A 72089-nucleotide genomic window follows, 5' to 3' on the forward strand; every position below is an offset into this window, starting at 1 on the left:
TTTGCTGGGTGCCTTGCAATTGAACTTTTTTTTCTTTTAGTGCAGGAGGAATTGTCATTCATGTGGTTGTACAGCAGGTCCTAAAAGAAATGACCCCCTAAAACATGTTACTGCCATTGGTACACTTTGCCTCTAGGGGAGACTGACCCCTTAATTCTGCCACTAGTACGTTTAGAGGTAGTGAACTCCTGACGAAGCTGCTTGAAAGTGAAACGTGTTGTGTGCTGCCGGCCCCATCAGAGACTCAGGAGAGAGCGTCATCCCAGTTGCCAAGTGGCCGCTACCGGATCCGGAAGCGATGTCATCGGCATCCGAGGGATTTGCACTGGTACCTACACCTGCCACAGTTTTGGATATGCCCTTTGAAATTGCTGGTTTGTGAGTAAATATAGGAGAGTTACAACCATAGGATACTCACTGATCCTTACTGTACTACTCTAGGCCAGTTATTTCTTTCTTCCTTCTCCATAGTACAAATCCCCCCGCTCCCCTATTTTGTGAATATTAGTACACTTAAGCGGTGCGTGAGATTTTTTTTTGGGGGGGGGGGGGAGCACGGGCAGTTGCATAGGTCCCACGCTCTTCCCCAAGGGATTTAAATGAAATGCCGGGGGAATCGCACAAGGCCTCTGTAACCTCTACTTACCAAGGTTCAGGCGGCTTCAGCATGCATAACCATGGCAACAGGGTGTCAAATGACACAGCGGGAGTCGTGATGTCACGGTTGCCACGGTAACGTGATGTCACATGACCCTGCGGTGTCATATGACGCCGCATGACGTAAGAGAGGGGTGCACCGACAGAGGAGAACAGGCAGGGGGGGTGCAGCAAATAAAGTTTGCGCACCCCTGGTACACTTTGCAATGAGGAGGGACTGACTCCTTAACCCTGTCACTGCCATTAGTACACTTTGCCCCCAGGAGGGACTGACCCCTTAACCCTGTCACTGCCATTAGTACGCTTTGCCTCTAGGAGGGACTGACCCCTTAACCCTGTCACTGCCATTAGTACGCTTTGCCCCTAGGAGGGACTGACCCCTTAACCATGTCACTGCCATTAGTACGCTTTTCCCCTAGGAGGGACTGACCCCTTAACCCTGTCACTGCCATTAGTACACTTTGCAACTAGGAGGGACTGACCCCTTAACCCTGTCACTGCCATTTGTACACTTTGTCCCAGGAGGGACTGACCCCTTAACCCTGTCACTGCCATTAGTACACTTTGAGGGACTGACCCTTTAAAGTCCCTTTAACTCCTCTGCCAACCAAAACATGGCCGCATCTGACATTCATGTCCTTGACACCGTCACCATAGCAACAGCAGCAGTGTCACGGCGGATGTAAAGACTTTCTAGTAAAACGGGATGGGGAGTGCCAGTTTCCGCCACAACCAAGATGGCGGCCACCCCACACCGCCCGGAGGCGTGGTCGTCAACCACAGGGTCACATGGCTTTAGCGCTGGCTTCCGATTGGCTCCCTTCCCCTCCCAGCTTGTCGCCGGGGCCTGTGACAGCTGGATGGAGCCTGGGACAGACGGGGACACCGGAGCCCGGGCCGGGGAGAGCAGCGAGGTGAGTGGGGGAGGCAGGAAGGCGCTCCAGTTGTTAATGGGATTCTTATGAATGAATATTGTGCGGTGAGATTACTGGGGAAAGACTACAGATCCCAGAATCCACTGCGGGGCTTGGAGAGCAGTGCTGAAAGTGGCTTACATACCTTTGCTGTGAGGGCACATTAAAGATGGCTTGCCTCTATTACACAGACCCTGCAGTGCATTCCTCTGCATGTTGTCATATGGCTCCGCGTTGGCCCTGGCACGGGGCCCTCCGGGCGTTGGGGGCTCTGCGGGGCGTTGGCCCTCAGTGCGGGACATTGGGGGCTCTGCGGGGTGTTGGCCCTCAGCGAGGGACATTGGGGGCTCTGCAGGGTGTTGGCCCTCAGCGCGGGACATTGGGGGCTCTGCGGGGTGTTGGCCCTCAGCGCGGGACATTGGGGGCTCTGCGGGGTATTGGCCCTCAGCGCGGGACATTGAGGGCTCTGCGGGGTGTTGGCCCTCAGCGCGGGACATTGGGGGCTCTGTTGGGCGTTGCCCTTGGCCCTCAGCGCGGGACATTGGGGGCCCTGCGGGGCGTTGGCTCTGTGTGGCATGCTGTTTTGTGGCCCTCCCTGGCAGTGGAAAGGTTAACAAATGTGTGTGGCCTCCTGGTCCGTGTATTCTTTTTAACATCTGCTCTCCTCCCCGGGCAGGTGGCGAGGATGGAGTCCGGGGGTCCCAGCGTGGAGAAGAGGGGACCTTATCTCATGAGCAAGGGGCCCACCATCCAGGCTAAGCTGCGTAAGTGTGACGGGCATGTGAAGGAAACTGTCACAGATATAAAGGGTTAATATGTGCAGCTTAGAGGGGAGAAGGGAGAGGGGGATATGAGAGACACTGTCACAGATATAAAGGGTTAATATGTGCAGCTTAGAGGAGAGAAGGGAGAGGGGGATATGAGAGCCGCTGTCACATATATAAAGGGTTAATATGTGCAGCTTAGAGGGGAGAAGGGAGAGGGCGATATGAGAGCCGCTGTCACATATATAAAGGGTTAATATGTGCAGCTTAGAGGGGAGAAGGGAGAGGGCGATATGAGAGCCGCTGTCACATATAAAGGGTTAATATGTGCAGCTTAGGGGAGAAGGGAGAGGGGGGTATGAGAGACTGTCACATATATAAAGGGTTAATATGTGCAGGTTAGAGGGGAGAAGGGGAGGGGGATATGAGAGACACTGTCACATATATAAAGGGTTAATATGTGCAGCTTAGAGGGGAGAAGGGAGAGGGGGGTATGAGAGACACTGTCACATATATAAAGGGTTAATATGTGCAGCTTAGAGGGGAGAAGGGAGAGGGGGATATGAGAGACACTGTTCCATATATAAAGGGTTAATATGTGCAGCTTTGAGGGGAAACTTCTGTCAGTAAAGGGGTTTCCTCAGCCCCTGCTTCCATCCTTTGCTTGTCCCAGGGACAGCAGTGTGTATTATTAAGAGAGTAGAACGTGGGGGAGAACAAGGCGGCATTGCAGGACTGTTAGAAATGGTGTCAGCGGTGGGATTAACCCTTCAATAACCCCTTCAGGCCAGGTTTAAGCAGCACTGCGTGCGATAGTGCGGAGTGATACAGTGCTTCAGCGCATGCCGAGGTACAGCCTTTGAAGTAGATTAACGTGATCGCGATCCCTGTGTCGGGATTCGTCAAATCACTTTGTCAGCCACATTAAATTGTACACCGAGACACGGCGCCCACGGAATTCTGCGCACAGCGCCGCACGGAGAAGCCCGTTTTATGGTGTTAGCGGTCCCGGATGAGAGAATAGTTGCTGGTTATAGACAAAATGGCTGTCTGGCATCCAGTTGAAAGCGCCCGGCTTCATCGGGAGAGGTGGGGGGTCCAACGGTGACCCCCGTGGGTGCGGACTGGGTGTCAGTGGGACGCAGAGCGAGACTTCCTCTCTGAGGGCCGCTGCCGTCTCTGTGATCCCTGCGAGAAACAGGTTCCTGGGACGGGATTATCTGGCTGAGCAGGTTCCGGAGGGAGGGGGGCGGCAGCCCTGCAGGAGGGATGGGGTTAATTCCTCCCGCCCCCTCTAAACAGCCAGGGAAAGTAGAAATCCCATCCCCGGGAGGGGTAACTTTTTCGGCATGTGGCTGGGCTCGTCCTGCATCCGGCGGGTTAGTAAGGCAGGTCACCTCGCTCGGGGTAACCTAACTCCTGAACACGATCCTGGGGTTCTCCTTTCAGAGAGGCACCGGGATCTGGCCCGGGAAAAGCTGAGGAAGAAAGGCATGCTGGGAGCGTCCGGCAAACTGAAATCGGCACCAAAAAGGTAAGCACCCCCCATATTGCATCGGAGGGGTGAAAGGTCAGAATACTGGGCACTGGTGAACCCCGTCTCTCCTTACTCGCAGGTCCGTGAAGTTCAACAAGGGGTACGCCGCGCTGAGCCAGGCGCTCGATGAAACGCTCGTGTCCCTGGACTCGGACAGGTAAGGCTGGGGGAGGGGCGATGGGTGAGACTGGAGGGAGGGGGCTGCTAGATGAGACTGGGGTAGCTTGCTGGGTGAGACTGGGGTAGTGGGGTGTTGCTGGGGGAGGGGGTTGCTGCTGGTGGAGGGGCGGGGCAGTTTGGTGAGACAGGGGGGCTGCTGGGTGAGACTAGGGGAGGGGGGGTTTCTGGGTGAGACATAAGGGGGAGACTCCTGGGGGAGGGGGTGCTGTGTGAGACTGGGGGCTCCAGGGTGAGATTGAGGGAGGGGAGGGGGATATTCCTAATGTAATAATGTTCCCCATTTTCTCTCCTTCCTCTCGTCTCTCTCCTCTCTTTCCCCTCCTCTTGTCTCTTTCCTTTCTCCCCCTCTTCTCTCCTTCCTCTCGTCCCCCTCCTCTCTTTCCTTTCTCCCCCTCTTCTCTCCTTCCTCTCGTCCCTCTCCTCTGGTCCCCCTCCTCTCGTCTCTTTCCTTTCTCCCACTCTCCTCGCAGCGATGCTGAGCTGGAGTCCAGATGTTCCTCTGGATATTCCTCGGCAGAGGTAAGGATCCGCTCCCCTATGCATGCTACTAAAACCCCACACGCCTCCCTCTCCCGTCCTCAATCAGTTCCACGTAGCAGGTACCTTTTTTTTTAGAAAGATTTAAGCCCATGGTTACTAAGCAGTATCTTGCCATAATACCGAAAAACGGAGGAATAATCCTCCAAAGACCCCGATGCTCCAAAATATGCAGAAAACAATATACCTGCAACTGTAAGGTCTAATGATGCCACTGATCACGCCAAATACATTCTTTAAGCATTGTGAGTTACCCGCGTGAAAACGGACTCACCATCGGGACGGGGGCTAAATTGTGGTAAGGGGAAGCAGAGGTGCCGGGGAACGCACTGTTAAGGACGTCCCATGGCAATCTCACAACCTCTCCGCCACTACCCTCACTTAATCCTGGCGTCCCACACACTATAGGGTAAAAAAAATGGCTAGTACTCACTGTGTTGACATAACGCCGATGCTGGTCTGAAGCTAAGTAAAAAGGCTGTGTACCATGTGCATGTTCGGCGTGCTCCTGCCTGGAATCTAAAGTAGAAAAAAACGCTGTAATGGCGGATCACTGCCGTCCGGTGAGTCTAGACAAAACACCAAGCGCAATTAATAGAAAAATAAAGAATTTATTGTGCAAAAATTGTTGTACACATAAGAGATAACTCTGACGCGTTTTGACGTAGGTATAGGACTTTGTCAAAGAGTCACAAAGTCCTATACCCTGGACGAAACGCGTCAGTTATCTCGTTGTGTACAACCATTTTTGCACATTAAATTCTTTATTTTTCTATTAATTGCGCTTGGTGTTTTGTCTATGCCCACCGGACGGCAGTGATCTGCCATTACAGCGTTTTGCCATAATACACCTTTTGGCCATGGAAGACCCTTTCCAGTCCTTTCCAGTCAGCGGTATGTAAGGTGTTTTCCAGCACCGCAAGGTGTCTTATGGCAGAAGACTTCTTTAGTAAACTTGGCCCTTAACTTTCACAGTGCCCATGTGACATACCTGGAACGCCAGCGTTCTTTGTGACATACTAGGTGCGCCATGAGACCTGGAACGCCAGCATCCTTTGTCGTACTAGGTGTGCCATGAGACCTGGAACGCCAGTTTCCTTCATGACGTACTAGGTGTGCCATGAGATCTGGAATGCCAGCGTCCTTCATGACGTACTAGGTGTGCCATGAGACCTGGAACGCCAGCATCCTTTGTCGTACTAGATGTGCCATGGGATCCAGAACACTAGAGTCCTTTCTGACGTACTAGGTGTGCCATGAGATCTGGAACGCCAGCATCCTTCGCATCCTTCATAACGTACTATGTGTGCTATGAGATCTGGAATGCCAGCGTCCTTCATGACGTACTAGGTGTGCCATGGGCACTTGCTCGTTAGGGGTTGATCGTAAAAAAGTGGAGCCCCTTCTAATTTGCCTCCTGGCAATCCTTAAAGTGATTAACATTTAGAATACCGGGAAGGGGGGTGGGGATCATGATGCTCCAGATGCGACTGGACCCCCGAAAACAGAACTGGATGGGGCTCCAGTTTTACGATAATTCCCTAGAAAACAAGCAAGTGCCCATGATGTACCTAGTACGTCATGAAGGACTCGGCGTTCCAGGTCTCATAGTGCACCTAGTACGTCATGAAAGACTGATGGTCTATGTCTCTTGCTGCACCTAGTACGTCATGAAAGAGTGACGTTCTATGTCTCTTGCCGCATCTAGTACGTCATAATTATCATCACCGAGTGGGACGATCTCTCCGTTTACGAATATATTTTGTGAAGTTTTTAAGAATGGTAGTGGCAATTTTAATCTCTCAGGGAGGCAAATTGAGTAGAGTTGTTTTGCTTCTCCCCCCCCCCCACCACCCTGTGGTATGGTTGGGATGAAAGGTTTGGAGTGCGGTGATGATGATTTCTTCTTGTCTCCACAGCAGGTCTCCCAGGACCTCAACCGGCAACTTCTGCAAGACGGTTACCGTCTGGATGAAATTCCAGATGATGAGGATCTTGATCTCATTCCCCCCAAGCCTGTGCGCTCAGTGTCGTGCCCCTGCTGCCCAGGGGAGTTCTGGTCCTGCAGTATCCAGTGAGGGGCATGCACAGACCCTATGCCGGGGGCTAGATCCCAACCTTGACCTACTCCGATCCCGGGAGGTAGCTGATCGGTGAGCGTGCCCATGAGAACATGATGACCTAGAACACGTGGGAAAGAGACTGTCCATCAGCTTGATGTGTGTGGAGATCAGAGGTCCTGCTGGTTCCATCATTTGGGTCAGAACACGTGTGGAAGAGCCAATCAGGGATCTCGGGTGACACGTGTGCAAGAATGACGCATCAGAGAACATGCGTGGGGATGGCAAACCCGCCTGTGACGCCTCCTGTGTCTAAGAATACACCTGGAAGGATCTCAGAGAGCGGGCCCACCATCTTGAGGCATGTAGATCGCACGCGTTGGTTCACGGTCATCATACCAGCCCACCTTCACCATATCATGTACCTTCGCCCTGGTCTGTGTGATGACAGTCACTGGTGCTCAGATCACATATTGGGGTCGGTTCATCTCCGATTCTGTGGCTCCGTCCACCTTAATCTGGCAGCCGGACTGGTTATTATAGCCGGACTGGTTATTACAGCCGGATCCACAGACATCGGCCGTTTACAAACCTCATCTAATGACTTCTACACTACACACTACACCCCCACGGCCCTCCCCCCAGTCTCTCCGTGTGCTCCCAGACCTGGACTGTTCTGGTCACTCTGCAGATGCACCGCGGACGGGCAGATTACCGGACAGAGAGGATGGGGGTGGGTGCATTACAGCAAATGGGTTACCTGTTACAGACGATCCCGGGTCTGAATACACAAACACGAGGAGGTGAGACCTCCACGTGTGGGACGTCCGACAATACGACCCTGTTACTGAGCGCTACTTTTGGGAGGAACGTGTCCTCTCCGTGTATTTTTCTTTATATCTCGTATGTTTGTTTTTGTACACACACGTACGTACACACACCCACACGTACGTACACACACACACACCCACACGTACACACACACACCCACACGTACACACACACACCCACACGTACACACACACACCCACACGTACACACACACCCACACGTACACACACACCCACACGTACACACACGTTTTGTGGAACCGCAAAATGTTTAGATGTTTGGACCACTCCCTGGTTCCGGAGATACTGACCGGTTCTTTTTTAGTTGCCGGAGTTTCATCTCGTGATTGGGGACTCAAAGTCAAAGTGGCCGCCAAATTTCACGTGCCACCTTTTTGAAAATCCACAACGGTCACTGAAGACGTCCGGTGTCTCTGGGGGTCCCTGCAGTTAATAGCTCGGCTCTGCGCTGGAGGACCCCGGTTACATTCCTGTAAAGAGATCAGCGGGATTCCTGCCTTAAGTACTTATTTTTTTGCTTGGGTTAGATGTCCGGGGATAGCCAATTCCCATCAAAACAAAGTGTCAGGAGATCGCGCAGGCAGCCATTTTTAACGCTATCTAACGTGTTTTGCACGGCTCCAAAAACAGAACCTGTTCAATGATTTGGCAAATAACTGTGTGGTCGGCTCAGGAAGGGGAAGGGTGTGCAAATACTGTTGTGACATGTTCAGTAAATAAGAATCCCACTTGTGGTGCATTTGCATCTCAAGACAGTTCTGCACCGCTGCCCTTCCCCATTATCTCTCTGCATAAAGCGCTTCCACTGCAGCCAGGGATTCTGGGTAATGCCATGCAAATGTGCTCTGTGTGTCACTCTTTACTCATTATCCAGTGTGACATGGGGCCCCTATAAGCTTATACTGTAACGTGCAAATGTAATGTCCCCATTAAAAAGTGGCCCTACAAACCCTATAAGGTTGTGCAATTCCACAAAAAGAACACGTGTACATGTGTGTGTGTGTGTGTGTCACGTGTAAATTCACACGTCGCTATCTCTGCGTGTGTAATATAGATCATTGGGGAGGCTTCATCCAGCAGTGGATAGACAAGGGCTGAAGGTGCGATATATACCGTAGATACAGGCCGTCCTCGGTTATCCAAAGGAACCCGTTCTGGGAGTAGCGTTGGATAGTGAAAACGTTGTAAAGTGAGTCCCATGTTAATCAGCGGCGGTGAGCGTCGGATAACGCATTCAGGCGCCGAAAAACGCCCATAGGGTTGCATTGTAAAGCGTTGGATATGCCATTCGTTAGTGAGGGCTACCTATATAGATTGTATAGCTATTCTCCCCTTCTCCCTCTCTCATGAATTCACAGGTCTGTTACGCGTTCTCTGTGTATGTGCTATAATCAAGGAATGTCTCAGTCCTCCATACTATTATATACAAGAATGAGGAGGGCACCAGATTAGCAAAAAGCGCAACATTTTGGATGGAAATGCCTCTACAAAATATATCAATGAACAATACAGGGAGAGAATGTGTAACTTGTCCTAATGGAGGGAGTCGGGGCTGACCCCGCGCAGACGCCGTCTCCCAGGCAGGAGCCCGATGTCTGCGTGGGGTCAGCCTGTTTAAGGCGGCGATTCCATGTGATCAGTTCTCCTGCATTATTGATTATCTTTTGTAAACGCATTTAAATCCCAATGTTGTGATTTCCGCTAATGCGCTGCCGCCCTGCCTCTTACTATATGTAACAGTATTGGTGATTGTGACATTCCTTACATTCAGGGATTATAGTATTTGGGGAGTCGTTGGAAGGCGATTCTGTAAAAAGACGCTTCCCCAGAACATATAAACTTTTGGTTTAAACCATTATGTCGTTGTAATATAAGTATTTGTTTTATTTGTAGTTAACTGCACAGTAGTTTTGTATTATATTGCAGTCCTATGTTCTTAATAGGATAGTATAGGATTGTAATATACAGACTGCCACATACATATCCATAGCGTTGCTTCTGTTACACTATAGATGTGTGATATAAGGCTGCGGTCTCAGTGCGTTCGTGCGCTGTGCACACAAGCACCGCTCCCCAATCTATCCGGGCCCAGTATATGTGTCAGTGCGCATTTAGCAGCTGCGCTGTACTGCAAGTTTTCACATACAAAAAAAATTGTACGTGGAACTTGCGACTGAGACGTGGCCACGCCCCCGCCGGCGGTTCAGCCAATGAGGATGAACCAGCTGTGTGAGGTCATAGCCACACCCCCTCCCGTCGCAAACTCTCTCCCAGGACCGCGATCTGCGGTGAAGCGCTGTGCACACGCTGCCCCCCCCGCCGGGCGCGTGCTACAGAACGCACTGGGACCGCAGTCAAAGGCAGAAACGCCAGCACAGAGCGGGAGGTATACATGTTTGTAATGCTCCGAACCGCTTATCACATATATTTCACACGTGTGCATGCGCACACCCTGCTGTCTATCGCACAAATGGACCAGTACTGTCACATATAGAATGCCGCCAAAGCAGATTCTTAGTGTTATTTCAAGCTGCAGTTGTTGGGAGGATTCTGGGAAATAAATGGTGTCCTCCTGATCTAACGCGTGTCTGGTTCTGCAGCGTCTGCTCAGAGGAACGGCGGCTGCGAAAGGATTTAAAGATGCACAATCGAGAGGAGCAGAGCGAATCCACGGGAGAGACGGTGGAACTGACAATTCAGGGAGAATTATAGGCATTGTTACAAATGAGATGGGCGCCAAGTGTACTAAGGGCAGTGATGTGATATTCTCCTTTATAGTAGTCGTGATGAATATTTTCTTAGCCACGCCCCCTGAACCAGGCAGAACCCTCCAGAGAATCAGTTTAACACTAGGCCTGCCTAAGGAGTTACCAGGCCACAAACCGCTGCTTTGTATTTTTAGCACCCAACTTCAATCAAGCCCCTTTGAAGCTCCCACAGATTCATGACCAGTCAGAAACCCCAAATATTGTATTTTTAAACCTAACTGGTTGCACCATTAACCCCTGAAGCACCAGATGGTTTAAAACATATCATGACAGTGACAGGGTTAAGTGGTCAGTCCCTCCTAGGGGCAAAGTGTACTAATGGCAGTGACAGGGTTAAGGGGTCATATCTGGGTGACTTGACACCTTTTCCCCCAAATCTGCCCCTATAAGTATGATTAAATTCTTATTAATGTTATTATAGAAACACGGGGAGCTGAGACTTGGGAGGGGGCTGATTTCCTCACGCTGCTCCCTTGTGTCTGACGTCTCTGTGTGTTTAGCAAGAGTTTGCACAGGCAAAGCCACCTCCCTCCCTCTCCCCTTATCTGTATTGTCTGTCTAATAAGCACAGGGGCAATAAGGGTAATTAACACGACTGAAACACTCCCACTGTCAGAGACCCAGAAATATTTTTTTTGATTTGTCGTTAATTTCAAAAGAAACAAAAGCTGCAAAGCATATACTTTTAGCCTGGTTACATTTGTTTAAGGAAGCCAATTAGTTACTAAAGGTTATGTTATTGGGGGGGTCGGCTATGTGGAATTGCACCTTTAGATTGCTACACGGAGGTTCCTGGCTATACAGGCGTTTAATAAAACACACAGCGTAAGATCTAAAATATCTTTATGATTTCTTAACTGCCTCCCGCAGGATGACGCGTTTCATGCCTCCCGCAGGATGACGCGTTTCACGCCTCCCGCAGGATGACGCGTTTCACGCCCCCCCTCCCTAACACTACCGCAGGCATCAAACAGTAACTACGTAGCATCGAGCAACAGGAGACCTCTAGCATACTCACTCTCTAGCACACTCGCTCTCTAGCACACTCGAGTTTGGGCTCCGCTGTCTTCAGACCCCGTCCACTTTATAGGGCCCTCGTGATGTACTAGGTACGTCCTGGGTACGGGGTCGGGCTGAAGGTTCCGAGGGAGAGCCTACCCCGATCTCCCAGGTGCAAAACTACAGCTGGAGACCACCAGACGTATCCAAGGAACCCCTAACTCACAAGCAGTAAATGATTGGGACAGTCCAGAATCCACATCTAAAACTGGGGCAATAAGGCACCCAGGAGTTGGGTTATGGACCCTGCGATAACAGCATATTAAGGTGACGATAACCCAACTACTGAAGGCTCTGTGCACCGTCCATGCCCCACTGTAAATATGATTATATAAATTTGATTTAAGAGGGAAGGCAGTTCTGCCGCCATATTTAAATTGGGCGCCACCGCCCAGGTAGTGAGCTTGGGCTGAGCAGACCCACTGGGGTGGGATTCAGCGGAGGGGTCCGATGACAAGGTCTCCCACTTAATCACACCAGGGAGCAAGCCCTGAACAGCAGCAGGCGCTGGGGGGGTTCCATGCTCAAGGTCAGATCCTCGTCAGCCGAGATGAAGGTCACGGAGCCGGGATGGAGGCTGAGCTCGCCGTGGACCCCGCGACTCGTGGCCTGGCCACGGACAAGCAGCAGGATGCTGGCCGAGTCCAAGGCGGCGACGTGGTACTGAGACACGGAAGCGGGGACCTGCAGGCGTGGGTGGGGGAGGAGAAAGGAGCCTTTAGTACAGACGCAGTCCCACAAGAAGATGTACGTCCATGAAGGTCCAAGGAGGTTTATAGTTCTGCTGACCCAGAGGACGTTAAAAAATCCCATTAAACATCCTATTATAAAGAGAGAAAATAAATTCTCCCCCCCCCTCCGTAACCCCAGTAATTAGTAGATTTGTCCCTGGATCAGCGCCCTTCCTCTGTGTAATATATCCGCTATATCCCTGTATACCTTTCCTGTGTATAAAGATGTGTAACCTTTTCTTGCACATATCTCCTGTATCTGCCGTCTCCGACTCCATAGCTAGTAACTCCCACAGTGTGTCTGCCCTTACTGTAATGATCCCGTTCCCCTAATCTCAAGGGACGTCCCATGTCCTCTGTGCTGCCCTTACTGTAATGATCCCGTTCCCCTAATCTCAAGGGACGTCCTGTGACCTCTGTGCTGCCCTTACTGTAATGATCCCGTTCCCCTAATCTCACGGGACGTCCCCGTGTCCTCTGTGCTGCCCTTACTGTAATGATCCCGTTCCCCTAATCTCACGGGACGTCCCCGTGTCCTCTGTGCTGCCCTTACTGTAATGATCCCGTTCCCCTAATCTCACGGGACGTCCCAGTGTCCTCTGTGCTGCCCTTACTGTAATGATCCCATTCCCCTAATCTCACGGGACGTCCCGTGTCCTCTGTGCTGCCCTTACTGATAATGATCGTGTTCCTCTAATCTCACGGGACGTCCCGTGTCCTCTGTGCTGCCCTTACTGTAATGATCCCGTTCCCCTAATCTCACGGGACGTCCCGTGTCCTCTGTGCTGCCCTTACTGTAATGATCCCGTTCCCCTAATCTCACGGGACGTCCTGTGTCCTCTGTGCTGCCCTTACTGATAATGATCCCGTTCCCCTAATCTCACGGGACGTCCTGTGACCTCTGTGCTGCCCTTACTATAATGATCCCGTTCCCCTAATCTCACGGGACGTCCTGTGACCTCTGTGCTGCCCTTACTATAATGATCCCGTTCCCCTAATCTCACGGGACGTTCCGTGTCCTCTGTGCTGCCCTTACTGTAATGATCCCGTTCCCCTAATCTCACGGGACGTCCCGTGACCTCTGTGCTGCCCTTCGTCCTTGGAATGACCTTGCGCATATTTGTAAACAGTTCTGTTTCCAACTGGATGTCTCTTTTCTGGTGTAAACGGTCCTAATTTGGTCAGTTTTACCTGGTAAATCAGGGGTGACACGTCACAGCACACGCGTAATCCGCTCACCTCGATCTTGATGACGGAGAAGTCTGGCACGGGCGGGTTATACAGGAGGGCGCAGGGGTCGCCAGGAACGGGCATGGCTGGGAAGAGCTTGGAGCTGGCGGGCGCCGGGGTGTAAGTGAGCATCTCGCACAGGGTCTGTACGTCGATGAATTTCTGAGTGAGACCGGCACGGACTGTGTTATCTGAGCAGGCCATGCACTCCACGCAGTCTGTATACAGAGACAGGAGGATAGATATAGTGAGATAGATAGATATATCTATCTATCTCATAGACATCAGCACACAGGCCTCGGCGCACACAGGCCCCCGACCTCACACACAGGCCCCCGACCTCACACACACACAGGCCTCGCCCTCGCGCACACACAGGCCCCGCCCTCGCGCACACACAGGCCCCGCCCTCGCACACACACAGGCCCCCGCCCACACACAGGCCCCCGCCCACACACAGGCCCCCGCCCACACACAGGCCCCCGCCCACACACACACACACACAGGCCCCCGCCCTCGCACACACACAGGCCCCCGCCCTCGCACACACACAGGCCCCCGCCCACACACAGGCCGGCACACACACAGGCCCCGGCGCACACAGGCCCCGGCACACACACAGGCCCCCGCCCACACACAGGCCCCGGCGCACACAGGCCCCGGCGCACACAGGCCCCCGACCTCACACACAGGCCCCGGCACACACAGGCCCCGGCACACACAGGCCCCGGCACACACAGGCCCCCGACCTCACACACAGGCCCCGGCACACACAGGCCCCGGCACACACAGGCCCCCGACCTCACACACAGGCCCCGGCACACACAGGCCCCGGCACACACAGGCCCCGGCACACACAGGCCCCGGCACACACAGGCCCCCGACCTCACACACAGGCCCCCGACCTCACACACAGGCCCCCGACCTCACACACAGGCCCCGGCACACACAGGCCCCGGCACACACAGGCCCCGGCGCACACAGGCCCCGGCGCACACAGGCCCCCGACCTCACACACAGGCCCCGGCACACACAGGCCCCCGACCTCACACACAGGCCCCGGCACACACAGGCCCCGGCGCACACAGGCCCCGGCGCACACAGGCCCCGGCGCACACAGGCCCCCGACCTCACACACAGGCCCCGGCACACACAGGCCCCCGACCTCACACACAGGCCCCGGCACACACAGGCCCCGGCGCACAGAGGCCCCCGACCTCACACACAGGCCCCGGCACACACAGGCCCCGGCACACACAGGCCCCGGCGCACACAGGCCCCCGACCTCACACACAGGCCCCGGCGCACACAGGCCCCCGACCTCACACACAGGCCCCGGCACACACAGGCCCCGGCGCACACAGGCCCTGGCACACACAGGCCCCGGCACACACAGGCCCCGGCGCACACAGGCCCCCGACCTCACACACAGGCCCCGGCGCACACAGGCCCCGGCACACACAGGCCCCCGACCTCACACACAGGCCCCGGCACACACAGGCCCCGGCACACACAGGCCCCGGTGCACACAGGCCCCGGCACACACAGGCCCGACCTCACACACAGGCCCCGGCACACACAGGCCCCGGCACACACAGGCCCCGGCACACACAGGCCCCGGCGCACACAGGCCCCGGCGCACACAGGCCCCGGTGCACACAGGCCCCGGCACACACAGGCCCGACCTCACACACAGGCCCCGGCACACACAGGCCCCGGCACACACAGGCCCCGGCGCACACAGGCCCCGACCTCACACACAGGCCCCGGCACACACAGGCCCCGGTGCACACAGGCCCCGACCTCACACACAGGCCCCGGCACACACAGGCCCCCGACCTCACACACAGGCCCCGGCACACACAGGACCCGGCACACACAGGCCCCGGTGCACACAGGCCCCGGTGCACACAGGCCCCGGTGCACACAGGCCCCGACCTCACACACAGGCCCCCGACCTCACACACAGGCCCCCGACCTCACACACAGGCCCCGGCACACACAGGCCCCGGCACACACAGGCCCCCGACCTCACACACAGGCCCCGGCGCACACACAGGCCCCGGCGCACACACAGGCCCCGGCGCACACACAGGCCCCGGCACACACAGGCCCCGGCACACACAGGCCCCCGACCTCACACACAGGCCCCGGTGCACACAGGCCCCGGCGCACACACAGGCCCCCGACCTCACACACAGGCCCCGGTGCACACAGGCCCCGGCGCACACACAGGCCCCGGCACACACAGGCCCCGGCACACACAGGCCTCGGCGCACACAGGCCCCGGCGCACACAGGCCCCGGCACACACACAGGCCCCGGCACACACAGGCCTGACCTCACACACAGGCCCCCGACCTCACACACAGGCCCCCGACCTCACACACAGGCCCCGGCACACACAGGCCCCGGCACACACAGGCCCCGGCGCACACAGGCCCCGGCGCACACAGGCCCCCGACCTCACACACAGGCCCCGGCACACACAGGCCCCCGACCTCACACACAGGCCCCGGCACACACAGGCCCCGGCGCACACAGGCCCCGGCGCACACAGGCCCCGGCGCACACAGGCCCCCGACCTCACACACAGGCCCCGGCACACACAGGCCCCCGACCTCACACACAGGCCCCGGCACACACAGGCCCCGGCGCACAGAGGCCCCCGACCTCACACACAGGCCCCGGCACACACAGGCCCCGGCACACACAGGCCCCGGCACACACAGGCCCCGGCGCACACAGGCCCCCGACCTCACACACAGGCCCCGGCGCACACAGGCCCCCAACCTCACACACAGGCCCCGGCACACACAGGCCCCGGCGCACACAGGCCCTGGCACACACAGGCCCCGGCACACACAGGCCCCGGCGCACACAGGCCCCCGACCTCACACACAGGCCCCGGCGCACACAGGCCCCGGCACACACAGGCCCCCGACCTCACACACAGGCCCCGGCACACACAGGCCCCGGCACACACAGGCCCCGGTGCACACAGGCCCCGGCACACACAGGCCCGACCTCACACACAGGCCCCGGCACACACAGGCCCCGGTACACACAGGCCCCGGCACACACAGGCCCCGGCACACACAGGCCCCGGCGCACACAGGCCCCGGCGCACACAGGCCCCGGTGCACACAGGCCCCGGCACACACAGGCCCGACCTCACACACAGGCCCCGGCACACACAGGCCCCGGCACACACAGGCCCCGGCACACACAGGCCCCCGGCACACACAGGCCCCCGGCGCACACAGGCCCCGACCTCACACACAGGCCCCGGCACACACAGGCCCCGGTGCACACAGGCCCCGACCTCACACACAGGCCCCGGCACACACAGGCCCCCGACCTCACACACAGGCCCCGGCACACACAGGACCCGGCACACACAGGACCCGGCACACACAGGCCCCGGTGCACACAGGCCCCGGCACACACAGGCCCGACCTCACACAGGCCCCGGCACACACAGGCCCCGGCACACACAGGCCCCGGCACACACAGGCCCCGGCACACACAGGCCCCGGCGCACACAGGCCCCGGTGCACACAGGCCCCGGTGCACACAGGCCCCGGTGCACACAGGCCCCGACCTCACACACAGGCCCCCGACCTCACACACAGGCCCCGGCACACACAGGCCCCGGCACACACAGGCCCCCGACCTCACACACAGGCCCCGGCGCACACACAGGCCCCGGCGCACACACAGGCCCCGGCGCACACACAGGCCCCGGCGCACACAGGCCCCGGCACACACAGGCCCCGGCACACACAGGCCCCCGACCTCACACACAGGCCCCGGTGCACACAGGCCCCGGCGCACACACAGGCCCCGGCACACACAGGCCCCCGACCTCACACACAGGCCCCGGTGCACACAGGCCCCGGCGCACACACAGGCCCCGGCACACACAGGCCCCGGCACACACAGGCCTCGGCGCACACAGGCCCCGGCGCACACACAGGCCCCGGCACACACAGGCCTGACCTCACACACAGGCCCCCGACCTCACACACAGGCCCCGGCGCACACACAGGCCCCGGCGCACACACAGGCCCCGGCGCACACACAGGCCCCGGTGCACACAGGCCCCGGCACACACAGGCCCCGGCACACACAGGCCCCGGCACACACAGGCCCCCGACCTCACACACAGGCCCCCGACCTCACACACAGGCCCCCGACCTCACACACAGGCCCCGGTGCACACAGGCCCCGGTGCACACAGGCCCCGGTGCACACAGGCCCCGACCTCACACACAGGCCCCCGACCTCACACACAGGCCCCCGACCTCACACACAGGCCCCGGCACACACAGGCCCCGGCACACACAGGCCCCCGACCTCACACACAGGCCCCCGACCTCACACACAGGCCCCGGCGCACACACAGGCCCCGGCGCACACACAGGCCCCGGCGCACACACAGGCCCCGGCACACACAGGCCCCGGCACACACAGGCCCCCGACCTCACACACAGGCCCCGGTGCACACAGGCCCCGGCGCACACACAGGCCCCGGCACACACAGGCCCCCGACCTCACACACAGGCCCCGGTGCACACAGGCCCCGGCGCACACACAGGCCCCGGCACACACAGGCCCCGGCACACACAGGCCTCGGCGCACACAGGCCCCGACGCACACACAGGCCCCGGCACACACAGGCCTGACCTCACACACAGGCCCCCGACCTCACACACAGGCCCCCGACCTCACACACAGGCCCCGGCACACACAGGCCCCGGCACACACAGGCCCCGGCGCACACAGGCCCCGGCGCACACAGGCCCCCGACCTCACACACAGGCCCCGGCACACACAGGCCCCCGACCTCACACACAGGCCCCGGCACACACAGGCCCCGGCGCACACAGGCCCCGGCGCACACAGGCCCCGGCGCACACAGGCCCCCGACCTCACACACAGGCCCCGGCACACACAGGCCCCCGACCTCACACACAGGCCCCGGCACACACAGGCCCCGGCGCACAGAGGCCCCCGACCTCACACACAGGCCCCGGCACACACAGGCCCCGGCACACACAGGCCCCGGCACACACAGGCCCCGGCGCACACAGGCCCCCGACCTCACACACAGGCCCCCGACCTCACACACAGGCCCCGGCGCACACAGGCCCCCAACCTCACACACAGGCCCCGGCACACACAGGCCCCGGCGCACACAGGCCCTGGCACACACAGGCCCCGGCACACACAGGCCCCGGCGCACACAGGCCCCCGACCTCACACACAGGCCCCGGCGCACACAGGCCCCGGCACACACAGGCCCCCGACCTCACACACAGGCCCCGGCACACACAGGCCCCGGCACACACAGGCCCCGGTGCACACAGGCCCCGGCACACACAGGCCCGACCTCACACACAGGCCCCGGCACACACAGGCCCCGGTACACACAGGCCCCGGCACACACAGGCCCCGGCACACACAGGCCCCGGCGCACACAGGCCCCGGCGCACACAGGCCCCGGTGCACACAGGCCCCGGCACACACAGGCCCGACCTCACACACAGGCCCCGGCACACACAGGCCCCGGCACACACAGGCCCCGGCACACACAGGCCCCCGGCGCACACAGGCCCCGACCTCACACACAGGCCCCGGCACACACAGGCCCCGGTGCACACAGGCCCCGACCTCACACACAGGCCCCGGCACACACAGGCCCCCGACCTCACACACAGGCCCCGGCACACACAGGACCCGGCACACACAGGACCCGGCACACACAGGCCCCGGTGCACACAGGCCCCGGCACACACAGGCCCGACCTCACACAGGCCCCGGCACACACAGGCCCCGGCACACACAGGCCCCGGCACACACAGGCCCCGGCGCACACAGGCCCCGGTGCACACAGGCCCCGGTGCACACAGGCCCCGGTGCACACAGGCCCCGACCTCACACACAGGCCCCCGACCTCACACACAGGCCCCGGCACACACAGGCCCCGGCACACACAGGCCCCCGACCTCACACACAGGCCCCGGCGCACACACAGGCCCCGGCGCACACACAGGCCCCGGCGCACACAGGCCCCGGCACACACAGGCCCCGGCACACACAGGCCCCCGACCTCACACACAGGCCCCGGTGCACACAGGCCCCGGCGCACACACAGGCCCCGGCACACACAGGCCCCGGCACACACAGGCCTCGGCGCACACAGGCCCCGGCGCACACACAGGCCCCGGCACACACAGGCCTGACCTCACACACAGGCCCCCGACCTCACACACAGGCCCCGGCGCACACACAGGCCCCGGCGCACACACAGGCCCCGGCGCACACACAGGCCCCGGTGCACACAGGCCCCGGCACACACAGGCCCCGGCACACACAGGCCCCGGCACACACAGGCCCCCGACCTCACACACAGGCCCCCGACCTCACACACAGGCCCCGGCGCACACAGGCCCCGGTGCACACAGGCCCCGACCTCACACACAGGCCCCGGCGCACACAGGCCCCGGCACACACACAGGCCCCGGCGCACACAGGCCCCCGACCTCACACACAGGCCCCGGCGCACACAGGCCACGGCACACACACAGGCCCCGGCACACACAGGCCCCGGCACACACAGGCCCCGGCGCACACAGGCCCCGGTGCACACAGGCCCCGGCACACACAGGCCCGACCTCACACACAGGCCCCGGCACACACAGGCCCCGGCACACACAGGCCCCGGCGCACACAGGCCCCGACCTCACACACAGGCCCCGGCACACACAGGCCCCAGTGCACACAGGCCCCGACCTCACACACAGGCCCCGGCACACACAGGCCCCCGACCTCACACACAGGCCCCGGCACACACAGGACCCGGCACACACAGGACCCGGCGCACACAGGCCCCGGTGCACACAGGCCCCGGCACACACAGGCCCGACCTCACACAGGCCCCGACACACACAGGCCCCGGCACACACAGGCCCCGGCGCACACAGGCCCCGGCGCACACAGGCCCCGGTGCACACAGGCCCCGGTGCACACAGGCCCCGGTGCACACAGGCCCCGACCTCACACACAGGCCCCCGACCTCACACACAGGCCCCGGCACACACAGGCCCCGGCACACACAGGCCCCCGACCTCACACACAGGCCCCGGCGCACACACAGGCCCCGGCGCACACACAGGCCCCGGCGCACACACAGGCCCCGGCACACACAGGCCCCGGCACACACAGGCCCCCGACCTCACACACAGGCCCCGGTGCACACAGGCCCCGGCGCACACACAGGCCCCGGCACACACACAGGCCCCCGACCTCACACACAGGCCCCGGTGCACACAGGCCCCGGCGCACACAGGCCTCGGCGCACACAGGCCCCGGCGCACACACAGGCCCCGGCACACACAGGCCCGACCTCACACACAGGCCCCCGACCTCACACACAGGCCCCGGCGCACACACAGGCCCCGGCGCACACACAGGCCCCGGTGCACACAGGCCCCCGGCACACACAGGCCCCGGCACACACAGGCCCCGGCACACACAGGCCCCCGACCTCACACACAGGCCCCCGACCTCACACACAGGCCCCGGCGCACACAGGCCCCGGTGCACACAGGCCCCGACCTCACACACAGGCCCCGGCGCACACAGGCCCCGGCACACACACAGGCCCCGGCGCACACAGGCCCCCGACCTCACACACAGGCCCCGGCGCACACAGGCCACGGCACACACACAGGCCCCGGCACACACAGGCCCCGGCACACACAGGCCCCGGCACACACAGGCCCCCGACCTCACACACAGGCCCCGGCACACACACAGGCCCCGGCGCACACAGGCCCCGGCACACACACAGGCCCCGGCACACACAGGCCCCGGCACACACAGGCCCCCGACCTCACACACAGGCCCCGGCACACACAGGCCCCCGACCTCACACACAGGCCCCCGACCTCACACACAGGCCCCCGACCTCACACACAGGCCCGACCTCACACACAGGCCCCCGACCTCACACACAGGCCCCGGCGCACACACAGGCCCCGGCGCACACACAGGCCCCGGCGCACACAGGCCCCGGCACACACAGGCCCCGGCACACACAGGCCCCGGCACACACAGGCCCCCGACCTCACACACAGGCCCCCGACCTCACACACAGGCCCCGGCGCACACAGGCCCCGGTGCACACAGGCCCCGACCTCACACACAGGCCCCGGCGCACACAGGCCCCGGCGCACACAGGCCCCGGCACACACACAGGCCCCGGCACGCACACAGGCCCCGGCACACACACAGGCCCCGGCACACACACAGGCCCCGGCACAAACAGGCCCCCGACCTCACACACAGGCCCCGGCACACACACAGGCCCCGGCGCACACAGGCCCCGGCACACACACAGGCCCCGGCACACACAGGCCCCGGCACACACAGGCCCCCGACCTCACACACAGGCTCCCGACCTCACACACAGGCCTCGCCCTCGCACACACACAGGCCTCGCCCTCGCACACAGGCTCCCGACCTCACACACAGGCCCCCGACCTCACACACAGGCCCCCGACCTCACACACAGGCCCCCGACCTCACACACAGGCCTCGCCCTCGCACACACACAGGCCTCGCCCTCGCACACACACAGGCCTCGCCCTCGCACACACACAGGCCTCGCCCTCGCAAACACACAGGCCCCGCCCTCGCGCACACACAGGCCCCCGACCTCACACACACACAGGCCTCGCCCTCGCACACACAGGCCCCGCCCTCGCACGCACAGGCCCCCGCCCACACACAGGCCCCCGCCCACACACAGGCCCCCGACCTCACACACACACAGGCCTCGCCCTCGTGCACACACAGGCCCCCGCCCACACACAGGCCCCCGACCTCACACACACACAGGCCTCGCCCTCGCACACACAGGCCTCGCCCTCGCGCACACAGCCTCGCCCTCGCGCACACACAGGCCTCGACCCTCGCGCACACACAGGCCCCGCCCTCGCACACACACAGGCCCCCGCCCACACACAGGCCCCCGCCCACACACAGGCCCCCGACCTCACACACACAGGCCTCGCCCTCGCGCACACACAGGCCCCCGCCCACACACAGGCCCCCGACCTCAACACAGGCCTCGCCCTCGCACACACAGGCCTCGCCCTCGCGCACACACACAGGCCTCGCCCTCGTGCACACACAGGCCCCCGCCACCACACACAGGCCCCCGACCTCACACACACACAGGCCTCGCCCTCGCACACACAGGCCTCGCCCTCGCGCACACAGGCCTCGCCCTCGGCGCACACACAGGCCTCGACCTCGCGCACACACAGGCCCCGCCCTCGCACACACACAGGCCCCCGCCACACACAGGCCCCCGCCCACACACAGGCCCCCGCCCACACACAGGCCCCCCGCCCACACACAGGGCCCCCGCCCACACACAGGCCCCCGACCTCACACACACACAGGCCTCGCCCTCGCGCCACACAAAGGCCCCCGCCCACACACAGGCCCCCGACCTCATACACACACAGGCCTCGCCCTCGCACACACAGGCCTCGCCCTCGCACACACAGGCCTCGACCTCACGCACACACAGGCCTCGACCTCGCGCACACACAGGCCCCGCCCTCGCACACACACACAGGCCCCTGCCCACACACAGGCCCCCACCCACACACCAGGCCCCCGCCCTTGCGCACACACACAGGCCCCGCTCTCGCGCACACACAGGCCTCGCCCTCGCGCCACGACACAGGCCCCCCGCACGACACAGGCCCCCGCCCTCGCGCACACACAGGCCCCGCCCCCGCCCTCGCGCACACACAGGCCCCCGCACTCGCGCGCACAACACAGGCCTCGCCCTCGCTCACACACAGGCCCCCGCGCACACACAGGCCCCCGCCCTCGCGCGCACACACAGGCCTCGCCCTCGCTCACACACAGGCCCCCGCGCACACACAGGCCCTGCCCTCGCGCGCACACAGGCCCCCGCCCTCGCGCGCACACAGGCCCCCGCCCTCGCGCGCACACACAGGCCCCGCCCATCGCGCACACACAGGCCCCCGCCCTCGCGCGCACACAGGCCCCCCGCCCTCTGCGCGCACACAGGCCCCCGCCCTCGCGCGCACACAGGCCCCCGCGCACAGGCCCGCCTCGCGCGCACACAGGCCCCCGCCCTCGCGCGCACACAGGCCCCGCCGCCTCTCGCGCGCACACACAGGCCCCCGCCCTCGCCGCGCACACAGGCCCCCGCCCTCTCGCGCGCACACAGGCCCCCGCCCTCGCGCTCACAGGCCCCCGCCCTCGCGCGCACACAGGCCCCCGCCCTCGCGCACACACAGGCCCCCGCCCTCGCGCACACACAGGCCCTCGCACATACACTCACCTCCGTACAGATAAGCGTGGGGCTCATTAGCTCCCAGATACATGGCTTCTCCTGGCTGCAGAGTCAGCACGTTCAGGAAGTAAATCGCAAAGCAACCGACGTCCCCGGGAACTGAGAGAGTGTAATGTGAGCAGCAGCTCTCCCCTGCAAGGTGAGACGTCCTCCCCACTCTGAGCTGGGAGACACAGAACACGTGTATGCGTGTCACAGTGCGCATCAGTGCGTGTGCCTATATGTGTGAATACATGTGTATGTGTCCGTGTGTAAACACGTGTAACTGTGTGTATTCTGTACATGTGTCACTGTGTATATCAGTGCATGTGCATATATCACGGTGTGTATACATGTGTGTGTGTCCGTGTATACTGTACATGTGTATATACGTGTCACTGTGAATATTGTGCGCGTGTGTACACGTGTGTAATTGTGCACCTTGCAGTGAGATGCGCTGCACCAGCCGGTTCAGTTGCTCCGCACACGCCTCCTTGTCGCTCTGCATCATGCGTGTGAAGCAGCCCTGCAGAGCGCTCCGCACCCGCCCCTCATCCCCAGGGTCTGACGCGCTGACCTCTAACCTCCGCGCATCCTCCTGTCCAATCAGAGAGCGAAACTCGGGGACGTCTGCAGGGAGAGGGACAGACAGGCGGCACATGCATGTCACACGTGCAGAGCACACGTGGAACACATCGTTACATGGCATGTTACGGAGTGTGATTACATGTTCATGCCGGTGTGCGTGCGTATTGTGCACGCGTGTGCGTGTCCTTACCCTGCAGGTAGCCCAAGATCTCGGACACGGGTCGGAAGCCGCACATGCCCTGGAACGGGGTGAGAGCGATGGCCATTTCAGGCTTGTGGTTGGCATCGGGGTAATGCTGCGGAAACTGGGCGTGGAGCCGCTGTGCCCGGGCCTGGGGGGGGGAGTGAGAGGGGGGGGAGTGAGAGGGGGGGGGGGAGTGAGAGGGGGGGGGGAGTGAGAGGGGGGGGGGGAGTGAGAGGGGGGGGGGGAGTGAGAGAGGGGGGAGTGAGAGAGGGGGGAGTGAGAGAGTGAGGGGGTGAGGGGGGTGTGAGAGGGGGGGAGGGGAGAGTGAGGGGGGAGTGAGAGGGGGGGAGGGGGGAGTGAGAGAGGGGTTTGGGGGGAGTGAGAGGGGGGGAGGAGGGAGTGAGAGGGGGGGAGGAGGGAGTGAGAGGGAGGGGGGAGTGAGTGAGAGGGGGAGAGAGAGACACGGTGGGGAGGAAGAGGGAGAGCAAGTGAGTGAGTGAAAGTGAGGAGGGTTGATGGAGGAGGGTGAGGAGGAGAGAGTTAGGGACGAAGAGAGACAGTTAGGGAGAGGGGCAGTTTGTATAAAAGCCCCCCTCCCATCCTCCCCCTCTCACCTTGTCAGGGTGAGCCTGGATGGAGAGCGCCAGCCTAACTGACAGCACTTTGAACAGGAACGGTAGCTGACCCTGGAAGGCCTCTCTGACCTTCGACCCCAGGCACTCGGGGTGAGCCGCGATCCACTGCCCAGGGTCTTCTGGGTAATTCTCTTGTCTAGGATGAGGGCGTCTCCTTTGGGGTGAGATCCCATCCAGAGCTGTGGGAGAGAGATGGGAGGGGGGGGGGGAGAGAGAGATGGAAGGGGGGGGAGAGAGAGAGATGGAAGGGGGGGGAGAGAGAGAGATGGGAGGGGGGGGAGAGAGAGATGGGAGGGGGGGGAGAGAGAGATGGGAGGGGGGGGAGAGAGATGGGAGGGGGGGGGGAGAGATGGGAGGGGGGGGGAGAGAGATGGGAGGGGGGGGAAAGAGAGGGGAGAGAGGAAAGAGAGGGGAGAGAGAGAGGGAAAGAGAGGAAGAGAGAGAGAGAGAGAGAGAGAGAGAGGGTGGAAGAGAGAGAGAGAGAGGGGGGAAGAGAGAGAGGGGGGAAGAGAGAGAGGGGGGAAGAGAGAGAGAGAGGGAGGGAAGAGAGCGAGAGAGAGGGGGGGAAGAGAGCGAGAGAGAGAGGGAAGAGAGCGAGAGAGAGAGGGGAAGAGAGCGAGAGAGAGGGGGGGAAGAGAGCGAGAGAGGGGGGAAGAGAGCGAGAGAAAGGGGGGAAGAGAGAGAGAGAGGGGGGAAGAGAGAGAGGGGGGGAAGAGAGAGAGAGAGAGGGGGGGAGAGAGCGAGAGAGGGGGGGAAGAGAGAGAGAGGGGGGAAGAGAGAGAGAGGGGGGGAAGAGAGAGAGGGGAAGAGAGAGAGGGGAAGAGAGAGGAGGAGGGAAAGAGGTCAGAGAATAAGAGGGGGAGAAGATAGTGGAAAAGGGGGGAGCAAAAAGAGAGATGAGAGAACAATGGAAGTAGGGAGGGAGAAGGGGGAGAAATAAGAGCGTGGGAGGTGTGAGTGGGCACTCACTGAGTTACCTCTGCATATGGCTTGTCTGGCTCTATCTGCCTCTTGGGGTCACTTCTCACCCACAGACGGGCCACCTCACTGTCACTTCCCAGCTTACCCCACGCGTAGTCCTGTACTATACAGGCGAGGGGGAACACTGCGGGTGAGGGGGGGAGATAAGTGAGGGGGGAGAGAGACAGAGGGGGGGGGAGAGAGAGAGGGAGGGAGAGAGAGGGGGAGGAGAGAGGGGGAGGAGAGATCGAGGGGGAGGAGAGAGAGAGGGGGGGTTGGAGAGAGAGAGGGGGGGAGAGAGGGAGAGAGAGAGGGGGGGAGAGAGGGAGAGAGAGAGGGGGAGGAGGGAGAGAGGGGGAGAGGAGAGAGAGGGGGGGTTGGAGAGAGAGAGGGGGGGGGAGTGTGAGGAATGTCCATCGGTCCCGCCCGATGACGCACCCCATGACAGGACGGGTGGTGCACGCCGCACTATCAGGCTGATGCTAACGCCCGCGGCTCTGCCAGGCTGGGGGACCCCACACAGACCTTGCTCAGGCTCCGCCCTCGTGACGTCACGGGTGAGGCGCACCACACGCAAGCGCTGCGCTACTTTGGGCACACGAGGGGTTAATCAGCAATTACTCCAAACCTGCACATCTCCCCGCCCCTGTCTACCAGTGGCCTGAATGTCTAGGAGCGGCTCCTGTTCATCGCCCTGCAGCTGTGTGCTGCCCTACCATTGGCTGCCTGTGCTTTAAATGCTCAGCCAGCCCTGCTGCAAACTGGCTGAGCACAAACCCTGTTTGTGTGCTAGTGTTTGCCTCACACACCCTGCTGCTGCCCTGTCGCTGGCTTGTCTTGCGTATTCTGTTCCTGTTCTGACCTCGGCTTGTATCTGGACCTCCGCCTCTCTGACCCTTGACCTCGGAGTGCATTTGGACTTCTACCTTCTATACCCCTGGCTTCTCCTACCTTGACCCAGCTACATGACTACCACTCTGCACTCCGGACGTGGCTGCCCAGTTGTAGGTCGGTGGTTAGCAACATCCCCACCTCAGCCTTGCGGCCCGTTTTGTTTGTGGTGAGCATTTGTTACAGGGAGAGGGAGAGAGCGGTGGGGGGGGGGTGTGAGAGAGAGGACGGGGGTGAGAGAGAGGGGGGAGGAGTGAGAGAGGGGGGGGGGTGAGAGAGAGGGGGGGTGTAACAGGTACTTATCCCTGTGTAAATAAAGCAGCCTCAGAGCTCTGAAAATCCAGCAGAGAGAGAGTTAATTGCAGCCACTCAATTAACTAGTTTCCACCTGGACTAATGAGAGCTCTGTAAAAAGCCTCCTGTGAGACACATGAGAGAGATTCCTTAGCTCACATTTGGGCTGACAGAAGGAGAGCAGAGAAGCTTGCACACACACTGTCTTGAGCACAAAGGCTGTGCTGAGATCAAGACACCCAGAGACCTATATTTCCTGGACACAGAGGACCCAGGACCCTGCCAGAGACTGACATGGAGGGCCACCTGCTTAAGGTACTTCCTGAGACTTTGGGGTGATAGGCTGGTAATGGGAATATCCCTCCAGTCCTGCAGATAGGGTCTGGGGAAGGAAGTTAGCCCTTACAGGATAGGGGGTTGTTAATTTGTAGTTTTTGTATGTTTTGCCTGGATAAAGGAACAGGCTCAATAAAGCCAAGATATCATTTCACCCAAATCGGTCTCCATTATATGAACCTCTGCACACATCTCTTACAGGGGGAGATAGAGAGAGGGGGGGGGAGATATAGAGAGGGGTGAGGATATATAGAGAGAGATGGGGGGGATATAGAGAGGGGGGTGATAGAGAGAGAGAGAGGGATATAGAGACGGTATCTATCTTCGTATCTGTGGGGGCGTTACTGCTGGCCTATGAAATGGGACACCCTGCTGCCTGTATGTAAGAGGTTTATTTATTCTGCGACAGGGCAGGCCTGGGCATAAAAGGTTTGATACGCTTCGGTAACAGGGTAACGGTAACAGGGTAACGGTAACATGGTAACGGTGTGTGTCACCCACCGTGTAGATGTTATGGACCATGGTTACCTAATGGCACTACGTTTATCTAGGCACTTCATGGGTTAGCACTGTCATGGGAAAGGGGGTTTGGCCCGGGATTAAAGGGGTTACACCCCATTTGGCCACCCCCTGCTCTCACTTGGGAAGCAAGGTGTTAACTGGACTGCGGTTCAGTAATGTGTTTTTACCCTGCTTCCACAACCAAATGTATTTTCCCCTGTAAATGTGTATTGTTCCCATTCCAGTGTTTGCACCAACACATACACTGGGATTGATGCGGGAGGGAAAGGGTTAAGGTTAATTCAGTGTTTATAGCCCTTTGTCCGATTTTCCCGCCTTTTCAGGCTCCAGTTTGCAGCCTCACATAGGTCGCCATTGCAGCTCCATTCAATCCAATGGCGTATCTAGCGGTTTTGGCCCTGTTTCCAGCGAAGACCAGCAGGTGGCGTCCGAGAGGAGGAGCGGCGGTTTCCCATTGTAAGTCAATGAGGCCATTGACTTCAATGAGGATTCCTCGACACCGACCTCCAGGAACGGGTTGGCAGCCATCCAAACCGCAGTCCGCAAGAGCGGACACAATGTCTTTAAAAAGAGCTTTTATCACTGAGTTCAAGTTCAACTCCAATTGGCGTGGGAACCTTAGGTTCTAAGGCACTCAGAAATAAAATTATTTTTGCCCCTAGCCCCTAGGAAGCCCCACAAACGACCACCATCGGGTCCGGGAATGAGGGACCCCCGTAAAGGGTCGTACTCATGAAGAGGGTCGCGCCATTGACTCTAATGGCGGAGCGGAGGTCCCATTGAATCCAATGGCGGCGCTCGCCCATGCATTGTCTATGGCGGCGCCGGCCATTGATTCCAATGGGGAAAAGCCGCGTGGCGTTAAACCGGCTAAGTCTGAAAATGTAAAAGTGCGAGTCCATATCTCCGGTTCTGTGAGGACCAGAGGGCTGGGATTTGGGTCGCATGTAGTCACTGTTCCGGCATGACTGCATGGCCATTTCCAGCCCTCTCCGAACAACCAGACAGAGTATGGGCAAATGTAAAAATTGTGGTTTTCCTATAGACTTCAATGGCGGAGTTGCTCCAATGAAAGTCTATAGCGGCGGAGCCCATAAGCCTCAATGGCGGAGTTGCCCCATTGAAAGACTATAGCGGCGAAGCCCATTGATTTCAACGGCGGAGTTGCTCCATTGAAAGCCTATAGCGGCGGAGCCCGTTGATTTCAATGGAAAGAGTGACAAACAGAGATTTATTCTTAGGGCGGAGAATCCTGCATTAAAGTAATAAGGGTTTTAAAATTGTATTTGTGTATCTCCGGTTCTGGGGGACGCAGAGAGCTGAAACTTGGCCACCATGGAGAGTCACCTTCGGCATGAAGGACTGGCAAGTTTCAGCCCACTGGGCCCAGCAGAACGGATTATTTTAATATGTGAAGGTATTAAAGTATGAATTGTATTTTGGGTCTGGTATGAAAACTCAGAGCCCACATGCTATGTTAATGATCCGGATAGGGAGACAAATGGTCGATCATAAACTCCTGATCAAAGGCTCCCGCACCCTACTTGTGTATGCGAGCACAATGGAATGTAGGACATGGGTACTTGGTACTAAGTGTTGTAATTTGCACTTGGGAACAAAGGGTATCCTGGCAAAGCTAGACTTTAAGACGCCAGTCTTGTGGGGCTGAGGAAAGAAGCTCCCTGATTAGAATATTACCCCACCAGTGGGCAGGTATTACGGGTGAGGTGGCAAGGAGAGATTGGGTGCAGGTAATTGTTCTCCAATGGCTTGCACTCAATAATAAAGCATAGGAGTGGAATTGCATATAAACCAGTGTCCATCCTATACTCAGTTGTTCTTCGTGTCTTTTGTGTCTTCTCGTGATTGCTGCATGAATTGCTGATCGTGTTTTCCTGATTACTTCATCATTCCAACCCTAAGTAAGTGTATATTTTGCCTGTTATTTGTACTATCTGCTGTGTTCACCTTTTAAGGAATAAACCCTAATTTATTATATCTAAGTCGTGTTCCGTTCAACCCAGTTATTTTGGTGTATATTATATCCTCTCACAAGTGACCGTGACAGGCATCGCTTCAGAAATATGCCCCTATGCATCTGCTTCCTGGTGTTATACCCGGTCAACACCTTATAAGGATTAGGGGCTCTAGGATATAGGGCCTGCATAAGCCTGGGAATGAATGGGAACTGTAGGACGACAGCTCTGTCAGGTCCCTACAATGAATGGGATATATAGGATCAGGTTTGTCTGAACCCTATAAGAATTGGTATCTGCAGGATGGGGTCAATATGAGCCATCAATGCATGGCATCTGTTAGGATGTGGCGTGTCTTAACCCTATAATGAGTCTGATATATAGGACAAGATCAGCCTGATTTTCTTATTTTTATACACACACACCATCAGCTGCAAGACTACACCCCCCAGCATGCCCCAATGCCATGATGTCACCAACATCCTCAAGCTGGCAAAACCCCGTTTCCATCGCAACAGCAGTCTCCTTCCACACAGTGTTCCCCATTCCGGCGTCCCCCTGACCTCCAACAACCGAGCCTCTCCACTCACCCTCCCCCCCTCTTCCTTCCTTCCCATGCCGTTAACTCACCTCGGGGTTCCGCCATGGCAGCCTCCTTCCAACCGCGTCCGCGCGTCTCCGGGGACAGACGTTACCCGAGTCACCTGTCAATGAAATGGATTTAAATGGTCGAGATCTACTCAGAAGAGGAATAAATAATATCAGCTAGATCTAATTCTCCTGTGTCCAGCCCACAGCTTTAAAATACAAAAGTCTCGGGGGAAAGGATGGCGTTAGTCTTCCGCATTAGATAGAGCGATCGATTTCCGATGGCGGATTCCGGCGTGGGCCCGCGGGATTCAAAGATTGAATGGATGGTTTTTTGTTTTGTTTTTTTGAGTTTTGTACATATTTCCCATACCCCTTTTTTTATTACATTATTAAAGTTAGGAGATCGGGCTGTTCAAGGCAGGCAGGAGAGCCCCCAAAGTTACAGAGCCCGGAGGAAACAGAAACCATTGCGAAACGCGTAGGGGTGACGGAGGAACCATTTCGGAGGTGAACTCGGGTCCTTCCGGCTCCTATCCGGCGGGTCTTCCTCGCTGCCCCCTAAGACTGCCGATTGTGTGCCTGAGTCTGCAGACAGCTCACTACTGATCTTAGTCATTTATTCCCTTGTCCCCTGCCTCCAGCCAGACCTGTATGAACCTCCCCTTCCTGTTCCTCCATGCTTGTTTGTACTGGTGCTTTCTGGATAGACTAGCTCACTGCACGGTTGTTGTTTGCCGATACCGTTACCTGACTCCTGCTTGCCTCTTGACCACACCTTCCGCTGCCTGCCCCGGATTTGGCCTGTGACCTCGACTACGCCTCTAGCCGCCTGTTTCCGACCCCCACATCACCCTCTGCCTGTCCTGCCATTTCCAGCCACCGGGATCCACTCCACAGTTGCCGTAATACTTGACAGACGCGAAGGCCAGCTCAGCAGGACTCCCGGAGACGCTTGAAACGCCGCTAGAAGCGGAGGGACGTTTCCTGTATCTGGTGTATGCGTCACGTATTACCTCTCTGGGCGTGTACGTGTATACCGGTATTACCTCTCTGGGCGTGTACGTGTATACCGGTATTACCTCTCTGGGCGTGTACGTGTATACCGGTATTACCTCTCTGGGCGTGAACGTGTATACCGGTATTACCTCTCTGGGCGTGTACGTGTATACCGGTATTACCTCTCTGGGCGTGTACGTGTATACCGGTATTACCTCTCTGGGCGTGTACGTGTATACCGGTATTACCTCTCTGGGCGTGTACGTGTATACCGGTATTACCTCTCTGGGCGTGTACGTGTATACCGGTATTACCTCTCTGGGCGTGTACGTGTATACCGGTATTACCTCTCTGGGCGTGTACGTGTATACCGGTATTACCTCTCTGGGCGTGTACGTGTATACCGGTATTACCTCTCTGGGCGTGTACGTGTATACCGGTATTACCTCTCTGGGCGTGTACGTGTATACCGGTATTACCTCTCTGGGCGTGTACGTGTATACCGGTATTACCTCTCTGGGCGTGTACGTGTATACCGGTATTACCTCTCTGGGCGTGTACGTGTATACCGGTATTACCTCTCTGGGCGTGTACGTGTATACCGGTATTACCTCTCTGGGCGTGTACGTGTATACCGGTATTACCTCTCTGGGCGTGTACGTGTATACCGGTATTACCTCTCTGGGCGTGTACGTGTATACCGGTATTACCTCTCTGGGCGTGTACGTGTATACCGGTATTACCTCTCTGGGCGTGTACGTGTATACCGGTATTACCTCTCTGGGCGTGTACGTGTATACCGGTATTACCTCTCTGGGCGTGTACGTGTATACCGGTATTACCTCTCTGGGCGTGTACGTGTATACCGGTATTACCTCTCTGGGCGTGTACGTGTATACCGGTATTACCTCTCTGGGCGTGTACGTGTATATCGGTATTACCTCTCTGGGCGTGTACGTGTATACCGGTATTACCTTTCTGGGCGTGTACGTGTATACCGGTATTACCTCTCTGGGCGTGTACGTTTATACCGGTATTACCTCTCTGGGCGTGTACGTGTATACCGGTATTACCTCTCTTGGCGTGTACGTTTATACCGGTATTACCTCTCTGGGCGTGTACGTGTATACCGGTATTACCTCTCTGGGCGTGTACGTGTATACCGGTATTACCTATCTGGGCGGGTATGTGTATACCGGTATTACCTCTCTGGGCGGGTATGTGTATACCGGTATTACCTCTCTGGGCGGGTATGTGTATACCGGTATTATCACTCTGGGCGGGTATGTGTATACCGGTATTACCTCTCTGGGCGTGTATGTGTATACCGGTATTACCTCTTTGGGCGTGTATGTGTATACCGGTATTACCTCTCTGGGCGTGTATGTGTATACCGGTATTACCTCTCTGGGCGTGTATGTGTATACCGGTATTACCTCTCTGGGCGTGTATGTGTATACCGGTATTACCTCTCTGGGCGTGTATGTGTATACCGGTATTACCTCTCTGGGCGTGTATGTGTATACCGGTATTACCTCTCTGGGCGTGTATGTGTATACCGGTATTACCTCTTTGGGCGTGTATGTGTATACCGGTATTACCTCTCTGGGCGTGTATGTGTATACCGGTATTACCTCTCTGGGCGTGTATGTGTATACCGGTATTACCTCTCTGGGCGTGTATGTGTATACCGGTATTACCTCTCTGGGCGTGTACGTGTATACCGGTATTACCTCTCTGGGCGTGTATGTGTATACCGGTATTACCTCTCTGGGCGTGTATGTGTATACCGGTATTACCTCTCTGGGCGTGTGTATGTGTATACTGATATTACCTCTCTGGGCGTGTGTGTATACCGGTATTACCTCTCTGGGCGTGTATGTGTATACCGGTATTACCTCTCTGGGCGTGTATGTGTATACCGGTATTACCTCTCTGGGCGCGTGTACGTGTATACCGGTATTACCTCTCTGGGCGTGTACGTGTATACCGGTATTACCTCTCTGGGTGTGTATGTGTATACCGGTATCACCTCTCTGGGCGTGTATGTGTATACCGGTATTACCTCTCTGGGCGTGTATGTGTATACCGGTATTACCTCTCTGGGCGTGTACGTGTATACCGGTATTACCTCTCTGGGCGTGTATGTGTATACCGGTATTACCTCTCTGGGCGCGTGTACGTGTATACCGGTATTACCTCTCTGGGCGTGTACGTGTATACCGGTATTACCTCTCTGGGCGTGTATGTGTATACCGGTATTACCTCTATGTTCTAATATAACAAGGATACACCGACCCCCAGGGGCAGGCGCGATTCCCCGCGGTTAGCTCTGCAACCGCCGCGCGCCCCCCTCCCCCCACAAAAAAAATCCCGCGCCCCCCCAGTTTGCGCTGCCCTGCTCTATGGGGTAAGTAGGAAGAACGTGCAGAGACAGGAGGAGGGTGATCACGTGACCTTGCCATCTCTTTTACGGCGACCCATTACCAGGAAACAAAACGGCGAGTGTTGGCGTACCTTTGCGACACGTTGGCGCTTGTTTACAGAGCACAGTATCTCAGTGTTGGATCTGTTACATATTATCATTATATAGTTACAGGGAACACAGCCTAAAACAAGCTTTGGGGGGGACACTGCTGTCCCCCATATAAATCCTGAAGGGTTCATTATTCAGACGCTGTTACCTGGTACAGATCCTGGTCTCAGAGGGTTAATGGGGGAACCTCAGATGCACTGGAAGAAGCAGGAAGCAATACTGCAAGCACCGTCTGCACAGCATCATGGGAGTTGTAGTTCTGTGTACTGGGGAAATGCTTCCCTGCCAGACACTGCAGGACCACAAGTCCCAGCATCCCTGCAGCTCACAGCTGTTCATGTCAATTTAAAGCAGCAGTTCAGCAATATCCTACATGTGTGTTTTTTAAATAATTCAGTTCTGTACTGTGAGAAAATACTTGTAGCGTTAAAAATTAAAATTAAAAAAGATTTAAAGACATTTTTAATGTTTCTAATGTAGGAAGCATTTCCAAAGTGACGGCCCCTTCCCCTTCTGATCGGCTCTGGCTCTTGAGCCCCGCCCTCTCTCTAGCAGTGCACCAATTGTATCTAGTAACTGCCCAGTCACATAATATTGCTGGACTACATTGCCCACAATGCTGTGCAAGAACTGAGTTAAATAGCCCAGAGAAAGCGATTGATTACAGGAGAATGTATCGATCTGCAGCGTAGCTAATCACTTGTCAGTGTGCAGATTGTATTGATGCACATATTGAATGGGAAAATATATATATATTATTTTTTTTTAAACTGCAGCGTTAACGCCCCAGCTCCTATCCCAGCGGTTTTCAACCTTTCTTTAGTTAAGGAATCCTAGATTTAGACTGTGATATTCTAGGGAACCCCAAACCTCTCTCTCTTCTCCCCCTTTCACACTCCCAACTCTCTGTCCTCCCATTACACTTCCCCCCATTATGGTCTCCCGCCCCCTCTTATACAGTTATTATCCCACTCTCTCTAACGCACTCACCCCCTCTCTCATTACACTCTCCCCACTCTTATACAGTCACCCCCACCCCCTTTCTCTTTAGCTTCACCCACTCTTAAACAGTCACCCCCACTCTCTCCGCTTATACACTCACCCACCACTCTCCCCTCCCCTTTATACACTCACCCACTACTCCCTTCTTATACATACCCACCATTCTCCCCCACACGTTCTCCTTACATTCCCCCCCCCTTATATACTCACCCACCACTCCCCCCTTATACACTCACCCCCACTTTCTCCTTACATTCTCAAACCCCCCACTCTTCCCCCCTTATACACTCACCCCCCATTCTGTCCTTACACACTTCCCCCCCCCCTTATACACTCCCCCCCACCCCCCCCCCTTATACACTCACTCCCACTCGCTCCGTACCCACTTTCTCCCCCTCTTGTACACGTCACTCCTGCTCTCCCCCCATGGTGGCTGTGGAATCCTGCCTGAAAATCACTGTCCTATACAAAGGAGCTCACACTTCTTTCCATAGGTGCTGGAAGTAGAGATAGGGGGAGGGGGGTGCTGAGTCCCCCACTTTGGGACTAATTTAAAATAACTAAATGCAATGAATTAAATAGTACTCTGGATTTGCAAATCTAATAGTGCTGGTACTTCAACCCCCACTCCAACCCCCACTCCAACCCCCACTCCAGTAACATTACTCCAACCCCCACTCCAACCCCCACTCCAGTAACATTACTCCAACCCCCACTCCAACCCCACTCCAACCCCCACTCCAGTAACATTACTCCAACCCCCACTCAAACCCCCACCCTAACCCCCACTCCAACCCCCACTCCAACCCCACTCCAACCCCCACTCCAACCCCCACTCCAACCCCCACTCCAACCCCCACTCCAGTAACATTACTCCAACCCCCACTCCAGTAACATTACTCCAACCCCCACTCCAACCCCCACTCCAACCCCCACTCCAACCCCCACTCCAACCTGCACTCCAACCCCCACTCCAACCCCCACTCCAGTAACATTACTCCAACCCCCACTCCAGTAACATCACTCCAACCCCCACTCCAACCCCCACTCCAGTAACATTACTCCAACCCCCACTCCAACCCCCACTCCAGTAACATTACTCCAACCCCCACTCCAATAACATTACTCCAACCCCCCCTCCAGTAACATTACTCCAACCCCCACTCCAGTAACATTACTCCAACCCCCACTCCAGTAACATTACTCCAACCCCCACTCCAGTAACATTACTCCAACCCCCACTCCAACCCCCACTCCAGTAACATTACTCCAACCCCCACTCCAGTAACATTACTCTTCAGCCACTGGGAAATGAATGAATTCCCGCATCAGTGTGAGAGAAGGGGGCTCAACTCCAGTCCCCCAGCCTCCCCCCCAACAGGTCAGGTTTTCAGGATATCCCTCCTTCTCCCCTCGGCCTCCCTCTCCTCTCCTCTCCGCTGACCCTCGGCCTCCCTCTCCCCTCCGCTGACCCTCGGCCTCCCTCTCCCTCCTCCCCATTCGCCTCCCTCTCCCCTCCGCTGACCCTCGGCCTCCCTCTCCCCTCCGCTGACCCTTGGCATCCCTCTCCCTCCTCCCCATTCGCCTCCCTCTCCTCTCCACTGACCCTCGGCCATCCTCTCCCCTCCGCTGACGCTCAGCCTCCCTCTCACCTCCACTGACCCTCTGCCTCCCTCTCCCCTCTGCTGACCCTCGGCCTCCATCTCCCCTCCGGTGACCCTCTGCCTCCCTCTCCCCTCGGCCTCCCTCTCCCCTCTGGTGACCCTCGGCCTCCCTCTCCCCTCCAATGACCCTCGGCCTCCCTCTCCCCTAACCCTCGGCCTCCCTCTCCCCTCTGTTGACCCTCGGCCTCCCTCTCCCCTCCTCCCCATTCGCCTCCCTCTCCTCTCCACTGACCCTCGGCCATCCTCTCCCCTCCGCTGACGCTCAGCCTCCCTCTCACCTCCACTGACCCTCTGCCTCCCTCTCCCCTCTGCTGACCCTCAGCCTCCATCTCCCCTCCGGTGACCCTCTGCCTCCCTCTCCCCTCCAATGACCCTCGGCCTCCCTCTCCCCTCTGTTGACCCTCGGCCTCCCTCTCCCCTCCGGGGACCCTCGGCCTCCCTCTCCCCTCAGCCTCCCTCTGCTGACTCTCAGCCTCCCTCTCCCCTCCGCCTCCCTCTCCCCTCCGCCTCCCTCTCCCCTCAGCCTCCCTCTGCTGACCCTCAGCCTCCCTCTCCCCTCCGCCTCCCTCTCCCCTCCGCCTCCCTCTCCCCTCTGCACACCCTCGGCCTCCCGTGACCCTCGGCCTCCCTCTCCCCTCCGGTGATCCGCGGCCTCCCTCTCCCCTCCACCTCCCTCTCCCCTCGGCCTCCCTCTCCCCTCCGATGACCCACGGCCTCCCTCTCCCCTCCGGTGACCTTCTTCCTCCCTCTCCCCTCCACTGACCCTCCACCTCCCTCTTCCCCTGCTGTCCCTCGCCCTCCCGCTCACCCTCGGCCTCCCTCGCCCCTCTCCTGACCCTCAGCCTCCCTCTCCCCTCTGCTGACCCTCAGCCTCACTCTCCCCTCCGATGACCCTCGGCCTCCCTCTCCCCTCCGCCTCCCTCTCTCTCCCCTCCGCCTCCCACTCCCCTCCGCCTCCCCCTCCCTCTCCTCCGGTGACCCGCAGCCTCTCTGCCTCCCTCTCCCCTCCGCCTCCCACTCCCCTCCGCCTCCCACTCCACTCTGCCTCCCCCTCCCTCTCCTCCGGTGACCCGCAGCCTCTCCGCCTCCCTCTCCCCTCCGCCTCCCACTCCCCTCCGCCTCTTCCCTCCCTCTCCTCCGGTGACCCGCAGCCTCTCCCCTCCGCTGACCCGCGGCCTCCTTCTCCCCTCTGGTGACCTGTGGCCTCCCTCTTCCCTCCGCCTCCCTCTCCCCTCTGCTGACCCTCGGCCTCCCTCTCACCTCCGCCTCCCATTCCCCTCCACCGACCCACGGCCTCTCCCTCCCCTCTGCTGACCCACAGCCTCTCCCCTCCGCCTCCCTCTCCTCCGGTGACCCGCAGCCTCCCACTCCCCTCTGCTGACCCGCAGCCTCTCCCCTCCACCTCCCTCTCCCCTCCGCTGACCCGCAGCCTCTACCCTCCGCCTCCCCCTCCCCTCCGCCTCCCTCTCCTCCGGTGACCCGCAGCCTCTCCCCTCCGCCTCCCTCCCCTCTGCTGACCCTCAGCCTCCCTCTCCCCTCCGCCTCACTCTCCCCTCACCCTCCCTCTCCCCTCTGCTAACCCTCGGCCACCGATGACCCTCGGCCTCCCTCTCCCCTCCGGTGACCCTCGGCCTCCCTCTCCCCTCCGGTGACCCGCAGCTTCTCCCCTCCGCCTCCCTCCCCTCTGCTGACCCTCAGCCTCCCTCTCCCCTCCGCCCCCCTCTCCCCTCACCCTCTGCCTCCCTCTCCCCTCTGCTGACCATCGGCCTCCCTCTCCCCTCGGCCTCCCTCTCCCCTCCAGTGACCTTCTGCCTCCCTCTCCCCTCCACCTCCCTCTCCCCTCCAATGACCTTCTACCTCCCTCTCCCCTCCACCTTCCTCTCCCCTCGGCCTCCCTCTCCCCTCCAGTGACCTTCCGCCTCCCTCTTCCCCCTGCTGTCCCTCGGCCTCCCGCTCACCCTCGGCCTCCCTCGCCCCTCTCCTGACCCTCAGCCTCCCTCTCCCCTCTGCTGACCCTCGGCCTCACTCTCCCCTCCAATGACCCTCCGCCTCCCTCTCCCCTCCGCCTCCCTCTCTCTTCCCTCGGCCTCCCACTCCCCTCCAACTCCCCCTCCCTCTCCTCCGGTGACCCGCAGCCTCTCCCCTCCGCCTCCCACTTCCCTCCGCTGACCCGCGGCCTCTCCCTCTCCTCCGGTGACCCGCAGCCTCCCCCCACCGCCTCCCACTCCCCTACGCCTCCCTCTCCCCTCACCCTCTCACTCCCCTCCGCCTCTCCCCTCCCTCCCCTCCGGTGACCCGCAGCCTCTCCCCTCCGCCTCCCTCTCCCCTCCGCCTCCCTCTCCACTCCGCCTCCCTCTCCCCTCCGCCTCCCTCTCCCCTCACCCTCCCCTCTGCCTCTCCCCTCCCTCCCCTCCACTGACCCGCAGCCTCTCCCCTCCCCCTCCTCCGGTGACCCGCGGCCTCCCTCTCCCCTCCGGTGACTTGCAGCCTCCGCCTCCCTCTCCCCTCCGCCTCCCTCTCCCCTCCCCCTCCCTCTCCCCTCTGCTGACCCGCAGCCTCTCCCCTCCGCCTCCCTTTCCCCTCCGCTGACCCGCAGCCTCTCCCTCTCCTCCGGTGACCCACAGCCTCTCCCCTCCCCCTCCCTCTCCTCCGGTGACCCGCAGCCTCTCCCCTCCGCCTCCCTCTCCAGCTGTCCCCATCTTGAAGCAAACGGTAACATCAGACCCCCATTATTATTTTTTATTATTATTTTTTGTAAGTAACTTAATTAAAAGGCATCAAATAAACAATAAAGACAAATAACTTTATCTACCAACAATAAGAACATAATTTGACTCGCAAATACCTGTTTCAATAACTTTATTAAACAATTAACCGCAGTCACACAACGATATGAATTTAATTAGCATGTGTGAAATGTCAATAACTTTATTTACAACAAACAAATATGATCAGGCTTCACGGCATTTTATTATTAACAGTAATATTATGAACGATTTAAAATGGCGGCAGTATGGCCATGAGAAAATAATACGAAATCCGCGGATATTTCATATATATATATATATATAATATATATATATATATATCATGAACTCCTCCCAGTGCACCTCACTGTTTCCATGTAGTAAAGGGCAGAATACGCCACGTCACGCCATATATAAAGAATCCAATCTATAATAAGATCGCAGTATCGGACACGTTCAAACATTTCCCTGGCGAATAAAATCTTGGTGATCAGACTGTTTGTCAGTCCTCAGAACTAGGGGTGACTCGCTATCTCTGTTTGCAGAGTAATTATGAGGCTGTCGTTAGTCAGACGCATAAACAGAAGCAGCGCTGGAATTGGGAGAAATACTCGTTACCATCACAGGGTAATAATTACTAGCACAGGCCACAAGGTGGCACTGCACGCTTATTAATGTCACTTGCATATAGAGACAGACCCATGTAGGGGTTTAATGGGTTAAATGCTTAGCACACAAAGTATTTGTAGCTAATTGTTTTTCCCCAAACACTTTTATCATCTTTACCTAGTGTCTTTTGTATCCACAACGTTGTCATTGTTGGCCAAAGAGATAAAGTGGAAGAGCGACCATTTCCAGATCAGGATACAATTAAAGGGATCCCCTACTCCCCGAGTTACTTACATGGGAAGGTGATGCCGGTAGCAGCCCCTGGGACCCCTTGCTTCCCGAGATACGAGATCCCGAGCGGGGGCTTATATTGTGTGTCTGTATTTGGGTAGGGGGCTTATATTGTGTGTCTGTATTTGGTGAGGGGGCTTATATTGTGTGTGTCTGTATTTGGGTAGGGGGCTTATATTGTGTGTGTCTGTATTTGGGTAGGGGGCTTATATTGTGTGTCTGTATTTGGTGAGGGGGCTTATATTGTGTGTGTCTGTATTTGGGTAGGGGGCTTATATTGTGTGTGTCTGTATTTGGGTGGGGGGCTTATATTGTGTGTGTCTGTATTTGGGTAGGGGGCTTATATTGTGTGTGTCTGTATTTGGGTAGGGGGCTTATATTGTGTGTAACTGTATTTGGGTAGGGGGCTTATATTGTGTGTGTCTGTATTTGGGGAGGGGGGCTTATATTGTGTGTGTCTGTATTTGGGGAGGGGGGCTTATATTGTGTGTGTCTGTATTTGGGGAGGGGGGCTTATATTGTGTGTGTCTGTATTTGGGTAGGGGGCTTATATTGTGTGTCTGTATTTGGGATGGGGGGCTTATATTGTGTGTGTCTGTATTTGGGGAGGGGGGCTTATATTGTGTGTCTGTATTTGGGTAGGGGGCTTATATTGTGTGTGTCTGTATTTGGGGAGGGGGCTTATATTGTGTGTCTGTATTTGGGGAGGGGCTTATATTGTGTGTCTGTATTTGGGTAGGTGGCTTATATTGTGTGTCTGTATTTGGGTAGGGGGCTTATATTGTGTGTGTCTGTATTTGGGTAGGGGGCTTATATTGTGTGTGTCTGTATTTGGGTAGGGGGCTTTATTGTGTGTGCCTGTATTTGGGTAGGGGGCTTATATTGTGTGTGTCTGTATTTGGGTAGGGGGCTAATATTGTGTGTGCCTGTATTTGGGTAGGGTGCTTATATTGTGTGTCTGTATTTGGGTAGGGGGCTTATATTGTGTGTCTGTATTTGGGTAGAGGGCTTATATTGTGTGTGTCTGTATTTGGGTAGGGGGCTTATATTGTGTGTGTCTGTATTTGGGTAGGGGGCTTATATTGTGTGTCTGTATTTGGGTAGGGGGCTTATATTGTGTGTGTCTGTATTTGGGTAGGGGGCTTATATTGTGTGTGTCTGTATTTGGGTAGGGGGCTTATATTGTGTGTCTGTATTTGGGTAGGGGGCTTATATTGTGTGTGTCTGTATTTGGGTAGGGGGCTTATATTGTGTGTCTGTATTTGGGTAGGGGGCTTATATTGTGTGTCTGTATTTGGGTTGGGGGTCTTATATTGTGTGTCTGTATTTGAGTAGGGGGCTTATATTGTGTTTGTCTGTATTTGGGTAGGGGGCTTATATTGTGTGTGTCTGTATTTGGGTAGGGGGCTTATATTGTGTTTGGCTGTATTTGGGTAGGTGGCTTATATTGTGTGTCTGTATTTGGGTAGGGGGCTTATATTGTGTGTGTCTGTATTTGGGTAGGGGGCTTATATTGTGTGTGTCTGTATTTGGGTAGGGGTCTTATATTGTGTGTGTCTGTATTTGGGTAGGGGGCTTATATTGTGTGTGTCTGTATTTGGGTAGGGGGCTTATATTGTGTGTGTCGGTATTTGGGTTGGGGTCTTATATTGTGTGTGTCTGTATTTGGGTAGGGGGCTTATATTGTGTGTGTCTGTATTTGGGTAGGGGGCTTATATTGTGTGTGTCTGTATTTGGGTAGGGGGCTTATATTGTGTGTGTCTGTATTTGGGTTGGGGTCTTATATTGTGTGTGTCTGTATTTGGGTAGGGGGCTTATATTGTGTGTGTCTGTATTTGGGTAGGGGGCTTATATTGTGTGTGTCTGTATTTGGGTAGGGGGCTTATATTGTGTGTGTCTGTATTTGGGTAGGGGGCTTATATTGTGTGTGTCTGTATTTGGGTTGGGGTCTTATATTGTGTGTGTCTGTATTTGGGTAGGGGGCTTATATTGTGTGTGTCTGTATTTGGGTAGGGGTCTTATATTGTGTGTGTCTGTATTTGGGTAGGGGTCTTATATTGTGTGTGTCTGTATTTGGGGAGGGGGGCTTATATTGTGTGTCTGTATTTGGGTAGGGGGCTTATATTGTGTGTGTCTGTATTTGGGGAGGGGGGCTTATATTGTGTGTCTGTATTTGGGGAGGGGGCTTATATTGTGTGTCTGTATTTGGGATGGGGGGCTTATATTGTGTGTGTCTGTATTTGGGTAGGGGGCTTATATTGTGTGTGTCTGTATTTGGGCAGGGGGCTTATATTGTGTGTGTCTGTATTTGGGTAGGGGGCTTATATTGTGTGTCTGTATTTGGGTAGGGGGCTTATATTGTGTGTGTCTGTATTTGGGTAGGGGGCTTATATTGTGTGTCTGTATTTGGGTAGGGGGCTTATATTGTGTGTCTGTATTTGGGTTGGGGGTCTTATATTGTGTGTCTGTATTTGAGTAGGGGGCTTATATTGTGTTTGTCTGTATTTGGGTAGGGGGCTTATATTGTGTGTGTCTGTATTTGGGTAGGGGGCTTATATTGTGTTTGGCTGTATTTGGGTAGGTGGCTTATATTGTGTGTCTGTATTTGGGTAGGGGGCTTATATTGTGTGTGTCTGTATTTGGGTAGGGGGCTTATATTGTGTGTGTCTGTATTTGGGTAGGGGTCTTATATTGTGTGTGTCTGTATTTGGGTAGGGGGCTTATATTGTGTGTGTCTGTATTTGGGTAGGGGGCTTATATTGTGTGTGTCGGTATTTGGGTTGGGGTCTTATATTGTGTGTGTCTGTATTTGGGTAGGGGGCTTATATTGTGTGTGTCTGTATTTGGGTAGGGGGCTTATATTGTGTGTGTCTGTATTTGGGTAGGGGGCTTATATTGTGTGTGTCTGTATTTGGGTTGGGGTCTTATATTGTGTGTGTCTGTATTTGGGTAGGGGGCTTATATTGTGTGTGTCTGTATTTGGGTAGGGGGCTTATATTGTGTGTGTCTGTATTTGGGTAGGGGGCTTATATTGTGTGTGTCTGTATTTGGGTAGGGGGCTTATATTGTGTGTGTCTGTATTTGGGTTGGGGTCTTATATTGTGTGTGTCTGTATTTGGGTAGGGGGCTTATATTGTGTGTGTCTGTATTTGGGTAGGGGTCTTATATTGTGTGTGTCGGTATTTGGGTTGGGGTCTTATATTGTGTGTGTCTGTATTTGGGTAGGGGGCTTATATTGTGTGTGTCTGTATTTGGGTAGGGGGCTTATATTGTGTGTGTCTGTATTTGGGTAGGGGGCTTATATTGTGTGTGTCTGTATTTGGGTTGGGGTCTTATATTGTGTGTGTCTGTATTTGGGTAGGGGGCTTATATTGTGTGTGTCTGTATTTGGGTAGGGGGCTTATATTGTGTGTGTCTGTATTTGGGTAGGGGGCTTATATTGTGTGTGTCTGTATTTGGGTAGGGGGCTTATATTGTGTGTGTCTGTATTTGGGTTGGGGTCTTATATTGTGTGTGTCTGTATTTGGGTAGGGGGCTTATATTGTGTGTGTCTGTATTTGGGTAGGGGTCTTATATTGTGTGTGTCTGTATTTGGGTAGGGGTCTTATATTGTGTGTGTCTGTATTTGGGGAGGGGGGCTTATATTGTGTGTCTGTATTTGGGTAGGGGGCTTATATTGTGTGTGTCTGTATTTGGGGAGGGGGGCTTATATTGTGTGTCTGTATTTGGGGAGGGGGCTTATATTGTGTGTCTGTATTTGGGGAGGGGGCTTATATTGTGTGTCTGTATTTGGGGAGGGGGCTTATATTGTGTGTCTGTATTTGGGTAGGTGGCTTATATTGTGTGTCTGTATTTGGGTAGGGGGCTTATATTGTGTGTGTCTGTATTTGGGGAGGGTGGCTTATATTGTGTGTGTCTGTATTTGGGGAGGGGGGCTTATATTGTGTGTGTCTGTATTTGGGGAGGGGGCTTATATTGTGTGTCTGTATTTGGGGAGGGGGGCTTATATTGTGTGTCTGTATTTGGGTAGGGGGCTTATATTGTGTGTCTGTATTTGGGTAGGGGGCTTATATTGTGTGTCTGTATTTGGTGAGGGGGCTTATATTGTGTGTGTCTGTATTTGGGTAGGGGGCTTATATTGTGTGTGTCTGTATTTGGGTAGGGGGCTTATATTGTGTGTCTGTATTTGGTGAGGGAGCTTATATTGTGTGTGTCTGTATTTGGGTAGGGGGCTTATATTGTGTGTGTCTGTATTTGGGTGGGGGGCTTATATTGTGTGTGTCTGTATTTGGGTAGGGGGCTTATATTGTGTGTGTCTGTATTTGGGTAGGGGGCTTATATTGTGTGTAACTGTATTTGGGTAGGGGGCTTATATTGTGTGTGTCTGTATTTGGGGAGGGGGGCTTATATTGTGTGTGTCTGTATTTGGGGAGGGGGGCTTATATTGTGTGTGTCTGTATTTGGGTAGGGGGCTTATATTGTGTGTGTCTGTATTTGGGTAGGGGGCTTATATTGTGTGTCTGTATTTGGGATGGGGGGCTTATATTGTGTGTGTCTGTATTTGGGGAGGGGGGCTTATATTGTGTGTGTCTGTATTTGGGGAGGGGGGCTTATATTGTGTGTCTGTATTTGGGTAGGGGGCTTATATTGTGTGTGTCTGTATTTGGGGAGGGGGGCTTATATTGTGTGTCTGTATTTGGGGAGGGGGCTTATATTGTGTGTCTGTATTTGGGGAGGGGCTTATATTGTGTGTCTGTATTTGGGTAGGTGGCTTATATTGTGTGTCTGTATTTGGGTAGGGGGCTTATATTGTGTGTGTCTGTATTTGGGTAGGGGGCTTATATTGTGTGTGTCTGTATTTGGGTAGGGGGCTTTATTGTGTGTGCCTGTATTTGGGTAGGGGGCTTATATTGTGTGTGTCTGTATTTGGGTAGGGGGCTAATATTGTGTGTGCCTGTATTTGGGTAGGGGGCTTATATTGTGTGTCTGTATTTGGGTAGGGGGCTTATATTGTGTGTCTGTATTTGGGTAGAGGGCTTATATTGTGTGTGTCTGTATTTGGGTAGGGGGCTTATATTGTGTGTGTCTGTATTTGGGTAGGGGGCTTATATTGTGTGTCTGTATTTGGGTAGGGGGCTTATATTGTGTGTGTCTGTATTTGGGTAGGGGGCTTATATTGTGTGTGTCTGTATTTGGGTAGGGGGCTTATATTGTGTGTGTCTGTATTTGGGTAGGGGGCTTATATTGTGTGTCTGTATTTGGGTAGGGGGCTTATATTGTGTGTGTCTGTATTTGGGTAGGGGGCTTATATTGTGTGTCTGTATTTGGGTAGGGGGCTTATATTGTGTGTCTGTATTTGGGTTGGGGGTCTTATATTGTGTGTCTGTATTTGAGTAGGGGGCTTATATTGTGTTTGTCTGTATTTGGGTAGGGGGCTTATATTGTGTGTGTCTGTATTTGGGTAGGGGGCTTATATTGTGTTTGGCTGTATTTGGGTAGGTGGCTTATATTGTGTGTCTGTATTTGGGTAGGGGGCTTATATTGTGTGTGTCTGTATTTGGGTAGGGGGCTTATATTGTGTGTGTCTGTATTTGGGTAGGGGTCTTATATTGTGTGTGTCTGTATTTGGGTAGGGGGCTTATATTGTGTGTGTCTGTATTTGGGTAGGGGGCTTATATTGTGTGTGTCGGTATTTGGGTTGGGGTCTTATATTGTGTGTGTCTGTATTTGGGTAGGGGGCTTATATTGTGTGTGTCTGTATTTGGGTAGGGGGCTTATATTGTGTGTGTCTGTATTTGGGTAGGGGGCTTATATTGTGTGTGTCTGTATTTGGGTTGGGGTCTTATATTGTGTGTGTCTGTATTTGGGTAGGGGGCTTATATTGTGTGTGTCTGTATTTGGGTAGGGGGCTTATATTGTGTGTGTCTGTATTTGGGTAGGGGGCTTATATTGTGTGTGTCTGTATTTGGGTAGGGGGCTTATATTGTGTGTGTCTGTATTTGGGTTGGGGTCTTATATTGTGTGTGTCTGTATTTGGGTAGGGGTCTTATATTGTGTGTGTCTGTATTTGGGTAGGGGTCTTATATTGTGTGTGTCTGTATTTGGGGAGGGGGGCTTATATTGTGTGTGTCTGTATTTGGGTAGGGGGCTTATATTGTGTGTGTCTGTATTTGGGTAGGGGGCTTATATTGTGTGTCTGTATTTGGGATGGGGGGCTTATATTGTGTGTGTCTGTATTTGGGGAGGGGGGCTTATATTGTGTGTCTGTATTTGGGTAGGGGGCTTATATTGTGTGTGTCTGTATTTGGGGAGGGGGGCTTATATTGTGTGTCTGTATTTGGGGAGGGGGCTTATATTGTGTGTCTGTATTTGGGGAGGGGCTTATATTGTGTGTCTGTATTTGGGTAGGTGGCTTATATTGTGTGTCTGTATTTGGGTAGGGGGCTTATATTGTGTGTGTCTGTATTTGGGTAGGGGGCTTATATTGTGTGTGTCTGTATTTGGGTAGGGGGCTTTATTGTGTGTGCCTGTATTTGGGTAGGGGGCTTATATTGTGTGTGTCTGTATTTGGGTAGGGGGCTAATATTGTGTGTGCCTGTATTTGGGTAGGGTGCTTATATTGTGTGTCTGTATTTGGGTAGGGGGCTTATATTGTGTGTCTGTATTTGGGTAGAGGGCTTATATTGTGTGTGTCTGTATTTGGGTAGGGGGCTTATATTGTGTGTGTCTGTATTTGGGTAGGGGGCTTATATTGTGTGTCTGTATTTGGGTAGGGGGCTTATATTGTGTGTGTCTGTATTTGGGTAGGGGGCTTATATTGTGTGTGTCTGTATTTGGGTAGGGGGCTTATATTGTGTGTCTGTATTTGGGTAGGGGGCTTATATTGTGTGTGTCTGTATTTGGGTAGGGGGCTTATATTGTGTGTCTGTATTTGGGTAGGGGGCTTATATTGTGTGTCTGTATTTGGGTTGGGGGTCTTATATTGTGTGTCTGTATTTGAGTAGGGGGCTTCTATTGTGTTTGTCTGTATTTGGGTAGGGGGCTTATATTGTGTGTGTCTGTATTTGATTAGGGGGCTTATATTGTGTTTGGCTGTATTTGGGTAGGTGGCTTATATTGTGTGTCTGTATTTGGGTAGGGGGCTTATATTGTGTGTGTCTGTATTTGGGTAGGGGGCTTATATTGTGTGTGTCTGTATTTGGGTAGGGGTCTTATATTGTGTGTGTCTGTATTTGGGTAGGGGGCTTATATTGTGTGTGTCTGTATTTGGGAAGGGGGCTTATATTGTGTGTGTCGGTATTTGGGTTGGGGTCTTATATTGTGTGTGTCTGTATTTGGGTAGGGGGCTTATATTGTGTGTGTCTGTATTTGGGTAGGGGGCTTATATTGTGTGTGTCTGTATTTGGGTAGGGGGCTTATATTGTGTGTGTCTGTATTTGGGTTGGGGTCTTATATTGTGTGTGTCTGTATTTGGGTAGGGGGCTTATATTGTGTGTGTCTGTATTTGGGTAGGGGGCTTATATTGTGTGTGTCTGTATTTGGGTAGGGGGCTTATATTGTGTGTGTCTGTATTTGGGTAGGGGGCTTATATTGTGTGTGTCTGTATTTGGGTTGGGGTCTTATATTGTGTGTGTCTGTATTTGGGTAGGGGGCTTATATTGTGTGTGTCTGTATTTGGGTAGGGGTCTTATATTGTGTGTGTCTGTATTTGGGTAGGGGTCTTATATTGTGTGTGTCTGTATTTGGGGAGGGGGGCTTATATTGTGTGTCTGTATTTGGGTAGGGGGCTTATATTGTGTGTGTCTGTATTTGGGGAGGGGGGCTTATATTGTGTGTCTGTATTTGGGGAGGGGGCTTATATTGTGTGTCTGTATTTGGGGAGGGGGCTTATATTGTGTGTCTGTATTTGGGTAGGTGGCTTATATTGTGTGTCTGTATTTGGGTAGGGGGCTTACAGTATATTGTGTGTGTCTGTATTTGGGGAGGGTGGCTTATATTGTGTGTGTCTGTATTTGGGGAGGGGGGCTTATATTGTGTGTGTCTGTATTTGGGGAGGGGGCTTATATTGTGTGTCTGTATTTGGGGAGGGGGGCTTATATTGTGTGTGTCTGTATTTGGGGAGGGGGGCTTATATTGTGTGTCTGTATTTGGGTAGGGGGCTTATATTGTGTGTGTCTGTATTTGGGTAGGGGGCTTATATTGTGTGTGTCTGTATTTGGGGAGGGGGGCTTATATTGTGTGTCTGTATTTGGGGAGGGGGCTTATATTGTGTGTCTGTATTTGGGGAGGGGGGCTTATATTGTGTGTCTGTATTTGGGTAGGGGGCTTATATTGTGTGTGTCTGTATTTGGGTAGGGGGCTTATATTGTGTGTCTGTATTTGGGGAGGGGGGCTTATATTGTGTGTCTGTATTTGGGGAGGGGGCTTATATTGTGTGTGTCTGTATTTGGGTAGGGGGCTTATATTGTGTGTGTCTGTATTTGGGGAGGGGGGCTTATATTGTGTGTCTGTATTTGGGGAGGGGGCTTATATTGTGTGTGTCTGTATTTGGGTAGGGGGCTTATATTGTGTGTGTCTGTATTTGGGGAGGGGGATTTGACCCGGAGACTACGGTTTTGGACACGTATCTCTGGACTACGGGTTACCGTGGCGGCGCTGTCTCCTAGCATCAACCCCCCCCCCCCCCCCCCGTATAAAAGAAAGTGCGAGGGTATTTATTAGTGGCAGTCAAACAAAGTTGCACATTTATCGCCTATTTTGCCAGAGGAGTATATATATATACACACACACACACACACACACACACACATACACACACACACACACACACACACAGTTGTGTGAAAAAGAAAGTACACCCTCTTTCGATTCTATGGTTTTACATACAGTATCAGGACATAATAACAATCATCTGTTCCTTAGCAGGTCTTAAAATTAGGTAAATACAACCTCAGATGAACAGCAACACAGGACATATTACACAGTGTCATGATTAATTTAACACAAATAAAACCAAAATAAACCCAAAATGGAGAAGCCATGTGTGAAAAACTCAGTACACCCTTACTGCTTCCATAGGAATTAAGATGCTAAGTAGCAGACAGGTGCTGCTAATCAAATGCCCTTGATTAATTGATCATCAGCAAGTGTGACCACCTGTATAAAAGCCAAAGTTTTAGCAGTTTGCTGGTCTGGAGCATTCAGGTGTGTGTTAACACAATGCCAAGGAGGAAAGACATCAGCAATGATCTTAGAGAAGCAATTGTTGCTGCCCATCAATCTGGGAAGGGTTATAAGACCATTTCCAAACAATTTAAAGTCCATCATTCTACAGTGAGAAAGATTATTCAAAAGTTGAAAACATTCAAGACAATTGGCAATCTTCCCAGGAGTGGATGTCCCAGCAAATTCACCCCAAGGTCAGACCGTGCAATGCTCAGAGAAATTGCAAAATACCCAAGAGTTACATCTCAGACTCTACAGGCCTCAGTTAGCATGTTAAATATTAAAGTTCATGACAGTACAATTAGAAAAAGACTGAACAAGTATGGTTTGTTTGGAAGGGTTGCCAGGAGAAAGCCTCTTTTCTCTAAAAAGAACATGGCAGCACGGCTTAGGTTTGCAAAGTTGCATCTGAACAAACCACAAGACTTCTGGAACAATGTCCTTTGGACAGACGAGACCAAAGTGGAGATGTTTGGCCATAATGCAAAGCGCCACGTTTGGCGAAAACCAAACACAGCATGTCAGCATAACCACCATATACCAACTGTCAAGCACGGTGGTGGAGGGGTGATGATTTGGGCTTGTTTTGCAGCCACAGGACCTGGGAACCTTGCAGTCATCGAGTCGACCATGAACAACTCTGTATACCAAAGTATTCTAGAGTCAAATGTGAGGCCATCTGTCCGACAGCTAAAGCTTGGCCGAAATTGGGTCATGCAACAGGACAATGATCCCAAGCACAGCAGCAAATCTACAACAGAATGGCTGAAAAAGAAAAGAATCAAGGTGTTGCAATGGCCCAGTCAAAGTCCAGACCACAACCCGATTGAAATGCTGTGGCTGGACCTTAAGAGAGCTGTGCATAAACAAATGCCCACAAACCTCAAGAACTGAAGCAACGTTGTAAAGAAGAGTGGTCCAAAATTCCTCCACAACGATGTGAGAGACTGATAAAGTCATACAGAAAACGATTACTTCAAGTTATTGCTGCTAAAGGTGATTCTACAAACTATTGAATCATAAGGTATAATTAGTTTTTCACATATGGCTTCTCCATTTTGGCTTTATTTTTGTTAAATAAATCATGACACGGTGTAATATGTCATGTGTTGTTGTTCATCTGAGGTTGTATTTACCTAATTTTAAGACCTGCTAAGGAACAGGTGATTGTTATTATGTCCTGATACTGTATGTAAAACCATAGAATTCAAAGAGGGTGTACTTTCTTTTTCACACAAGTGTGTGTGTGTACAGTATGTATATATATATATATATATATATATATATATATATCAAATCACTCAGACAGAATGGGGCTTCTGCACCATGTGATTACATTCGGGGAAGAAGAAAAAAGTGTGTATGTGCCGAGCACGCGCATTTTAAGTGAAACTTGTTTGTCTTTTGTCACTGAAATTGCATTTGTGATGGTGATGTATTTAATTAAAAATCAAAAACACAATTTCAGTGACAAAATGCAAAGAAGTTTGCGTTAAAACGCGCGCGCGGCACCCCCCCCCCCCTGTTTTATCTATTTGTACTCCTATATGTATAGTAACTGTGAATTCCTTGTGTTCGTGTGACTCTGCGTGTGTGTGTGTGTGTCACTGTGTGTGTGTGTCTGACTCTGTAACTGTGTGTGTGACTGTTTCAGTACTGGGATCTCGGAGGATGCGGCTCAGTCCCTCCCCTCTTCCTACCACAGCCTTGTTGCAGGGTCTCCTTTTCTCTCTGCCCGGTGTTCCCCGGCTCTGCTCCTCCCCGTCGGTCAGGCCTGTCTTGCCTGGTGCGCATGCTCAGAGGCCCACGGCAGTAGCTGTTGGCCGTTAGTGGGCATGCGGACTTGAAGAGGGGGTGCGCGAGTGTACTTGTGGTCATGCGCAGTTAGCGATGCCTGTTAAAACGCATGTGGAGGTGGACAAGGGCGGTACTGCGCATGCGTGGTGGGGCCTGCAAGCTCCTGTTCTGCGCATGCCTGGAAGTGTGAGGTATGCGCATGCGCAGGCGCACGTCCATTAGTAGCGTGACATCACTTCCGTTATGGATTTTCATTACAACACAAGTCATTTTCCCTATCAAAACTCTGTAGGTGCCAGCAAAGAAATGTCATCTTTTAAGTAGGGGTCTATTTAATTATTTGTGGGTCCTTCAACCAGTTTTCAATCCAGGTGCAAATATGTTTTCCTTTATTTTTTGCACTAACCTCTTGTGTGTCACTGTATCAAAAGCCTGTGCAAAATCTAAGTAGACCAACTGCATTACCCTGGTACCCTAAATTCCTACTTGCTGTTATCTCCTCAAAGAAACTAATAAGGTCAGTTTGGCACGACCTGTCCATCATAAATCCATGCTGACTATTACTAGTTTTGTTATCCATTAGGTGTTCCTAAATACTATCTCATACTAAACCTTCCCCACTATTGAAGTCAGGCTTACAGGTCTGTAATTCCCCTGTTGTGATCTAGCTCCCTTTTTAAAGTTAGGCACCACATCTGCTTTACGCCAATCTCGTGGTACTGAGTCAGTGGAAATGGAGTCCTTGAATATTAGACTGCGGTGATGTTATTGTTGATAAAAGTAACTGAACGAGCCAGAGAACTGGATTGGTGGGATAAGAGCAGCTTTTTGAAGGGAAACTTCTTCAGCGGCACCTATCGGATGAGAAGAATTCCCTGGCAGTAAATGGACAGCATGGTGACGGAAGTGACGTCACTGCTGGCAGAAGAGGCCATCAAAGACATCAGCTTCCAACACCAGCAGTCACCGGAGAGGAGGAAGGCGGTGCGGGGGAAGGAAGAGACACACACACAACGAGTCATACACACACAAACACACAACGATTCATACAAAATCCTGCTGCCTTGTCCGCAGCTCCGCCAGGGGAGATAGTGGGGGCTTAGACAGACCACCACCCCCCGTGTCTTCGTACCTCTGCCAGGGGGGAGAGACTGGGGGCTGCTTCGGGCCGGGGGACTCAGATGTACCCCTCCCCCCTCCCCGTGTCCGCAGCTCAGCCGGTGGGGAGAGAGTGGGAGCTGCTCCGGGCCGGGGGACTCAGATGTACCCCCCCACTCCCCGTGTCCGCAGCTCAGGTGGGGGGGGGGAGAGTGGGGGCTGCTCCGGGCCGGGGGACTCAGATGTACCCCCCCCCCTCCCCGTGTCCACAGCTCAGCTGGGGGGGAGAGAGTGGGGGCTGCTCCGGGCCGAGGAACTGAGAGAAAACCCCCACCCCACCGTATCCGCAGCTCTGCTTGGGGGGAGAGACGGGGGCTGGCTCGGCACGCATGCGCAGAAGGCACCAACGCGCCAGCAGCAGGACACAGAGAATAACACATACACCACAGGGAGAGAGACACACACACTGACACACACACACACTGACATACACACACTGACTGACACACACACACTGATGGACTGACACACATACACACACTGACACACATACTGTACACTGACTGACACATGCACACACTGACTGACACACACACACACACACTGCCTGACACTCACACACTGACTAACTGACACACACACAAGAAATTCCCAGTTACTATAAATATAGAAGTGCAAATAGCTAAAACACGCGTTCTAAGTCAAACTTCATTGCGTTTTGGCACAGAAATTGTATTTTGATTTTTTATTAAAAACATCACCATCACAAATACAATTTCTATGACAAAACAGTGACAAAAGACAAAGAAGTTTCACTTAAAATGCCCGTGCTCGGCACACACACACACACTTTTTTTTTTTACAAGTTCCATCATGGATCGTTTATGTTTAATTGTGCAATAAATACAGCACACACCGGACAGTCAGGGTCTTTGTATGGTAGCAGAAAGTAGCTCTCCAGGGTCCTGTCGCATGGAAAGGGACACTTCACTGCAGCTGTTTAGCTGGCGGCTGTTAGGGGATTAGGATTAGGATTAGGATTAGGGGTATAGGTTTTTAGGGTAACGTTTTAAGGTTTACTTTTTAGGGTAAGGGATTAAGGTTTTTGGGTTAAGGTTGGGAATTTTAGGGTACTGTGGGGAGGGGGTGAAATCCTTCCCGACCCCATTACATGGCGTTGGGATTCTCCCTGGATCACAGAGCAGAGCGGTGGGTAGACTGCACCTTGGTGTCTTTAGTAAGGAAGTGGCTCTGTCATATTGCTGAGCACAGAGGTAGCTGCTGTGTTAGTTCTGAGGAAGTGCCGGCTCATTGCAGGTTGTGACTTTGCAGGTCTCACATACGGTTCTGATCTACAAACTACATCTCTGAAGAACTCGTATTGTTCCATTCAAAGGTACAGTATCACACCCAGTAATGAACCTTTCAAATCCCCAAGCCAAAGAGTAACACAGAAAATGAGATTAGTAATTAGTTTTCCGCGAGGGGAGGTACCGCCTGTCCCAGACCCTGCAATTTATGCATTCCTATACTTAGTGTCCACAGCGAGTGCAATTATTTGGGACCTTTTTCTGATCCCCTTGGGGATCATATTTGCGCATGTAATTCCTATGGGTCATGATAACTCAACCCCATTTTACCCCCAGTTCTGTGAGGATGATCATGTGACCAGGCAGGCACTGGATTCAATTGGTTCACTGCTAGAGAGGGCAGGGCTCAAAAAGGGGATGCTGTTTCAGAAGGGGAAGGGGATGTGACTTTGTATATGGTTGCTATAGGAACAAAAATGCCTGTCACATTAGAATACATTAAAAATTTCTTTTAAATTGTTTATTTTTTTAAATGCCACAAGTATTTTCTCATAGTACAGAACTGATGTATTAAAAAAAAACACACGTAGGATATTGCTTGAACTGCAGCTTTAAAAGGCAACATGGAGTTGTGTCTCACTGACCGACACACTGTAACATTGCTCCTTACCTCCTGTGTCTGTATTTCTGGGTATCCTTTGTTAGGCCGCGTTTAGGCTGTGTCCATAGAGGGTACAGCCGTGCGGAGGTGTGTCTACAGGCGGGCCAGTGACGTCACAGAGCTGGTTCGCCATAATGCCATTTCTTCTTTTGAGAAAGGCCTGTGTGGCCGAAACGTTAAGTCTATTGGCAATAAATTAGTTCATTGAGCAAATCCGTGGAGCCCTGATTTTCTTCATTTCGTCTCCACAAGGTTGCTAGGTGTCCGGTTTTGAACCGGACAGACTGTTATTTTGCCCCTGCGGCCGGTAAAACATAAGAGGTAATACCAGACATGTATGTGTCCGGTATCACCTCTCTGAACGTGGGGGGGGGGGGGGGGAGCCGGGACAAGTGGCCCAGTGGCTGCGGGGGGCCCGGCAGCCGGTCAAAGCAGTTCTCCGCCAGCTTCAGGCCTCTCTCACTCTGCCCCATGCGAGCTTCTGATGCTGGCGCGCGCCTGACCTCTCTTTCATGCGGAAGCTGAGGCCCAGCGTGCTCCGATGTCGGCTATTTTGATATGTTTTGGGGGGGTGTATTTTTATATGTATTGGGGGGTGTATTTTATATGTATTGGGGGGTGTATTTTATATGTATTGGGGGGTGTATTTTATATGTATTGGGGGGTGTATTTTATATTTATTGGGGGGTGTATTTTATATGTATTGGGGGGTGTATTTTATATGTATTGGGGGGGTGTATTTTTATATGTATTGGGGGGTGTATTTTATATGTATTGGGGGGTGTATTTTATATGTATTGGGGGGTGTATTTTATATGTATTGGGGGGTGTATTTTATATGTATTGGGGGGTGTATTTTATATGTATTGGGGGTGTATTTTATATGTATTGGGGGGTGTATTTTATATGTATTGGGGGTGTATTTTATATGTATTGGGGGGTGTATTTTATATGTATTGGGGGGTGTATTTTATATGTATTGGGGGGTGTATTTTATATGTATTGGGGGGTGTATTTTATATGTATTGGGGGGGTGTATTTTTATATGTATTGGGGGGTGTATTTTATATGTATTGGGGGGTGTATTTTATATGTATTGGGGGGGTGTATTTTTATATGTATTGGGGGGTGTATTTTATATGTATTGGGGGGTGTATTTTTATATGTATTGGGGGTGTATTTTTATATGTATTGGGGGTGGGTATATTTTTATATATATATATATATATATATATATATATATATATATATATATATATATATATATATATATATATATTTATATTGGGGGTGTATTTTTATATGTATTGGGGGTGTATTTTTATATGTATTGGGGTGTATTTTTGTATGTATAGCCTAGACTCCGGACGCTACTTATTTCCCTGGGCCCTACCAGTGTAAGTCCTGTTAGGTACAGGCAGTGGATGGGTTAATTCCTCCCGAAAGTCCTTGTTTGCTATTGCAGCCATAGATGCAGTAACTGTATCTAAGGGCGGGCCAAGCAACAGCCAGAGAGTGTCAGCCTGGGGGATGTACTGTCTGGGTCACATGCTGGATTCTGATGACCTGTCAGCATCAGACCTGCCCTGTTATGGGGCAAGGTTACAAGCCCAACCCCAGGGTATATAAACTGTCTCTCTCCCAAAAGTGGGTGTGTCTCTTTCCTCCCCCTGTGGAGTGAGCAACAACTTCCCTGTGTCCCATATGGGGGCATTAGGAGGAGCACCATGCAGGAGGAAACTTGGATGGGCTTCAAGTGACCTTCTGAAGGGGAAGCAAGAAAAGAGATGTACCTGATATAAGATCTTAACCAATGCTATAAATACCATGGAACCATATGCAAGTATGATTCACTGTCTTGGGCTAAAGAAAGATGTCAGTCTGGACCTACTCTCCTACTATCCAGAGGATTCACGCTGACTGGAGGCAAAGGTACCCTGTAAACCCTGTCCTGATGATCCCCACACCAACGCGGAAGTGCTCAGCCCTCCTGTTACCTCACAGGTATGCACCATTCTACACCAAAGACATTAGTAGCAGACCGAATCTCACTTAGGGCTGTTATATAGTAGCCGTGCGCGTGCGCGGCACTTATAGATTGCTGAGGTTAGTCAGCACTTCTATACAAGGGCCGCGTGCGCACACGGCAGTGAGCGTGCATCCGGCCGACAGCAGGGAAGACGGGGCAAATAATCTTTTTGCGCCGCTAACCGGCGCTGAAATGTATGTGTGTGTGTATGTATGCATGTGTATGTATTTATGTGTGTGTGTGTGTGTGTGTGTGTGTGTGTGTGTGTGTGTGTGTGTGTGTGTGTGTGTGTGTGTGTGTGTGTGTGTGTGTGTGTGTATCTGCACGTGTCTGCACAATGTTAATAAATATTTTATTTTTACCAAAGTGTTTTTTTTTAAATAAATAATAAATTACACATATACACACACACACAAACACACAAACACACAAACACACAGTACCAGCTCACAGCTCACAGCTCAGCATACACACAAAAAGCATGCGGCATGTGCACGCGCATTCGCACTGGCACGCGCACGCGCATGGCCGCACACACTATATAACAAGCCTTAGGGTTGGAGTAAGGGGCTACAAATGGAGGCGCTGCTGAGATTATTGAGATGCATTCTCACAGGACAGGTTTAGCAGCAGAAGAAACCATAGAAAGTGCATTTTTCAGCTCCAGAACTGAAGGACGTGAGGGAGCCAAGTGTGGTGTCAAGGGGATAATCATATCTACCAAGAACTGCAGCCTGCACTGCTCTAAAGGATGTTTTGGTTGGGACAAGAATCTACATGGTCCTGTTCTAAGTCACCCTGCGGGCTGGCACATAGGGCCTCCGGGAGGGGTGTCTTGATTGCCTAGGGCTCAAGCGCACTAGAAATGGACTATGGTGTCAGGATTCAGACAGGGTGTTGTAAGAATAATGATCGGTATCATCCGAGGAAGGGGGGATCGTGATTGTAGGTCAAGGTTGCCCAGATCTTTCCGTTTGAGGAGTTACCACTTTACTAGTAGCACGAAATATGGCAGAGAACTGGACTGTTTGTCACAAGTGTAACACGGGGCTTCTCGGGGGTTTTGCCTGCCAGGGGATGCTTCCCCACAGAGAAAATACCTATAGCAGTGTGGATTACAAAATGGCGATTCCCGCCACACCCGGGAAGCCGCGCGGTTATTTGCAAAAGGTTGTCTGGAGTCGCAAGCTTTGGCTGGCATTCAGTTTGCAGAATTGGCGCGGACTGCCGAAACCGCACCCCCTTCTTCCAGGATTGGATGATCACGTTCACCAGGGGGAGGAGCTGGGTGTGCCCAAACGGAGGAAACAGCATGTGAGGAGCCAGATGCACGTGTACGTCACTAGCTACAGTCATGTATGCAGAGCTGCTTTACTTGCTCCACTATGGAAGAAATCGATCAAGTGTATGAGCTGACCGGAGGAGTCCTGGAGATCAAGGACAAAGATGGAACTCTCTAGCTAGGAGTTTGCCCTCTATGCCCTGGTTTTTCAACCATCCGGGTGGACAGCTCCAGGAGATGGGGAGTTGCCCGATCTTTCGTGTACCCTTCATGCGGCCTAAACAAGAGGAGATCTACTGGCCTAACCCCACCATGAGCACGGAAGAGCTGCGGGCGCTATACACTGTAGTGCGCAAGCTGACAGCGCTGGCTCAGGGATCCGCAGGCGATGCCACCAATCATTACCTAGCCATGGTATATGAACTGTTTTATCCTGGCCTGCAAATGGTTGTGGATTACCCACAAACGGACTTTACCATGTAGCTCCATTCGGTGCGCCACGTGGGGCGGAAAGAAGGTTCCTTTCTGGGCCCTACTGCCTGGGTGAGTGCCTTCTGGAACATGCCCAATGCCACCCCGCCGCCGGAGCTGTGCTCTACCGTCTCCGTCGCAACGCCAGTGCCAAGCAGTATACCGTCAGAGCCCCACTGAGAAGCACCACCTGCGGACTGCAAGGTGCTTTCTGCTGCCACTCCGGTAAGCTGCTCCAAAAGGGACAATCCTACGGAAGTGACCGCCGTCGGTGAATCGGAAGACGAGGCCAATGATGTAACGGGTGCTCACCACAAACAGGACAGGACCGCGAGGCTGAGGTGGGGATGTTGGTAACCAGCGACCTGCAACCGAGCAACCAAGCCCGGAGTGCAGAGTGAAGGTCGTGTAGCCGGGTCAGGGTAGGAGATGTCAGAGTGGTCGTGGCACAAGCCGTGGTCTAGGATAGGAGAGATCGACTTCTCAGATTTCTAAGAGCAGTGCGGGGCCTGCGTGTAGCTTGGGTGCGATGCGCATCACCCATGACGTCACGGGGTTGAGCCTAAGCGTGGTGCATGCGGTGTCTCCTGTCTTGGTAGTGCAGCGTGCGTCATGCGTCTCGTCATGGGGCGTGCCACTGGGGCGGAGCCTGGATACGGTGCGTGCGGTGTCCCCCGACCTGGCAGCGCGACATGCGTTACCCGTCTTGTCACAGGATGCGTCACGGGAGCGGGGCCGAAGCCCAATCCTCACAGTACCACCCCCCCCCTTCAGGGGCGACCTCCGGGCATCCCAGGGATGGCTTGGAGGGAAATTTCGGTGAAAAGCCCGAACAAGTCTTGGGGCATGTATGTCACGGTAGCTTATGACAAGATATAATGAACACCAAATATCTGGGTTGAACTGAACGAGGCTTAGATATAATAAAATATAATTTATTCCTTAAATAAGGTGAACACAGCAATATAGTACAATTAACAGGCAAGAAGATAACACTTACTTAGGGTTGGGGAATGGAGAAGTATCCAATAGCAATTCTCCAGCAGTCCAGTGACCTTCAAGATGGAATCAGAAGCACAACTCCAGCAATCCAGCACAACTAAAAACTGTAGGGTTGACACAGTTTATATACCTGTGCAACCCTATTCTTAACATTGAATACAGCCTATTGGTGAACAATTATCTGTATCCACTCCCTAACGTGGAGACTAACAGACTAACACACTAACCCATGCCCCCAGGTAACAATTAGACTGGCAGAGTTTGTTGATTGACTAATACTTAATCCCTAGACATTGGGTAACCATCAAGGCAGTTACTTTTTGATCACCGTGCTAAGGCTACTCAGCCGTCTGCCCTTCATGACTTATTAGCCTAGCAAATGGCGTCTGCATTTTCAGAACAGATCCAAAATAAAATACATATACACTTTAATATCTACACATATTAATAAGTTCCATTCTGGTGGGCTCAGTGGGTCGACTTTTGCCAGTTTTTAATGCCTACAGTGACTCCACATATTGGCCAAATATGAACTCTGCGACCTCCAGAACTGGAGATACAGAAATGCACTTTAAAACATTAAAATACATGCTTATAATGAAAACATGGGAACAGGGGAACATACATTTTCAAGGTATAACAAGGTGCAAACCTCATCCCTGGACCGCAGTCCAGTTAACCCCTTGTCTCTCTGGTGAGGTCAGCGGATGGCCATATGGGGTGCAACCTCTTTAATACCGGGCCACCCCCTTTCTCCCTCTACACCTCCCCTTCTTAATGGGTGACCTGTGGCCCACTGGCCCTAACAGGGAGTGGGGCACTGCTTGCACCCTTAACGAACTCAGTCTCAGAGGGATAGTCCTGACGTGAAAGTCCATCAGCATTGCTGTTTTCACTACCCTTTTTGTGCTGAATCAAACTCAAACTCTTGCAAGGCCAAGCTCCACCTTAGCAACTTGGCATTCTCCCCTGATGCCCTCTGCAGCCAACTCAGGGGGTTGTGGTCTGTGAGGACCGTGAAAGCCCTTCCATACACATAGGGCTGGAGTTTTTTGAGTGCCCACACAATGGCCAAGCACTCTTTCTCAATGGTGGCATAGGCCACCTCTCTGGGAAGTAGTTTTCGGCTGAGGTACACCACAGGGTGCTCTCTACCGTCGTCCCCCACTTGGCTCAACACAGCCCCAATGCCATAGTCTGAGGCATCAGTCTGTATGAGGAAATGTTTGGTATAGTCTGGGGCAGCCAGTATGGGGGCCCCAGCAAGCGCAGTTTTCAGTGCCTGGAAAGCAGTTTCACAGGCAGGAGTCCAGGTGATAAGCACAGGCAGTTGCTCCTTAGTCAAATCAGTCAGGGGTTTGGCCACGGCGCTGTACTGTGGGACAAACTTCCTATAGTACCCTGCGGTGCCCAAAAATGCCATGACCTGTTTCTTGGTTTTTGGAACAGGCCACTGAACTATGGCTTCTACCTTGGCTGTCTCTGGTTTGAGGTGCCCTCCACCCAACCTGTGCCCTAAGTACAGGACCTCTGCCATCCCTACCATACACTTAGTGGGTTTCAAGGTAAGCCCAGCCTCCCTGATCCTATCTAGCACCGTAGCTACATGTCCTAAATGGGAGTCCCAGGAATTACTAAAGACAGCAATGTCACCTAAGTAAGCCCTGGCATAGCTCTGCATCCCTTCCAGTAACCTATTGACCAGGCGTTGGAAGGTAGCCGGGGCATTCTTCATCCCAAATGGCATCAATAAAAACTCATAGAGGCCACTTGGAGTGTTGAATGCTGACTTCTCCCTAGCCTCCAGGGTCAGTGGGATTTGCCAATAGCCTTTGCTCAAATCCATAGTGGTCAGATACTTTGCCCCCGCGAGTTCATCTAGTAACTCATCCATGCGGGGCATGGGGTACGCATCTGACACCGTCCCAGCGTTGAGCAAGCGGTAGTCCACACAAAACCAGGTGATCTTGTCCTTCTTTGGAACTAGGACTACCGGGCTTGCCCAAGGGCTCTGGGACGGGGTAATAACCCCTAGGGTCAGCATCTCCTCTATCTCCCTCTCCATACTGGTCTTGACCTCTGCTGACACTCTATAAGCGTGCTTATGCAGAGGCTGCAGGTCCCCTGTGAGCACTGGGTGTTTTGTGAGATGTGTGGTCCCTGGCATGTCAGTGAAGAGGGCCCCATGCTTAGCTAGCATGTCCCTGGCTTCTCCCTTCTGCCTAGCACTCAACTGTGCCCCTATCTCCACCTGCTCCACAGTGTTTCCTTGCTTTGCCTCCCCTAGGAGATCAGGCAGAGCATTGCTCGCCGCATCCTCCAGCAGTGGGCTACAAATGGCCATTACTGCTCCAATACTCTGTGCTCTGTATTCCTTTAACATATTAATGTGATATGTCTTATGCCTCTCAGGCGCTACCTGTACAACATAGTTGCACTCATTCATCTTTCGGATAACCGAGTACGGTCCCGACCAGGCAGCCATCAGCTTGTTCTCCCGAGTGGGTTTGAGAACAAGCACCTGCTGTCCTGGGATGAATTCTCTGCTACGGGCCTGCTGGTCATACCATCGCTTTTGCTTGGTCTGAGCGGTCCTGAGGTGGTCCTGGGCACCCCCATGAGCATCTCTAAACGGTCTCGGAGATCTACTACATACTGGATCACTTAAGCATCAGTAGCAGTAGTCTCCCCTTCCCATCCCTCACGGAATAGGTCCAGAGGTCCACGTACCCTGCGGCCATATAATAGCTCGAAGGGGGAGAAGCCTGTAGATTCCTGCGGTACCTCTCGGTATGCAAACAGCAAGTGCTGCTGGTGAATCTCCCAGTCTTTCCCCTCCGCCTCTATAAAGGTCCGAAGCATCTGCTTCAGGGTCCCGTTAAACCTCTCACATAATCCGTTTGTCTGGGGATGGTAAGGGGTAGTGCGCCGGTGCTGTACACCGCATGCATCCCAGAGACAATGTAACAGTTCACTCATGAACTGCGACCCCTGATCGGTTAGGATCTCACTAGGGAAACCTACCCTAGAAAAAATGTTCAGCAAAGCTGCTGCCACTGTCTTGGCATCTATGTTGCCAAGCGCTACCGCCTCAGGGTACCGGGTGGCAAAATCCACCACCGTGAGGATGTAGCGCTTCCCTGACCTGCTAGGAATCATAAGGGGTCCTATAAGATCCATCGCTACTTTCTGGAAGGGTTCCCCTATTATCGGTAGGGGTTTCAAGGGTGCCTTCACACGGTCGCCCGCCTTACCCACTCGCTGGCAGGCATCACAAGAGCGGCAGAAATTGCCCACATCTCGAGATGCCCCCGGCCAGTAGTAACGCTGCATTAACCGGGCTCGCGTCCTAGTGACCCCCTGATGTCCCGCTAACGGAATAGAGTGAGCTACCCGTAACAGTTGCTGTCGGTACCCCTGGGGCACTACTAGCTGTCACTTACTGGTCAATCCCTCCTCTATCCCGGGGTTCCCTTCTTCTCTATACAGGAGTCCCTTATACCATAGGCAGCGCTCAGTGCCCTCCCCTGCCTGAGATTCGGATGCCCGAAGTCTCACGCCGGCCAGGGTAGGGTCTGCCTTCACTGCCTCCCTAAACTGGGCTCCTAATTCTGGCCACCCCCCAGTCATGTCATTGTCAGGTGAATGGGGAAGGGTGAGAGGGAACAGTAAGTCAGTCTGTGGTTGCAACTGATCCTGGCTTACCTCCCCGGGCTCCTCTGCGCCCTCCGCTAACGTTGGTCCCAAAGGCTGGGGGACTGGCGCTGCCGCCATTGCCGCTGTCTGGCTCCGGGTAACCGCCGCCACTGCAGCGGGCTTGGGCACTCGGTCATAGGTGCAGGTCATCGGTCCCAGATCATTGCCAAGAAGAACATCGGCATCCAAACCGGGTAAAAAACCCACCTCCCGCACACCCTGGCCCTCCCCCCAATCCAAAAAGATTCTGGCCACTTGCAGGAAACGTGGCTCTCCGTCGGCCACAGTGATCTGTATCCCATGGCCTGGGATCAATTCCTCTGGCCGGACCATATCAGGTCGGACCAGGGTCACTGCAGCTCCTGAATCCAGCAAGCCGACTGCTTGCCGGTCAACGACTGTGACCGGGGTGAGATGTCTGCTCCGGCCGTTCTTCTGCTGCAGGTCCGCGCTGAGATGTCCTCCGCTCCTGGCTGTAGGCACCGATGAAACCGGGACAGGTGTGGCATGGGACGTCTCGCTGGGAGTTGTCTCCAGGACCGGTCCGGAGTCTGTGGTGGAAGCCACCCACACGCGGGCTACCGGCTTCGCAGCTGGGGTGCGTTGCCCCTGATGGGGTCCGCCGGAACGCAGGGGTTCCGGGCAATCTGGTCTGATGTGACCAGGGCGGTTGCAGTTGTAGCACCGGCGCTCGTGCCGGAGCTCCCCTGCCTTCGGTGGACTGCTGCCCGCAGGCGGCCTCTGAGTCCATTGGGGGGTATTGGCAGACTTTCTGACCGGTGCCGCCGCCTTGGCTACTGGTTTGGTGGTCATCAGGGCTCGGCTGGCCACATAGTCGTCTGCAAGCCTTGCCGCCTCCTGGTAAGTCTTGGGCTTCTTGTCGTACACCCAAGCCCTCACCGCCGGCGGGCACTGCTGCATGAGCTGCTCCTGAAAGATGAGGTCCAGCAGGCGTTGGTAAGTCCGTGCCTCATAGCCCTCCACCCAGCGTATCCCGTACAAAGCCATGCGGGTCACGTAGGTAACATAGGACTCCTGGGGCTGCCTCTCTTCCTGCCAGAATTTACCCCGGTAGGCTTCAGGGGTAAAACCATACTGAAACAATAACAGTTCTTTCAGGTGTTCGTAGTCATCAGCATACTCATCTTGAAGCGCCATCATTGTCTGCTTAGCCAATCCGGACAGTAAGGGGTCCAAACGTGCAACCCTATGCTGGGGAAGCACTTTGTACCGCTGGCACTGCGTTTCAAAGTTCTTTAAGAAACTGTCAATCTGGTCAGTGCCTTCCACGAACTTGGTGAGACTGTGCTGGTCCAGTTTGAGTTCATCTGTGTTGGGTTGGACAGGGGGGCAATAAGCGTGTCTGTTCACTGCCATAGTGATAAACTGCAGCCGTTCCTCCGGTGTCCCTCTGTCTCCCCACGCAGTAATCAGTGTCAACATTTCAGGGGTGAACGGACTGGTAGCCGCAGCAACCAGTACCCCTCCTGTTGCACTGCTCCCGGGAGGTGCACTCGTTCCCTCCCCGAGATTCCGCCGCCCCGGCACTGGGTTCCTTCCCTGATCTCCGGGTGGCTGTAAAAGGGCAAGCTGAGCCGTATCCTGAGGCTCTGCAAGCCGGGCTTCATAGTCACGATTGCATCAACCATGTCTGCGACCTCTTGGTTCTCATAGGGCAGTCCATATTCACGGCACTTGTCCTTCAGCTGAGCTCGGGTCCACATGTTGGATGAGCCTTCAGCCTCGCTCATGGTTCAGTCGCAGCAGTGAGGTGGTGTTACAACTTGTGTTAACTGTTGCACTACTGTGTGTTCAATATCTTTAGTCCCAGGAACTCGCAATTCCCTTCAAGTTCCCACTATATTACAGGGTAATTACCGTACACTGTAATACAGGTTCAGTTCAGATCCCACCGCTTGCCACCAGTTAATTATAGAGCTTGTCACGGTAGCTTATGACAAGATATAATGAACACCAAATATCTGGGTTGAACTGAACGAGGCTTAGATATAATAAAATATAATTTATTCCTTAAATAAGGTGAACACAGCAATATAGTACAATTAACAGGCAAGAAGATAACACTTACTTAGGGTTGGGGAATGGAGAAGTATCCAATAGCAATTCTCCCGCAGTCCAGTGACCTTCAAGATGGAATCAGAAGCACAACTCCAGCAATCCAGCACAACTAAAAACTGTAGGGTTGACACAGTTTATATACCTGTGCAACCCTATTCTTAACATTGAATACAGCCTATTGGTGAACAATTATCTGTATCCACTCCCTAACGTGGAGACTAACAGACTAACACACTAACCCATGCCCCCAGGTAACAATTAGACTGGCAGAGTTTGTTGATTGACTAATACTTAATCCCTAGACATTGGGTAACAATCAAGGCAGTTACTTTTTGATCACCGTGCTTAGGCTACTCAGCCGTCTGCCCTTCATGACTTATTAGCCTAGCAAATGGCGTCTGCATTTTCAGAACAGATCCAAAATAAAATACATATACACTTTAATATCTACACATATTAATAAGTTCCATTCTGGTGGGCTCAGTGGGTCGACTTTTGCCAGTTTTTAATGCCTACAGTGACTCCACATATTGGCCAAATATGAACTCTCTGCGACCTCCAGAACTGGAGATACAGAAATGCACTTTAAAACATTAAAATACATGCTTATAATGAAAACATGGGAACAGGGGAAAATACATTTTCAAGGTATAACAAGGTGCAAACCTCATCCCTGGACCGCAGTCCAGTTAAACCCTTGTCTCTCTGGTGAGGTCAGCGGATGGCCATATGCGGTGCAACCCCTTTAATACCGGGCCACCCCCTTTCTCCCTCTACAATGTAGTTGATCCTTTGGGATCCATGAACGTTCCTCGGGTGAGCCTGGAGTCCAAGATGGTTTGAACTTCAAATTCCTGTTGTCCCTCAGCCAAGAGGGGACACCGAAGCCAGAGACTGAGGGTCCTGTATGAAGGGCTTGAGTAGTGACGTATGGAACACTGAGGGGATTTTCATAGATGCTGGCAACCATAGCCGGTAGGCCACCGGATTGATTTTCTCGACAACGGGAAATGGGCCAATATACATCGGTGCCAACTTTGCTGTGGGGACCTTCAATCGGATGTTTTTTGTGGACAACCATACCTTTTGTCTTGGTTGTACGTAGGTGTTTCGCGACGTTGTCGGTCAGTCTGTTTTTTCTGCATAGAGACTGCCTTATGGAGATTCTTCTGAATTTTTGCCCAGGACTCTTGAAGATGCTGAATCCTGTTATCTGCTGCTGGTACCTCGGACCTGGGTCCTGCAGTAGGGAGAGCTGAGGGGTGAAAACCGAAGTTGGTAAAGAACGGGGAGTCTTGGGTTGACTCGTTGCGAACATTATTATGGGAAACCTCGGCCCAGGGCAAAAGGTCCGTTCAGTTGTCTTGGGTTTCTGAAATGAAGTAACGGATGAACTGTTCAAGTGATTGATTCGTTCTTTCCCTCTGACCATTAGTCTGAGGGTGATAACCAGAGGAAAAGTGCAGAGAGATCCCGTGTTGCTTGCAGAAGTCCCTCCAAAACTTCGAGATAAATTGGAAGCCTTGATCTGACACAATGACCTGGGGAACTCCATGGAGATGGAACACCTCCTTAATAAATATTTATGATAGTTTGAGGAGTATGAAGTGGGCCTGTTTTTAAAATCGACCGACCACTACCAGAATGGTGTTCCTACCTTTGGACACCGGTAGTTCCGTGATGAAATCCATGGAGCGGTGAGTCCATGGGCGATCCGGAATCCGGAGTGGTTGCAGAAAGTCAGGAGGCCTGTTGCAGCACCTCTTGTTCTGGGCACAGGTGGGTCATGTGGAAACAAATCCTTTTATGTCTTTACGCATGCTTGGCCACCAAAAGGTCAGTTCCAGAAGATCAATGGTTCTCTTAATGCCCGGATGTCTGGAGCTTTTAGAAGAGTGGCCCCATTCCAGAACCTTTCTACGATGTGCTGGTGTGGTGAAGAGACGTTCCTCTGGAACATGGAGACCTTCTGGAACATTAGACTGGCCTTGCGCGATGTCTTCCAACGAGTCAAAAGTATTGGCAGAGATTATACATGGTGGAGGGAGTATGGTTTCCTGTCGATCTTTGGCTTTGTCTTCTACAAGAAATTGATGGGAGAGGGCGTCTGCCTTCACGTTTTTAGAACCGGGTATATAAGAAATATTGAAATTAAAGCGGGAGAAGAAAAGGGACCACCGTGCTTGTCGTGATCGAAGCGGCGGGCGCCTTCAATGTAGAGGAGATTCTTGCGATCTGTAAGAATAGTAACCGGATTTTCGATGCCCTCGAGTAAATGTCGCCATCCTTACAACGCCATTTTGATGGCCAACAGTTCCCGATTGCTTATGTCGTAGTTCTGTTCGGCAGATGAGATTTTTTGGAAAAGAAGGCACAAGGGTGCAATTTGGCTCGCAGAGACTTCCTTTGGGTTAATACAGCTCCAGCCCCGACATCTGAAGCGTCCACCTCAAGGGTAAAGCGTAATCCTGGATCGGGGTGCACGAGCACCGGAGCTGCGACGAAGAAATTTTTTAACTTCTCAAAAGCGTGGATGGCCGCCGGAGGCCCCAGCGCCGAGACGGCTCCTTTCTGCGTCACTGCCATAATGGGCGCCACTATGGAAGAGAAGTTCTGTATGAACCTACGATAATAGTTGGCAAAGCCCAGGAACCGTTGTACGGCTTTCAGGGTTGTGGGCCGAGGCCAATCTAATAGCACTTTTACCTTGGCTGGATCCATTGCTAGGCCGGTGTCGGAGATGATGTAGCCTAGGAAGGACATTGTGGTTTGGTGAAACTGACATTTCTTCAATTTTGCGAAAAGGTGATTCTGTCGGAGACGTTGAAGTACCTGTTTGACATGGCCAGGATGATCACGTATGGTTTTAGAGAAGATAAGTATGTCATCCAAATATACAATGACTAATTGGTCGAGAAGATCCCTAAAAACTTTGTTGACAAAATCCTGGAATACTGCGGGAGCGTTACACAGTCCAAACGACATGATCAGATATTCATAATGACTGTCCCGAGTATTAAAGGATGTTTTCCACTAATCCCCTTGTCGGATTCTTACCAGGTTGTAAGCTCCCCGTAAGTCTAACTTGGTAAAAATGGTGGAACCCTGCAGCCTGTCAAAAGTTCGGTATTTAGGGGTAAAGGATACTGTTTTTTAATAGTGATTTTATTAAGACCCCAATAGTCAATACACGGTCTGAGATATCCATCCTTCTTTTTAACAAAGAAAAACCCTGCACCTGCCGGAGACGAGGATTTCTGGATAAAACCTCTCTGTAGAGTCTCCTGGATGTACTCCTTCATGGCTTTGGTCTCTGGAGGTGATAATGGGTAGGAGCATCCTCGTGGAGGAACAGAACCAGGTAATAGGTTGATGGGACAATCGAATGGATGGTGAGGTGGCAACCCCTCGAATTGAGCTTTGTTGAAAACATCCTGAGATTCGGAATAAACCTTGGGTAGAAGAGAGGTTGGAGAACGAAAACCCGGGCGCTACCTAGGAAGATGGTAGGTATAGTGAAAGGGGGATATAACAACCTTGGTAGTAGGCAAGGTGTCCCTCTGCTTCTTTTCCACCTGTGACTCAAAAAACCCCAATAAAGGATCTACCCAGGATCCTTCAACAAATGAGACAAGAAAAAAAGGGGGGGATGGGGGAGCACTGGTGAAAATCTGATAAATAACCTAAAAAGGTTGTAAAATGCTCTATGTCAATCTCAAGGGTTTTGAGGGTGTATAATAAATTTTAACACTCACACGGCCTTGTGCGAATGCTGTCGCATAAAGGTATCTTTTGGGCTCACTTTTCCTTCTTCTCTTTTTCTTCTTGCGTCTCCTTTCTGTCTTCTGGATACTTTCGCCGCCTTGCGTCTGTAATTTCTTTCTCCTACTTCTTTGATGTTCGTCACACCCTCGGAATAAAAATACACACAAAATGTATGAGCAAACTGTGATTTTATCCGGAAGATACCAGGATGTAGAGCAAAAATATAAATAAAACACTCACATGGGCATGTGTGCGTGCGCTCTAGGGGATAGTCTCTTAGTCTTTATGGGGCAGTCCCGCTTCTTAATGGGAAGTAAACGCTCTAAAAACAGAAGGTTAAAAGGCCACACCTCAGTTTAAAGGCAGAAATAAAATAAAATGTTACTACTCACACGGCCAAGTGTGAGTGCACACTTGGAAATGGTATCTTTTAGTTCTCCTTCTGGGTCCCAGCTAGGAGAGGTCCACTGGTGCTTAACGTGGGTCCTCACCCCCCCCCTGATAGGGTCAAAAAGGTCTGAGCCCGATGAATACAAGGCTAAAGTCTTTATTGAATGGACAGTACAACAACAGAACACAGCTAACTCAATCCGTGAGTCACTCTGTGGGAAAGTAAAAAAGCCAGTCTTTGGGAAATCGAGCAGGGCTTGTGGTGCTGCAGCTGAACTGCCTCCGCGTCCGGATGTAGCGCTGCACGTCCGCGTGTCCTGCTCCCGACGGTGGCTTGATAGGACCAAAAATGTTGGGGTATTTTGAGCTACGCGTTTCGCCTTTTGGGCTTCCTCAGGCTCGAATTACGGACGTGCAGCGCTACATCCGGACGCGGAGGCAGTTCAGCTGCAGCACCACAAGCCCTGCTCGATTTCCCAAAGACTGGCTTTTTTACTTTCCCACAGAGTGACTCACGGATTGAGTTAGCTGTGTTCTGTTGTTGTACTGTCCATTCAATAAAGACTTTAGCCTTGTATTCATCGGGCTCAGACCTTTTTGACCCTATCAGGGGGGGGGGGTGAGGACCCACGTTAAGCACCAGTGGACCTCTCCTAGCTGGGACCCAGAAGGAGAACTAAAAGATACCATTTCCAAGTGTGCACTCACACTTGGCCGTGTGAGTAGTAACATTTTATTTTATTTCTGCCTTTAAACTGAGGTGTGGCCTTTTAACCTTCTGTTTTTAGAGCGTTTACTTCCCATTAAGAAGCGGGACTGCCCCATAAAGACTAAGAGACTATCCCCTAGAGCGCACGCACACATGCCCGTGTGAGTGTTTTATTTATATTTTTGCTCTACATCCTGGTATCTTCCGGATAAAATCACAGTTTGCTCATACATTTTGTGTGTATTTTTATTCCGAGGGTGTGACGAACATCAAAGAAGTAGGAGAAAGAAATTACAGACGCAAGGCGGCGAAAGTATCCAGAAGACAGAAAGGAGACGCAAGAAGAAAAAGAGAAGAAGGAAAAGTGAGCCCAAAAGATACCTTTATGCGACAGCATTCGCACAAGGCCGTGTGAGTGTTAAAATTTATTATACACCCTCAAAACCCTTGAGATTGACATAGAGCATTTTACAACCTTTTTAGGTTATTTATCAGATTTTCACCAGTGCTCCCCCATCCCCCCCTTTTTTTCTTGTAGAAGAGAGGTTACCTGTTCAGGTATGGAGGCCCCGCATAGGGCTTTGGATGGTAAGGAGCAATTCTGGGAGCAGTAGGAATTCCATTTAAATGATTGTGCCTCTGTCCAGTCGTTCCGAGGGTTGTGCCGTTGAATGACGTCTACAGTAGTTGGATCGACACGTTGTGGTCCTCTCCGGTCTGCAATTGAAAGGGGACAGTTTGGAAAGAAATAAAGGCGGGATGTAAAGGTCGGCCATCAATAGCCTTCAGGTCAATTGGGTGACTTTTGCGCGCCAAAGGAATTGTATTATTTTCCGCAAATCCCTGGTCGATAAAATTCCCACCTGACCCAGAGTCCAGAAAGGCCGAGCGGTGGCCTTGAAGGTGTCACCTGGTTGGTGTTTGGGGAGGAAAGGCAGACAATGTTCAAAGTGAGGTCATCTTACTAGGATTTTGGCGATTCCCGACACTGACTGGCGCACACACACTGACTGACGTGCGCGCACCCACGCACACACACACTGACGCGCACACACACACACTGACGCACACACAAACTGACTGACGTGCGCATACACACACTGACTGACGTGCGCGCACACACACACTGACTGACGTGCGCACACACACAGTGACTGACGTGCGCACACACACACACTGACTGACGTGCGCGCACACACACACTGACTGACGTGCGCACACACACATTGACTGACGTGCGCACACACACACACACACACACACTGACTGTTGTGCGCACACACTGACTGACGTGCGCACACACACACTGACTGATGTGCGCACACACACACACTGACTGACGTGCGCACACACACACTGACTGACGTGCACGCACCCACACACACACACTGACGCGCACACACACTGACTGACGTGCGCACACACACACTGACGCACACCCACACACAGACACACACACTGACTGACGCCCACAAACACTGACTGATGTGCGCACACACACTGACTGACGTGCGCAGACACACATACACTGACCGATGTGCGCACACACACACTGACTGACGCGCACACACACACTGACTGTTGTGCGAACACACACACTGACTGACGTGCGCGCAGACACATACTGACTGATGCACACACACACACTGACTGATGTGCACACAAACACTGACTGACGCGCACACACACACTGACTGACGTGCGCACACACACACACTGACTGACGTGCACACACACACACACACTGACATGTGCACACACACACTGACTGACGTGCGCACACACACACTGACTGACGTGCGCACACACACACTGACTGACGTGCGCACACACACACACTGACTGACGTGCGCACACACACACACTGACGAAGCCGTGCTGACCAACGGCGAGTGTTTCAGCAAGGGATCTGTGAGAGAGAGAGCACCAAGAGCGCATCTACACCACCGAGTCCGGAGGTTCCAGCCGCACCGGAAGTGACGTGTGACCCCCGGCGTGGATGCGGAAGCATTTCGGAGAGCAGTGCGGTACACAGGGGAGATCGCGACCCGCTGCGCACCTGCTACATGTTATACACTG

General features: G+C 53.8%; 2 protein-coding genes across 2 annotated transcripts; one reads left to right on the forward strand and one right to left on the reverse strand.

Moving 5' to 3' along the window:
- The first annotated feature begins 1154 nt into the window (after positions 1 to 1154).
- On the forward strand, positions 1155 to 8481 carry FAM219B (family with sequence similarity 219 member B). Its single transcript, XM_075575962.1, has 6 exons — positions 1155 to 1571; positions 2248 to 2335; positions 3785 to 3869; positions 3952 to 4029; positions 4523 to 4571; positions 6509 to 8481. Exons 1-6 carry the CDS (start codon positions 1395 to 1397, stop codon positions 6665 to 6667), a joined length of 636 nt encoding a protein of 211 aa, XP_075432077.1. The 5' UTR covers positions 1155 to 1394; the 3' UTR covers positions 6668 to 8481.
- A 1173-nt stretch (positions 8482 to 9654) lies between these two features.
- On the reverse strand, positions 9655 to 34456 carry MPI (mannose phosphate isomerase). Its single transcript, XM_075575961.1, is given in 11 exon segments — positions 9655 to 12011; positions 13298 to 13506; positions 23684 to 23798; positions 23800 to 23858; positions 24116 to 24304; positions 24453 to 24594; positions 25061 to 25191; positions 25194 to 25260; positions 26059 to 26186; positions 30691 to 30764; positions 34332 to 34456. Coding segments are annotated over 10 exon segments (1269 nt in total). The 5' UTR covers positions 30707 to 30764; positions 34332 to 34456; the 3' UTR covers positions 9655 to 11798.
- Positions 34457 to 72089: the final 37633 nt, after the last annotated feature.

Source organism: Ascaphus truei, chromosome 18 (genome assembly GCF_040206685.1).
Source record: "Ascaphus truei isolate aAscTru1 chromosome 18, aAscTru1.hap1, whole genome shotgun sequence".
In the NCBI taxonomy this organism is placed as follows: Eukaryota; Metazoa; Chordata; class Amphibia; order Anura; family Ascaphidae; genus Ascaphus; species Ascaphus truei.

What these genes read in the sequence shown, in the direction of transcription:
- FAM219B (XM_075575962.1), top strand. Translation starts at nt 1,395, where the DNA reads ATGGCGGCCACCCCACACCGCCCGGAGGCGTGGTCGTCAACCACAGGG. An exon ending in GGGCCGGGGAGAGCAGCGAG is followed by an intron (nt 1,572 to 2,247) that starts GTGAGTGGGGGA and finishes CTCCCCGGGCAG; the next exon opens with GTGGCGAGGATGGAGTCCGG. An exon ending in GTGTCCCTGGACTCGGACAG is followed by an intron (nt 4,030 to 4,522) that starts GTAAGGCTGGGG and finishes CTCTCCTCGCAG; the next exon opens with CGATGCTGAGCTGGAGTCCA.